This window comes from Nothobranchius furzeri, chromosome 5, assembly GCF_043380555.1.
Source record: "Nothobranchius furzeri strain GRZ-AD chromosome 5, NfurGRZ-RIMD1, whole genome shotgun sequence".
Lineage (NCBI taxonomy): Eukaryota > Metazoa > Chordata > Actinopteri > Cyprinodontiformes > Nothobranchiidae > Nothobranchius > Nothobranchius furzeri.
In genome coordinates, this window is record NC_091745.1 from 4413672 (window position 1) to 4485760 (window position 72089).

General features: G+C 40.9%; 2 protein-coding genes across 2 annotated transcripts in view; both read left to right on the forward strand.

Moving 5' to 3' along the window:
• The first annotated feature begins 32438 nt into the window (after positions 1 to 32438).
• On the forward strand, positions 32439 to 35122 carry LOC129163261 (uncharacterized). Its single transcript, XM_054740140.2, has 8 exons — positions 32439 to 32515; positions 32599 to 32703; positions 32779 to 32811; positions 33744 to 33791; positions 33904 to 33995; positions 34076 to 34386; positions 34481 to 34687; positions 34771 to 35122. Exons 2-8 carry the CDS (start codon positions 32671 to 32673, stop codon positions 34833 to 34835), a joined length of 789 nt encoding a protein of 262 aa, XP_054596115.1. The 5' UTR covers positions 32439 to 32515; positions 32599 to 32670; the 3' UTR covers positions 34836 to 35122.
• A 16684-nt stretch (positions 35123 to 51806) lies between these two features.
• The window catches only part of hs3st4 (heparan sulfate (glucosamine) 3-O-sulfotransferase 4), a 125435-nt gene continuing 105152 nt past the window's right edge, over positions 51807 to 72089 (forward strand). The window contains exon 1 of the mRNA XM_015948599.3: positions 51807 to 53300. Coding sequence (XP_015804085.1) covers positions 52720 to 53300 — 581 coding nt within the window. The 5' untranslated portion in view covers positions 51807 to 52719. The remainder of the gene's footprint in view (positions 53301 to 72089) is intronic.

Genomic DNA, 72089 nt, shown 5'->3' on the forward strand with positions numbered 1-72089 from the left:
AGAGAGAAAAATCTTGGAAACTCAGTTAGCTCAAAACCAGTCAAGCTCATCTTCACAGCTGAGATATTTTATGTTCTCAAAGCTCAAATTAGCTGCATTTCCTTTTGATAAACACTTGTCAGCAGCTAAGTTTATGCAAATTATTCTGTATTGTTTATATCCACAGATCCACTCTGCTTATCAGTTTCTAGGTTTTCTTACTGTAGCAATTGTAACAGTATTCAGTTTCATTTTGTCCGTGCTTTGATGAAATCCCAACTGGGGCACACGTTCCAGAACGTTTTAGCTTCTGACCCCCAAAACAACCCTGGCTGGCTTTGGATGAAGCAAACTGACATCTCTGCAAAGATAATCTAACAACATGTTGATGAGATAAATGTCTTCAACAACTGTGATATTGCAAACATTTTAAGTTATTTCCATAATTATTTATTTCCTCCAACAGTGGTGCTTAGTTCCTGAATGTCTTCAGGAGACAAAAATACAACTTTGAGATGAGCGGAGGGACTCACTCATGCTGAATTCATGTTTCCTTGTCTAGGCCTACATCCCACAATGCATTGCACCGTTACGTCACAATCTATTTTTAGCTACTATAGAATACGCTATTGCATATCAGTGAATAATCATAAGAACCATTTTTGGCTCTTAACCCCAACTGACTTGATAAACCCTTTTACTAAAAAGAACTTAAATACCAGTGAAACTCGTAGATCACATTTAATCTTTATCTTATTTAGGCGTGCACTAAATGTACTAAACAACAACAAAATTTACTACGTAACATTTTAAACAAAGTTTATTTGAGCTGTATGTTGCCTTCAGCCACAGACCAAAAACATGCATGTTTTTGCATAATTGCAAACTCTAAATAGTCCCTGGGTGTGAGTGTGTGTGTGAATATTTGTGTGTCTCTGTTTGGCTCTTAGACGGACTTGCGACCTTTCGAGGTTGTCCCTCACCTCTCAGCCACTGACTGCTGGTGTTGGACACCAGCTCCTAGGAACCCTACTGAGGAATAAGTGGTTAAGATAATTATACCACTTTTCAAACAGCCCTATTCAGATCGACTTTGTTCAGCTGGATGCTCTTTTGTTCAGTAGCAGGTATCAGCTGGCCTCCAACTCCTCAGTAATTTTAACATTGTTGTCCCAAGCAGGGCAGGAAACATTACATTAGCGCCTGTCACGCACTGGTTGGTTGGGGGGGGGGGGGGGGGGGGGGGGGGGCTTGGGGCAGTGGTTGTTCCAGAGTTTTCCACCTGTTGCCTCACTGCAGACGGCCTTTTCGCGGATCAGAATCAGACAAAAAGTCAGCTACTGAGCAAACTGTTACACATCACCACCCTCTCCGCCATTGTTCTTCTGCGTTGCTTTTATTGTGTCTATTTATTGTATAGTGCAGTTTCTCTGATTGAATAGTAAAAACAAAGAACACATTTTATAATTAAAAAAAAGCTTTCTTCCCGCAAACTGAGTTTCAATGTAATACCACAAAACGAATCTCAATGAAAAAGTCTATAAACTGCAGGTGGAAGGGATGAGGGCTACGCTTAGAGGGATAGTGAATGTGTAAAGTTCATAAAAATCAAGTGTAGGTTTTTCAGTGCTGAAACAATGAAATGAAAAACAATACTAGATATTTCTTTTTGAATAACTCTAATCACTGTTACGCTTTTACACCTCCTGCTTCTCCCTTAACAGTTGAACATTACAACACAACCTGCTGTACAATTCAAATAATGTGGTGGTGTTTAAAATGGAGATCAACCAATCTGACACATAATTTCCTCTGTTCTTTAAGGGCCCAGGCCTGAAATTACTGCTAAATGACCAATAAGCTGCCGACTGCATTAATAATTAATGTGTTTGTACTGATACTCCATCACTGCCTTTGTGTCATGTATTTCTAATTAAGCTTGAGAAACACTGTTATTAAGCATGCTTCATATTAATAAGAAATGCAGACATGTGTCATGAGTTTAGTACATGGGGGTTATGGGTAAAAAGCTCCAGATTCATTTACATACAATGATGAAGCTATCTATCTAAGAGGATAAAAATGATTCTCTCTGAATGGAGCAGAGACAGAAATAGGAGCATAATCTGGCGTTTCAAAGGAATCACTGCGTTTGGCATAAAGGCAAGCAGCAATGTGATGCTCACTTCATAATGAAACTATACTTTTCATTCCACAGTCCATTTCATTTAAAGCCCTCTTTCATGTCTGGGGTCCTTGAAGTGCACAAGACGAAATGTTGCCCCAAAGTGAATAAATGTTGTGCAGAAACCTGGTTAAGGCTTGTGTTCATTTTGCAATCAGTTCCCTTCTGTGCTTCTAACATGAGAAGAGTACTTCTGTTAACAGTTCTACCCGAAGAAATCTAATCCAGATACTTGAAATCTGCTTTGAAATGATATTCTCCCCTTTCAACTAACAACACATGGTCTTGGAGATGTGGTCCATATCAAAACAGTCAGAGAAACAGAGACTTTAGAGGCAAAGTAAGGTGTGCTGTCGTCCAGAGGCAGCATTTTTTACACTGATGAGAATTAGGCTGAAGAAAATGATTTCTATGATGATGGGGATCAAACAGATCACATGGATTATTAATCATCAGGTTTTTGTCCATCGTGCCCTGAAGAAAAAGCAGCTACTTCAAAAACAATTCACATCTCATTAACTTTATGGAAAGTTATTAAAATAAAAAGCACTTAAAATCTGACTTTTGGTGATGACAAATAAAGTAAAACTTGGCTTTAGCTAAAGATGTTTTAAAAACAAAGTTATGGCTGTTATTGTGGCAGCTAAAGTACAGGACTATTATCCCTAATCAAAGGCATCAATTTATATTAAATAGTTATAATAAATATTTGTGTTAGGACTATTTTTGGGTTAGTGGCCAGCAACATTGTTTTTTCTGTAACTCTCCCACTGTCTTTATGGGTGACCCTGCGAGGAAAGTTGACCATTGAGCAGGATTGATGGTTTATCCCTTGGGTCCATGTGGCAGTGGTGAGGTGCGGCGGTGGCACAGGAGTTAAGTGCTCACCCCATAATCGGAAGGTTGTAGGTTCGAGTCCCGCTCAGTCTGTCTGTCTGTCCTTGGGCAAGACACTTAACCCACGTTGCCTGCTGGTGGTGGTCGGAGGGACCGGTGGCGCCAGTGCTCGGCAGCCTCGCCTCTGTCAGTGCGCCCCAGGGCAGCTGTGGCTACATTGTAGCTCATCCCCACCAGTGTGTGAATCTGTGTGTGAATGGGTGAATGACTGGTTGTGTTGTAAAGCACCTTGGGGGGTTCCAGGACTCTAGAAGGCGCTATATCAAATACAGGCCATTTAACATTTACCCTGCTCAATGGTCAAGGTCAATTTTATTTATAGAGCGCATTTACAGCAGCAGAGCTACACCCAAAGCGCTGTACAAGGTAAAACAAATCACGGTACAACAAATCAACTATAAAAACCTAAAATAAGATGAGCACACAACAGTCACAATCTATAATAAAAACTTTTAAAAACTATTTAGATGCTCAAGTCAACCTGCATTAAAAGACAAATAAAAAAATGCGTCTTAAGAAGGGATTTAAAATGCTCTAGATCAGGGGTGTCAAACTCATTTTAGCTCAGGGGCCACATTGAGGAAAATCTAGTCCCAAGTGGGCCGGACTGGTAAATTAAAAACAACTTCAGATTGTTTTCTTTGTTTTAATACAATCAATATAAAACAAAGCTGGAGCCTGAGAACAATGTATCCAAAATAGTAAAACACCTGAAGTGTACTTGAAAATTTGAAAACAAATAAATAAATAAATAAAACATTCCTTAGTGATTCAGAGCTTACAGATAACATGACTAGATGAGTTTCATGCAGCGCTTAACCCTTTGGTGCATAATGGTCACTACAGTGGACAGGTACTCAAAATTGTTATTTCTTTATTTTTGCTATTAAGCACAGCTGTTGATGACTTTATTTCATGTGAGCCCCTCCGTTTGGACTTCAGTAAGTCAAGCCAACATATTTCATGTTCAGAATGCACGTTGTCCACTGAGATGGACATGTAATAAAGTATTTGGAAATTAACAAAATGGTACAAAAAATATTTGTTGAAATTTGTTTCATTCACACCTAAAGATGAATGAAAAAAATGTTTAAAAAATCATGGTTGAAGATTTCATAATTCATGCATCAGAGGGTTAAAGTAGATTTGACTCATTTTACTTTACATATTTTAGCTTTCACCAGCACATCAACATCAGAAGTCACATCCTGAGTGACGGCCAACTTCAGGATGTGATTCAAGTTCTTGTGTGAGCCTTGAGCGCAACTTTCTTTTATTTATACTCATTACAGAGGAAAGTTGCTCACAAAGATAAGTTTATTTTCACTCTACATTGTAAAGTATGAAATTAAAGTTTACACAACCATCTCGTGGGCCGGACTTAACCTGTTTGCGGGCCGGATCCGGCCCGCGGGCCGCATATTTGACACCCCTGCTCTAGATTCTGTGTGGTCCTGATGTTGAGAGGTAGCTTGTTCCACAGTTTGGGGCCAACCACAGAGAAAGCTCTGTCGCCACGAGTCTTGTGGTGGGTTTTTGGAACTGTTAAAAGAGCTTGAAAGCTGGACCTCATGGTTCTGGCAGGGACGTAAGCAGACAGCAGCTCAGAGATGTAAACTGGGGCCAGGCCATGAAGGGATTTAAAAACAAAAAGTAAAATTTTGAAATGGATCCTTGTAAGAGACAGGAAGCCAATGGAGAGAGGCCAGAACCGGGGTTATGTGATCCCGCTTGCTGGTTCCAGTCAGCAAGCGGGCCGCTGCATTTTGGACCAGCTGAAGTCGGTGTACGGAGGACTGGTCCAGGCCAGAATACAGGGAGTTTCAGTAGTCCAATCAGCAGGACACGAACAGATGGATGACATGTTCGAGGACATTAGCAGGAAGGTATGGCTTCACCTTTTCTATCTGCCTTAAATGATTAAAACCTGATTGGACCACTGCACTCGCATGTCTGTGAAGATTAAAAGAACCATCTAAAAACACACCAAGGTTTTTAACACCGGGTTTTAGAAAACCAGAACAGGGACCAAGAGGACTAACAACATTGTTTAAAAGATTAGGACTGCCAAATAGTAAAATGTCAGTTTTTTGATTGCTGAGCTTAAGATAATTAATGGACATCCATTGTTTGATGCTTTTTAAGCATTCCAGTAATGAGCTAATTGACCTGGCATCACTAAGTGACAAATAGATCTGAAGATCATCAGCGAAACAGTGAAAAGTCATTTTATACATCTGAAAAATAGAGCCTAAGGGGAGCATATACAAAGAAGAAAGTGCTGCACCCAAAATGGAGCCCTGAGGCACCCCACATGTCAGAGGAGCTGTTTTCGAGGTAAATGGCCCCAGATTAACGGAAAATGACCTCTTGTGAAGGTAGGATTTAAACCACTGGAGAACAGCACCTCTGAGACCAACGCATGACTCTAACCCCAAAATTCCACTATCTCCGCTCCGCCCCCGCTTTCCGCTGCCGCTCGCTTCCAAACTCAAATATACTATACTCGCTCTACAACGGTTCTGTTAGGTATTTTTAATTGTTCATCTTTGTTGTGAAATCTTTTCCTTTGTGAAATGTTGTAAGGAAAAATCCTGACCTAGTTTATCAACCAGAGTTCACTCACCCTTGCTGCTTAAGTTACTTGTTTACTTGTTTACATTTGGGTGTTTTCAGAAACTCCTTTCGGCTCGAGGGGTTTCGAGGTGTTTTTCCATTAGTTAAAGCAAGCTGGTCAGACGGGGAATTTCACGCTACTAGAAACTTCTCCAGTGGTTTTTGTAAACTTCCTAAAGGCAAAGAAGGGTGTTTCAGGAATTGTGGGTGTGTTTATGTATTGAATAAATTGACTCCACAAGCTTCGGCTCCTTTGTGAGAGGAAAATGGCCGCTGTGTCTGATGGTCTGATTCTTTCTCACCCGTTACAAAGTGAGCTTTGTAATGTATGTTATGGCCTTTGCAATGTGTCATACTTTGCAGAGTTTGTTGTCTGTTTACCAAATTAAGAATCCAATCCTGACTTCCTTTAAGGTAATATAAGAACAATAGTATAAATTAAAATACCCAACATATTGGTGGAGAATGCTAAATTAAAATACCCAACATATTGGTGGAGAATGCTAAATTAAAATACCCAACAGGTTCCGCTCTGGTGCGGAGACCTGAGGTGCGCAAACAGGCATGCGCGAGATCTTGCGATACAGTCCGAGCAATACAAGCGGAAGTTAGATCCAAACACCCGTTGTGTGGGAGAAGCATCGAAATGAACTGTTTAATCTGCCCATCATTTGTGTTGAGAGATCAGCAGTGTTTGGATCAACAAAGTGTGACTGCTTTGATAGTGGAAAGTGTATTTATGGCTTATTTTTATGCATTTAAAGTTCAACCGCCATTGATAGTTGTTAAAAGTTGTTAAACCTGTGCATATGAAACAAAACGCTTTTTGTTTATCGATTTATTGTGAAATAACAGAAGTTGTGTTTGCTCCCTTTCCTGTTGGGCGGTTGTGATTTCTGTTCATTGACAGCGGAGGTGCTCCGGCGTCCGGCAAAAATAGAATCAATCCTATTTTTGCAGGATGGCGGAACGGCGGGCAGCGCACTGCGCCGCATGGTCACAGTAGTGGAACAGCTCTGATTGACTACAACGGGACCGTTTTTGCTGCGGAGTTCGTGCCGGAGCGGAGCGTAGACAGTGGAATTTTGGGGTAAGCGGGACAACATGATGCCGTGATCAACGGTGTCAAAAGCAGCCGACAGATCAAGTAAAACCAAAGATGCTGACTGGCCCAAATCAGCAATTAAAAGAAGGTCATTAAAAACTCTTTAAAAAGCACGTTCAGTGCTATGACGGGGCTTAAAACCTGACTGAAATTTCTCTGAAATGTTGTTTAAGGGGCAAGTAGTCCTGAAGCTGACAGTAAACAACTTTTTCAAGAACTTTAGACAGAAAAGTCATTTTTGAAACTGGCCTAAAATTTGAGAGAACAGTCTGGTCAATATTTGGCTTTTTGAGAAGAGGCTGAACAATGGCCTGCTGAAAACATTGGGGAACACGACCTGAAGAAAGGGAAGTATTAATTAACATCAGCATGAAGGAACCAACACTGTCAAACGCCTTTTTTTTTAGCATAAAAGATGGAAGACAGTCCAAGGGGCAATAAGAAGATCTCAAGTGATGAACAATATCTGATAATTCCTCTGAAGAGACAAGTTCAAATTGGCACCAGGAGGAAAAGCGCTGAGGACAAGAACTAAGGTCAGAAACAGAAATAAATGAAATAGAGGACCTAACCTATAGGGATCACAACATGCCCTATAGGTTAAAAAATAAAAAATAAAAAATTGTAAGTCGCTTTGGGTAAAAGCGTCTGCTAAGCACATAAACATAAACATAATCTCCTGGACTTTATCTAAGACAAAAAGCCTGGCGTTTGTCACATAAATTTTGTGAGGGAGCAACACCACTGTCATTTCTGGGATTAACAATACTGTTAAAAACTTTAAAAAGAACCTGGGGTCTATGGCTGTTTGCGAATACCAGGTTACACATAAACTGAGATTTAGCTGATTTTACACAGTTTTGAAAAGCAGACAAACATTCCCGCAGCGACTGCAGACACACATGCAAACTGTCCTTTTTCCACTTCCTTTCAGCGCGTCGGCACTCACGTCTGAGTGTGCGGGTGGCTTCATTCATTGATTTAGAGCGTATCGCTTTAAGTGGAGCTACAGAGTTTAAAACATCAAAACATGTCCTATTTAAACAGTCTGCCAGATCTTCGACACAATCCAACGAAGAATCAATTACTCCCAAATTAACAAAAGCAGCAGAAAAATCTGACACAGCCGTATCATCCAGAATTCTTCTCCACACAGGAGCAGGGTTCTTCATCACAGGGCAGTGCAGTTTAACAGTAAAAAGAACGGGAAAGTGGTCAGAGATCCCAAGATTAGTTATATCAGCAATGCTGATGTCATAACCATATGATAATACCAAGTCCAGGATGTGACCTTACTCATGTGTCGGTGCAGTGACCCACTGAACCAGATTAAAAGAACATTTAAAAATTCCTTGACCAATTATTTGTTTTATCACAGCACGGATGAATAATAAAATCACCAACAATTAAAAATGAGTCAGATTTAAGTGCTATCCCTTCCGCAAAGTCAGAGAGCTCTTTCATGAAGTTTCTGTTTATCTTTGGAGGCCGGTAGATGAGCGCACAGAGCACTGGTGGAGCCAGACGCAGCTCAAAAAGCTGGTATCCAAAAGCTGTAAAGTACTCCGTATGAGGCGTTTTATTGCAGCGAAAATTATCATTATGAATAGTAACCAAACCTCCACCCCTACCAGAGATCCAAGGGGTGTTAAAGAAGGAACTGTTTGGAGGGACAAGTTCAGAGAGAGGCATAGACTCACCGCTCCGGATCTAGGACTCCGTCAAAAACATAAGATCAAGCTGATGGGTCTTAAAAAAAGTCATTCAATAAAAACGTGTTGTTTACCAGCGATCTGGCATTTAGTAGAGCCATATGGATGGTAACATCCACATTTAAATCCCGAGTACGAGGCAAGGAGTGAAGGTTGGAAAAATCCATGCTGCGTCTACTGTGACGTGCACGCTCGGAGCGATGAGTGACAATCAGCTGATCTGCCAGCTTGTAGTTTCCAGGCGTAACCGAGCGGATCCATCGAAAGGTAAAATCCAACGTGCCCGAAGTTCCATCGGTGGCAAGTCGATTTGTTCTTAGTCTCACCAGCAGGCCAGTGCGCTTTCTGCGTGTCCTAGGAGGCCTTTTCCACGGAGAACAAGGGATGAGACGTGACTGGTTAGGTGCGGCAGTGACAGGTGGAGGAGGAATGTTGGAAGACCGTCCTCCCGCTGAACGACTGTTCCAAAGTAGCTCGTAAGGCGCCTTGATTTTGAAAAGTGACAGGCGATTGTAAACAATAACACTTGAGACATCTCGAAACAGTGGAAATAGTACACATAGAAATAAACAAAAGCGAAATGCTGAGAGACGTGTTGCCGTGCACACCACTGACGCCGCCATCTTCCTCAGTTGTGCTCGTGGTCAACTTTCCTCGCAGGGTCACACCCATTAGGACAGTGGGAGGGTTAAAGGTGTAGTTCACTGAGAAACTTTTTTTTCCTGATTTTAATTGGTCACTCTGAGTTTTTACATGCAGGCTGATCATGAAAATAGTTTCCTACACACCCATCTCCTGTATTAGCTTCTGATAGAAACTACAGTGGGTACAAAGTATTCAGACCCTTCAGACAATTATTCACACTGTTCTATTGCAGCCATTTGCTAAAATAAATTAAATAATTTTTTTCCTCATTGATGTACATGCAGCAACCATAATTTTAGAAATGTATGTAGATTTATTAAAAAAGACAAACCGAAATATCACACGGTCCTATAAGTATTCAGACTCTTTGCTGTGACACTCATATATTTAACTCAGGTGCTTTCCATTTCTTCTGATCTTCCCTGAGATGGTCCTCCACCTTCATTGAAGTCCAGCTGTGTTTGATTATACTGACTGGACTTGATTAGGAAAGACGCACACATGTCTATATAAGACCTTACAGCTCACATAATGCAAGTCAGGATGCTCCAGGCTAGGTCATCGGACAGACATCTCGGAGCTGCGGTCCTTGGTTTTTCGAAGTAAATTGGCCAGGCGGAGAGGTCGGCAGATCGGCCGGTGGCCTGTCAAGGTTCTGTAAAACGGTTCTACAGCTCTGTACCCGTTCAATCTCCGTTGGTTTTGCTAAGGGGAGGAAATGAAGACCAGGAGATGGGAGCTCATTACACCAGGATTAGAATCGCTGCATTGGTTCGCCGTATGTTTCAGGGTCGATTTTAAGGTTCTCTTAATGGTTTTTAAGTGTCTTAATGGTCTTGGGTCTTCTTATCTTTCGGAACTGCTTTTACCTTATGAACCCTCGCAATCTCTGCGCTCCTCTGGCAGCCGTCTCCTTGTGATTCCAAAAGTCAGGACACATACCCATGGCGAGGTGTCCTTCCAATTTTATGGCCCACCTCTCTGGAACAGGCTGCCAGAGGACCTCAGGGTCATAGAGAATATTTATGTTTTCAAGAGCAGGCTTAAGACACCTTTTTACCAGAGCTCTTAATTGATATCTGTTTTTAGCTGCATTTCCTGTTTTATTATTTAACTTAGTTATTTTATAATTTTCATTTTAGTGGTATTAAAGTGTTTTACTATCTTTGTCATCAGTTATTATTAGTTATTTTACTGTTAATATTAGCTATTATTATTAATATTAATATTATTGTTTATTTATTTTCATTTAACCTATTTTAATCATACCGGTGTTTTCTCTGAGGGGCCCTCTGCCTCAGAGGTGATGGTTGACTGTGGAAGCCTGGGTGCTCCTAGGGTGTACTTATGCGGTGGTAGGGATTTTCGCCCTCCTTCCCTGGGCGCCCTGGGTTGGTACCTTGGCTTACTGCCGTCGATCAACTGCTGCCGAGGCAGATGGCTCACCTGATGGTGTGTCATTCATTACTTAACCCTTCTGAACTCAGCATAGTGTTTACTTATGCGTTTTTTTTAGGTTTTGTGTGCGTGTATGCGTGTGTGTGTGTGTGTGTGTGTGTGTGTGTGTGTGTGTGTGTGTGTGTGTGTGTGTGTGTGTGTGAGTGTGTGTGTGTGTGGGGGGGGGGGGTACCTGTCACAGTTGTTTTTATACATTCATACATTCATACAGTTACACATTCAACCCATTTGGTGAATGCACAGGTCACAGTCAAGAAGTATTTGTTACCTCTGCTGTGGACTTGGTCGGGACCCCACCCAATCGAATTGCAGGTCAGACCACAGTGTGCATGGCCCTCTGCTCTGAAGAGGATCTCTGTGGATGGGGTTAGATGGTTGAAATTGACAGCAAAGCAAACAGCTCTGGATGTAGTCTGAGACGTCTCGACGCATCCTCGGCCAATAAGCAACCTGGCTCAGGGCACCGAACGTGGCCTTGACCCCTTTGTGCCCAGATGAAGGAGAATCATGAGCTTGTGCTATCATACCCCCCCCCCCCCCCCCCCAGGGACTGTGGTGCCACCAGGACAGGCGACGACGGAGGCTTGGAGACGTGCATCAGCAACCCTTCAACCATCCTCAGTGTGACACGCACCCAGAGGAGAGCACGGAGCTCAGGAACGGAATCAAGCTCGACAGAAGAAGGCAGAGGAGCTGTCGGATCAGAAAGGTACAGGATCGTCTTGCTGATAGCAGGATCCTGGGACTGTAGGCTGACAAGGTCTTTTTCAGAATAGACTAGTTTTACAGACACAAAACCATCAGATGGTCGAGGGCTGGATGCCTTAGCGGCCCGAGCTCGAGTCACGACACACACATTTGGTGGGTCTGACCGAGAGGTCACATCGTCAGGGAGCCACAAGGGGTTGAAGGACCATGGGGTACCAACAGCTGCAACTTGTTTGGCAAGAGAGTCTGCTGGATTGTTCAGATCCCTATCAGTTCCAGGTGCCCGAGAATGACCTTTGATCTTACGCCAATAGATCTGCATGTCATGTGATGTTATCAATAGATCCGGGCGCTCTCGGTGTGGTGTACCTGAATAGGGCCCAGGTTCATATGGACGCGTAAGAAGAGGCAGTGGAGGAAGTTTAGCTGCGTTGGACATCAGACAGGCACACACGACTAGCCAAAATTACTGCGTCATATATAGCTTTTGTAGAAGCTGCCGGAATGAAAACACGCCAGTAGATGGCGGTACTGGATTGAGGAAGGAATCTGGTCAGAGGAGAAGTGCCACAAAGCTCTTTTAAAGGGAACACATGCAATGTTGTGTCTCCTTTCTGACCAGATGTTGACTAGATGTCGAAAGGTCAGACTGTACCTAAACTGAAGAAGGGATGGGAATATGGGTTATATTGGGTCATTTTAATCTGTTAAGCACTTTGAGCTGCATTTTCTTTTGTATGAAAAGTGCTATACAAATACATTTTAATTGATTGAATGACTGAAATCTATTCAATTCAATTCGAGTTTATTTATAAAGCGCCAAATCATGACAAGAGTCGTCTCAAGGCAATTAACATGGTAAACATTCCAATACAGGTCAGTTCATTAACCCAATCAGTAAAAAATTTCCTATATAAGGAACCCAGCAAATTGCATCGAGTCACTGACTAGTGTCAGTGACTTTACAGAAATCCTCATACTAAGCAAGCATTTAGCGACAGTGGAGAGGAAAACTCCCTTTTAAGAAGAAGAAACCTCCAGAGGATCCTGGCTCAGTATAAGCAACCATCCATCATGACTCACTGGGGATCGAGAAGACAGAGCGCGCACGCACGCACGCATGCCCACACACACACACACACACACACACACACACACACACACACACAACATATACCAAGTAATGTTTCTACGGTTACATTGTGATTTCTTAGTAAAAATTCTAATTGGTGAGAGATAAACTTTATTGTGTAAAAGAGAGTAAAATGTTATTATCAGGAGAGAGAGAATGTTTAAGTGGTTAGCAACAGTGTTCAAGACGATGGTCCCCTCCATGAGAGCACCACAGCTCAGCAGAACATCATTGTAGCTTATTCCATGCTGTTGTTCCTTTTTTAAAACAAAGAAACAGTTTCGTTTCCTGTTTTCCCGCGCTACGTTTCGTCTGCAGCTGCAGACTTCCTCAGGCTGATGCGTCATTATTATTATAATTATTGTTATTGTTATTATTATTATTATTATTGTTGTTGTTGTTGTTGATGTTGTTGTTTCAATGTCTTGCATTGAAATGCTGTTTTCTATCCTGGTTGAATTTTTGTTTTTGATGTGTGTAGAGGACCCACTTGTAAATGGTATGGTTCAACTCAAGTTGTTTATCCCCTCTAAATTTAAGTTACTAAATATATATATGTGTATATATATATATATATATATATATATATATATATATATATATATATATATATATATATATATATATATATATATGTATATCATGAACTGAGATCTCAATTTGAGTCTAAATAATCATGATTCTCATTTTTGCCATAATCTAGCTGACTTAACTGTTAGCATTAGCAACTCCACCACACAGTAGAACTCAATAAGGCTAGCTTTTTTATTTTAAGTTTATGTCAAACTAAAAGCAACAATCTTTATCGACTATAACCTGTTTGAGTTTTAGTCGACTAAATCTAAGACTGAAATGCATTTTCTTCATCAAGATTAAGATTCCAACTAAAAACAACACTGGCTGATTTGTTGTTTTTACTGGAGTCTGGAGTGACTTGACCGATTTGGTTCAACTTTCTGATGTTTATCAACAGTAAAAAGTAAAAAAGTTAAAAAAAATTAATGAAGAATTAGATCATTTAACAATGAAGCAGTGTTTGGTCAGTCAGTGGTAGACAGAAATTATAAATAGGATCAAATCAAATGCATCTAGTGGAACCAGAGAGACTAAATACCAAAGTTGACAAAAAATAATAGGGAGTAAAAAATACAGATTGCAGTTTAGAGATGAAAAAACTCAACCAATTATGGTCAGATGGAAGAAATATTTTCAGAAATGACAAACAGGTCTGGTAATCAAATATTGTGGACAGCCATGTGATAAGAAGAACCAATAAAAAATGATTAAGCAATTAGAAGTGAAACAAAAATGGCGGAAAACCTAATCCAATACAACATGAATAAATCTGACTGATATCATAAAAACAGAAGTAAATGTAACTAAAAACTAACAAAGTGACACATGCTGAGAAGAAAAACAGGTTAGATCTAGATAATACAGGTACTCTAAAACCTCCAAAAACAACAGCTGCAGATGTTGGTATAGATAGATTTACACTTATTTTGGCTGTTAAAGAAATAACCCAGAGTGTTTGTGTGCAAACCGTCTGCATTACAGAAAGCAACAGAACCTCTCTGCAAACCACTAAATCAAATAGCTGCTGTCTTGCTGGATTATTTTCACACCACTTTATCTGTGTACAACACTATAGAGTCTGTGTTTTGCTTCAATTTTCATTAATAAAACAGCCTTGAGAGAAATATTAATGTGAGGCAAACATCCAATCATAGCAGCCCGGCTTGCTTCTGTTGACAAAAGCCTGTTCCACATTACAGTGTGATGCAAACTCGCTGCAATCAAATGTTGTTTTTCTACCTCGGTGCTGTTGTATCTAAATTTACCACAACTCTCAGCTTTCCACTCCAGTGTTTATAGCTGCTTTTTCCTTTCTGTTAGAGAGCTCAGCTCTCCCCTCTGGTGAAGATGTGGATGGTGCCCTGAGCACTTGTCTGTGATGGGAGAGCCGATGAAGAAATACAACGGCATGGCCAGTGGTCAGCAGTGTTTATGAGGAGCACCATCACGGCTGTCAGCTTCCCTGCTCTATGATTTATACACTTCCAATCACAACAGGCACCAGCAGAGACGTAGCAACTCGCCTGCAGAAGAGTGTAGAAGTGTTTTCTAAGAGTTAACTATAGTAAATTAAATCAAACCAATCAGCTGTTGGAATGATGTGCAAAAGTGTGCAAGGATGCAATTTGAGTGAAATCTGGTTTCCTTTTTTCACTCACATTATAGAAGTCATTTCATGTTTTAGCTACAATACCATTTAATTTCCTGCAGTTCACAGCTTCCCTGCTGATTTGTGTAAGGTGTCATTAATGATCACCTAATCTGGACAAACCGTAGCAGTAGATAAAGACTTTGCTCTGCAGGTCGTTTTAGCCACGCTCCGTTGGAGCCTCAGCAGGTCTACCATTGGCCCAAACAAGTTTAGGTGTTACCAAAAACAATTGCGGGTGTTACCTGCTTCTGTAAACACAAATGCACATTGTTAACAAACTGGCATAACACACACACACACTTACTTTTGAATCTTGAGGCTTTGTGGCCCACTCCCTGTGCTAAATTGTTCCTGAGCATCGTAGGCGCTACAAAGAGGACAGTCAGCAATCTACCACAGAGGCTGCAGAGAGCTCTCTCTACTCTCAAATCCACCAGAGTCCAGGTGGATTTAGATAAAAAGGCCTGAAATGTGGGGCAGCTCATCTGGAACTCAAGTCAGAACCTGATCTGCCCTGGCTGGGCTGTCTGATGCTGAGGGACCCGAAACACCCGAGGATCCCAGGAAAAATCAGTGATGATGCGTTCCAACGCCGTAGATGTTTCGACCTACAGATGTTTCACACTTATGATAAAAGGAGTTGTGTAATCAACATGATGGAGTTTGTGTTTGCATTAAAATGTCAGTCGAATGAGCAAGGCACCACAGGAAGTCGAACCTCGTCTTATTACTGAGAGCATCCTCACCAGTGCTTTTAGCTTGTTAATGTGACATTAACTAGTGAAGAAGAACCTTCCATCCATCCATTCACTATCCAGGGTCGGGTCACGGGGCAGCGGGGAAGAAGAACCTGCATAAAGCATAACTTTATTAATAAACGGTTGTTTAAAACACACTTGTTTGTTGTTTCAGTGTAAGCTAAGCTGCTAGCTGTCTACTCCCATAAAGGTGTTAGAATTTCTCTGAAGCCCCCTTCAGACAGGCCATGAAAAACAGAAATGTTTGGGACTCTGTACTTAAGACCTTTGTGTCTGAATACAAATGGCTTGTATTTGATATAGCGCCTTCTAGAGTCCTGGAACGCCTCAAGGCGCTTTACAACACAATCAGTCATTCACACATTCACACACTGGTGGGGATGAGCTACGATGTAGCCACAGCTGCCCTGGGTCACACTGACAGAGGCGAGGCTGCCGAGCACTGGCGCCACCGGTCCCTCCGACCACCACCAGCAGGCAACGTGGGTTAAGTGTCTTGCCCAAGGACACAACGACAGCGACAGACTGAGTGGGGCTCGAACCTGCAACCTTCCGATTACGGGGCGAGCACTTAACTCCTGTGCCACCGTCGCCCCATACAAACATCCGGATAACTTTTTCCATAATTAAACCGGACGAAGCCCCTAGTAACAGGACCGGACTTGTCACGGGCGAAGTGGCTGCTTCAGACTGATGAGGTCAAGTTCCGGACAGGGAGGAGGGGGAGGAGGAGGGGACCGGGGGACGCTATGCGCACCTAGATAGCTCGCTTCTGTAGCATGTGGCGAACCATGGCAGCTCGCCTCCTACGGTACCATCTCCTAGATGCGCGACACAGTGCTTCACACCACTTTCGTGATTCCTTTAACCATTGAGCTTCATCATCCGGGTCTCTTATGTGTCTTCGTGTGCGCAGAAATATGCCTAACTTAAGTCCGATCAGTGAGAGGAATTCTATCTCTTCGCCTGCCATGTTTGATTGAATAGCTTTGTTTGGGTAAATGACGCATGTACGCCCGCCACACTCTGTTTCCGCAATAGCTAGTACAGCCTTCCTTCCCCCTCCCCCTCAGACATCTGGAACTTTTCCCTACTGTGTGAAGGCAGCCGAAAGAACAAGTTCAGGTACAAAAGTGGTGTGTCTGAAAACACAGTTCTAGTTAAAAACCGGACTGAATTATCCACACATATTCCAGAATGTCAATCTGAAAATGGCTTTAGTCTGACCCCCTCCTGAGACCCGTCTGTCATGCAAACCCACCAGAGGCTGCTGGCAAACCTGAACAACCCACACCTCAGGATCACGGAGGCACGCAAACCCCTCCACCACGTGAAGATGGCGATTCAGCGAAGGGGAGGCTTTCTATTTTTTTATTTTTTTATTTATTCTTTTTTTTGTTACTATTTTAGTTTTCTATGAAAATGTAAAAACATTCATACAAAATCATTAATGAAGTAAAAAAAAAAGATAATTAAATCTAACATGTTTGAATGACTCGAAAGGTTGGCGTCTGCAGGCAGGTGTCAGATGATTTCTTTTACCTCCTTCTCCCCCTGGAACAAGTTTTTGTAGATGTGGTTTTTCATCTAAAATGTCTTAATTATCCGAATATTCCAACATCTCAAAAGCCAAGTCATTTAGAACGACGTTGAATCAGTTCTCTGTCTCAAACCCGGACAGCAGGTCAGAAAACGACAAGTTCTGCACCGTTTCCCAACCTGACGTGGTTTGAGCCGTAAACAAGTCCTTCTTCTTGTTACGTTTCTTCTTTTTATCTTTAGGCTTTTTAGGAACACTTTCTTCCACTGGTTCCTCTAAGTAATGATATGTTTGTAAATAAAATACATTTATGCATAAATAAAATCAGTTAATACATTTACTAATAATTAAATAAATTAATGCATGATAAATAAATGTGCGCATGGATACATTCATAAATTAATGCATGAATAAAACCACTATTAATCAAATTATGAATGCGTGAATAAATAATTAATTAATGCACAAAAATAATAAATTAATGCACCAATAAAATAATTAATAAATGCATGAATAAAACAATAAATTTTCAAATTATTAATGCATGAATAAAATAACAGTTTATCCAATTATTCTTGCATGAAAAACAATTAATAAATGCATGAATACAAATGTACTACTGCATGAATAAAACTATAAATGATAAAATTATTAATGCATGAAATAAACATTTAATACTGCATGAATAACATGCAGTCTGATTGGTCCAAACACTGTCCAAATGCATAAGAGACAGTTTGAAAGACAACTGTGCATTCCGCCCCACTCCTGAGCTCTGTCTACGGGTTGTGAACAGACTGTGGCTTTTCAGTTTCACAACATCGTGCTCCAAAAATCTAAACAGAACAGTTTAAGACTAAAATGAAAAGCCAAATTTGACATCTCTGCCTCTTTACAGAAGTAGTACAGAATATTATTATTCTAACATTGCACTACAATAACAAAGTAATTCAAAACCAGACACATGATTTTGCAACAAAAGGCCTTCTCAAGACCCCCACCTGATTGCCTATAGAGGGGTCTCACATCACCTTTAGGAACCAATGATTGTTATTATGATTTTGTTTAATTAGCTCTGTCTTCTCTAAAAAATGCATAACTGCACAGTTAAAAAGGAAAAGAAGCCAGCTACAAGCAAATCTGCAATCTACCAGAACGTCTCACTCAACTGTTTTACTATGTAATTTCATGCATCTCATTATTTTTGTACATTGTTATTTTCTGGATTACTAACCATAGAGACAGCATCAACAATTAGCAGATCATAGATCTCTACAAATATGTAAAAACAGAGACTTCTCCTTTGTTCATTCATCATTTAATTTATTTTAAAGAGGGCAAATTATTGACAGCTGACCTGTTGCATCCTTTTGTGCTGCCACGTGGATCTCCATTTGCCTCTATAAACACTCCAAATGAAGAATGAAAGACCCATCCACCCATTTTCTGTCATTATTTGGTTTCAGGAATAATGTGCCTAAAACAAGATGTATCTAGCAGTACCTCACCCCCTAATCCCTCCAGGCAAGAGAAGTAAAGCTCTACTATGAGCCCCTCCTAGATATCGTAACTTCTCAGTTTATAGCAAGGTATGGGTGGGCGTGGCCAGCTCCAGTCCTGAAACAGCTCATTCTGGAAGGTACTGACAATGTCACGAATAAAGCTGCTGAAAAGGCTTTGATAGGTAATTTTAGATTTATCCCATATTACCTTAAAGGACGACACACACAGAGAGAGAGTAGATTATTCGTAATGTCCATGAATGGTCATGCGAGAGCTGGGCGCAGAAACCCCCTCCATGGAGCTAACCAGGCACCCTCTGTTCCTGGGGAAAGCCTTCAGCTCACCAGCTCTGCATGCCCGCATTCTCCACCAAGATGTTGGGTAATATTTAATGTTAGGTAATATTTAATCTCCATAACCCTGGAACCTGAAATAAACACTCTTGACAACATGGAAGACATTTTACCCTGAGTCCCCAAAATAATGGAGAGTTAACGCAGGGAAAAACCTCCTCCGAGGCTTTTCCCCTGTCACTCCCAAGTCTCCTCAGTTTCCCAGGGGCTTTATTCAGCAAAGGATGGGGGAGAAGGTGGGGCCTTCTCAGGTTACAGAGGTACAGTTTTCAGTTGGAAACCCACAATCAACATCCTTGCTCAACCTTTCATGAACAGCCACAGTTGGCAAACACAGAGATTCATGAAGTGTTAACACAAAATGGGCATCTTTTAGGCCTCAAAAAGGTACAATTATAAAAATACCCAAAAGGCTTTATGTGAGAACATTTTAGTGTAAAGAATTTCATGAACATGCTTTGTATCGACCATAGAACACCTGTATCAATAAAAAAGTCATAACATGCCTCTTTAACCATTATTATGTGGCATTTTAACTTGGATTAGAATAATTTCATAACTCTAATCACTGTGCACATCTTTCTTTTGTAGATACACCATCAGTTTTTCAGAATCCTAAAGAAAAGAAATGCAAATGAAAATAATCCCTTCCCTATTGTTTTGTTGCCCATTAGGAGGCTGATTTAGTTCTGTGTTTGACTCATTTGCTACTTTTTCTTGCTGTTTGATGCAGCCTTGAGAATTAAATAGCACACCCACTTGCTGTGTAACGCCGTGTCTATGTGACACAGCGGCATCATTTGGCTTTTGGAAAGCCATCTTTAATTGGAACCTTCTTTTGTCATGTTGCTGACAATCACTCATGATGGTGGTGCAAGAGGAGCTTTGAATTCTTTATTTAATTAGACATACAGTTGGTGACATATTCAGTTCCCGATTCTTTGGACAGTTACAGTCAAATATTTTTAATCACCTTTCTATATTAAGTGACACTTTTTTGTTCTTGCAAAGCCCAGATAAGACTAATTGGACAGCTGGGTCTTATGAATTGATGGTAAATAGCTTGAGCTGCTTTTCTTTAATAACGTGGTATGAATTGATAAAAAAGTCCCTCTGCAGCTTTTTTGTTTCCTGTGACCTTCAGCGGGCTTTGAAGCAAAGTGTTTGGTTTGCCTCTTGGTGTCAAACTAAAGCCATTAATTAATTGTCCATAGATTAATCAGTTTGTTTGTTGTTAAAAGACTCCTGCATTCATTATTTCATATGGGTATAGTTACTGATAGGCGACTCATCAATCTTTGGTTGTGTGTGTGTGTTAGTGTTGATATATTTACAATTTATAAAAGTAAAAGTATTTTTCTGCCATTTTGAATGATGGTTCTGTGTAAAACCGTACGTAACAGTCTGAGCATGACTGACATTGTCTTAAATTGCTCCTATCTGCTAAATGTCACATGGCAGCATTAAATTAATATTTTCTTTTAAGTTTGGAGCAACATTTGTTTCACATGGCTGTTTTTATGATAATAATTATCAAGTGGATTTACTGGAAATGCTGCATTTTGCTATGGCACATTGTTGCTGCTGGTGAAACATGCATTTGTAAATGGTCACATAAGTCCATTTAAACAGCTTTAATAAATATTCCACAGCAGTGTACAGATTTTTAATAGAACATTGCACAAACTGTGATTCAGTTTTAGTGAGAGCAGCTGTTGTAAAACGGATGTGATGCACTTTGGTCTTCTCACTGTTAACTCATCAGCTCTGAAGGACATTAAGACCAGATGCTATTCAGGAAGCTTCACACAACTGGTAAGATAATCATTATTTTTATATAAAAACACACTTTAAATGTCCAGTAATCTCCTCAACACTGCAAAAAAAAGTTTTAAAAATATTATAATAAAACTTGAAAAGCAAAATGAAGAAAAAAACACTGAAATTCTTTCAGACAGTATGAAGGTCTGGTTTTAATGCTGTTGCTCATGTTTGATTGGTTTTGACAAAAGCTAGAGGTGTTGATGACCTCATCTGAACTACTCCTAATGGTAATTCTTAGCTTGGCATTTTCTCTAAACCACATTCATTTCCCACAGGATCAAAGGGGAATGGTGACAGAATCAAACAAAATGAGTCAGACCCAGAAATATTAGTAAATTGGCTCAATTGTTGTTTTGATACCTAGTGACCCTGGTGATGTCCAAAAGTACCCATCCATCCATCCATCCATCCATCCATCCATCCATCCAACCATCCATCCATTATTGTCTGCTTATCCAAGGTCGGGTCGCAGAGACAGCTTCCTAAGCTGAGAGGCTCTGACTTCCCTCTCCCTAGCCACTTGGGCCAGCTCTGGTCCCAAGGCGTTCCCGGGCCAGCCGAGAGACATAGTCCCTCCAGCGTGTCCTGAGTCTTCCTTTAGGTCTCCTCTTGGCTGGACACTCCCACAAAACATCATCAGAGAGGCATCCTCACCAGATGCCCGAGCCCCCTCAACTGGCTTCTCTTGATGTGGAGGAGCAGCGGATCTACTTCAAGCCCCTCCTGGATGAGCAAGCTTCTTACTCTATCTCTAACGGATCATTGATCACATTCTTTAGGTCACTACCCAAAGCTCGTGACCATAGGTGAGGGTAGGAATGTAGATCAGGCTACTTGAGCCTGAAACAGCAGCATCCATTAATCACCATCTTGGAAGAGGAACTTAATATCATTGCTTTTTTTCCCCTTCATTTAAAATTGAACATTAGTAAGTGGCTAATTTTGTCTTGTTAAACACATTTTATTGTAATGTTAACGTATACCTATGATAAATAAAAAGATCCTGAACATTAATATACTGCTAGGTTGTAACCAAACCTCACAGGGCTACCCAAGGAGATGTTTTTTTTTTGTTAATCTCTCTTTCCCTTACCAAACTGTCTGTGTGGCTTTTTGAGGTCCTAATGTCCATCCATCCATCCATTGTCTGAACCCACTTTGTCCTTGTAGGGTAGCGGGGGTGGGGTGGGGGGTGCTGGTGCCTATCTCCAGCGGTCAGTGGGCAATCAGGCGGGGTACACCTTGGACAGAGAGCCAGTCCATCGCAGAGGTCCTAATGTAGAAAAACATGTTGAACATTTTAAACTGCAGTATAAGAATTATATTTGCATAATTACAGATGTGTAAAGTTTTCTTTTAATCAATAAAAGGCAGCAGGTGTAAAATTATATGTACTAAACTCATCTGGTTAGAAAAGAGGCCAACGGTGCAAACCAGAAAGATCATGTCGCTGCATAACGACTATGACCATAGTCTAGTATTGACCAGTCTTATCACAACTGTGCTGTGTGTACAGCAGTGTTCCCACAAGTTTAGCTTCTGTCTTTCACTGAGCAACACTTTAGTGGTAAAAACTCAGCAAATCCTGGACATAATGGAAAAAGCAAACCAGAATCTTTATCTCTGGACACGGTGGATAAACTTAACTTCTGTCTAGGAGTTATCAAACATCACCAGCACCATATTTCTTGTTCATGTGAACATTTACCCTTTGGTCTTCCCTGAATGGAATGGTGCTATGTTCTGAATCAGCTGTGAAGACAAATGTTCTCTTTGCACTCAGAATGTCCTGCCTATGATAAATTCTTTAAATTATTCTGTGTGTGGCCCCCACTTCCGAAGAAGAAACATTATTTCTCCTCTCAACTCAAAGGGACATAATTTACAATCTGTGGAGCAAAATGTGGTGCCAGCGTACAGCTAACATGTCTAAATCACAACACAGCGCAAAATCACAAAAGATGTTGCTACAAACTCAAAAAGATTTATTTATAAACGAACCGCACAAAATGTAAAGATGAGCATTGAGATGTCAACAGTGTGCGTGTGTGTGTGTGTGTGTGTGTGTGTGTGTGTGTGTGTGTGTAAAAGGTTTAAATTGAGTGAGAGAAAGATCACGTAGGACAGGGTTTAGACACTGTTTAATCACAGATTGATCCAATAATTTGGGGACAGATTTTTAATTACAAACTCTCCATGCTGTCACACTTTAAGGTCCATCACACACCGGATAGTTTGGCCTCTCAGCTCTAATGACGCTGTAATATAAAGATTCAGACAGACTTCTACACACATGCATTTACCTTCTGTAGGTGTCAGCAAGAGAAAACAGAAGCAGTGATGTGAAGGAGAGTAAACACAGGAAGACAGGAACACATTTAGACTGAAGGCACTGAAAATGAAACTTCAATTGAACATGTCTCTCTCTTTCTCTAAAGCTGCGATAAACACTCACCTTAAGGTTTTCTGACATCTGGGGCAGTGTGTGAAACTAACCCCCGGGTCAGCAGAACAAAGCACTTGTGAAAACCTTTTTTATGGTGTCAGTTATTAGTAAATCAGGTGAGGAACCAGAGACAGCTGCCTACTCTGCTCATATGTGTATGGAAATGTGCACAGCTGACCCTGGGTCTTCAGGTAACCCTAACTCATAACTACTGTATATTTTCTGAGCCATATAGCTCTGTTTGTGTTTTCTGAGATAGTGGATGGGATGTCTGATTATCAGATGAGCGCTAACATGCACTTACACTGTTTATGATGTTAAATCTTTAAAAAGCAAATGCATACATTTACTTCCATCTTTTAGTTCTTTTTAAAACACAGAAAGGTTTTATTTACCTGCAACGTTTCATTTCCGGCTGCAAACGAAACGTTGCAGGTAAATTAAACCTTTCTGTGTTTTAAAAAGAACTAAAAGATGGAATTAGAATTTCAACACAGCAAGAACACACCAAAGATGCATACATTTACTGTTGGGAATTCATACACAACATCATAAGAGGACTTGACATGAGTGCTGGCATTGTTTAATGAGAAGTTCTGATTGATAATAAAAAACGATTTTTAGGATTATCCTCATTTGGTTGTGATCTGCATGGAACAACACCATTCTTTGTTAGGTTAGTCCTGCTTTCCAGCTAAAACATAGCAGTTTTTTGACAACCCTATTGTCAACAATGAAATTCAAACTGGTCCAAGGCAAGGTTGGACATTAACACTGAATTTTTACTGTATTGATGTTCCTCCATTAACCCTCTGGAGGCAGGCGTTGCAGATTTGCAACGTTAAAACCTACCTACCTGGTTACTCGACATACGTACAGGTCCTTCTCAAAAAACTGGCATATTGTGACAAAGTTCATTATTGTGTGTAATGTACTGATAAACGTTAGACTTTCATATATATATTAGATTCATTACTCACAAGTGAAGTAGTTCAAGCCTTTTATTGTTTCTAATATTGGTTATTTTGGCATACAGCTCATGAAAACCCAAAATTCCTATCTCGAAAAATTAGCATATTATGAAAAGGTTCTCTAAACGAGCTATTAACCTAATCATCTGCATCAACCAATTAACTCTAAACACCTGCAAAAGATTCCTGAGGCTTTAAAAAACTCCCAGCCTGGTGTAGCGTTATTAAGATCCTATTGTCTGCCCTTAACAGCTGCCCCTTCACACAGTAACAGCGTGCATGAATCGCCGAGGTCGGGTGCTTGTTTCTGAACGTTTACATTCCAGGAAAGCAGACAGAAGAAAGAAGAAGAACGCTTTTCATTAATTAATCCAAGAACTTTATATGTGATGAAGCTAATCAAAACATATGTTGATCAATAATAATCAGGTGACTGATCTGTGAAATCAAGATGTCATGATTGATGTGTTTAATGAATAAACAGGACTGTGCACCAGACAGACTGATCCACAGAACATAAGAACGCATGACACATTGTTCTCATCCAATCAGAGCTTTTGTCTGTTGCAGGGCAGAATCTGGGCTGTTTACTTAAATTGTCCACTCCGATTTGCTAAGATTTATAAACAACTAAGTTAATAAAACAGCAACGCCATTTTAACTTCAGTTCCATCTGAGTTCCAACGGAGTTACATCACAGACTCAACGTAGTTTCAACCAGCTCTCGAATCATCATCGCTAAAGGAGATTACAGTCTGGCCAGCTGTATCTTTCTACTTTAAGCTGAGAACTATCAAGCTGGAAATTCTGTCATTTGAACAACAAGACGACGGTTCCTTCAAAATAAAAGCTGAACGCGCTGAGACCTGTTGCTACTGCCGGAGCTATCCGTAGACTGGTTTGTCGTGCTCCAGAAGCTGTACCATCAGTCCGAGCACTGAAGGAAGGTTCGAGTCGACCTGGCATTCCGGATCTGAACGCGGGAGACTCCATACGGTACGTAGACACGGCACAAGATGGCTTTTCATGTCATGAGCTTCTGAAGCCTCGTGGTCCCTAGTAAACATCAGACACCCAGATCCGCCTGCCTCAGCCTAGAGATTCTGAACACACACACACACACACCAACACTTCAACATTCCAGAACATTACAGAAAATAATGAACTTTATCACAATATGCTAATTTTTTGAGAAGGACATGTATTTCATAAGCATTTTTTTACTCAGAAGTACCCCTGAAGGACTTAGTTGTTCGTCCTTTTATCAAAACTTTTTTTGAGCATGAGAGGGTTAATGCATTCAGCTCCAACACACAGATATTCTCTTTTTTGCAGCATGTTTGTTTGAATATCATCATGCTACTTCAAAAAACCTGTTCTATACTGACGAGGATGATGCAAGCTTTTACAGATTGGTTGTGGGTCAGTCAGCTCTTGTTCAGACACACTTTGGTGTACAGCTGTTGGTGATGACTTTTGGAAACAGAAAATGAGGTTCGCAATGTAATCCCATGTGTGTTTGTCTGACAAGGCCAGACTAAAGCTGTGGTGGTCATTGTTGGGACTTGTGGTGTCTGTGATCATAAATCCTGGCATTGCCGATAGATCACCAGCAGAGCTGTCTGTTCCCATCAACACCTCTTGTTTTATCGCTGCCTCATGCTAAATTGCCCTGTTGTATAAATCTAGTCTTTGCTGTTTTGTCCTTGGCTGATGCAAATGCAGTTACATCATTGTTTAAAAAGAAAATGACACAACACCTTCTTTCAGTGAGAAAAATGAAAACATCTTATTTGCACATTAATAATTTCAAGGGTTATGGACCAAGATGCTTGGTCCTTCCTGAAAGTCATTGCTATGAGAAGAGGGAGCAAGTAGATTTACATATGCATGACCAGCAGAATGCAGATGTAATTCTCCAGCAGCACTATTAGTGGTGTTCTCCATTCATAGCACATGGTTTGTGAACTGTGTGGCATTCTAATTTTTTCATTTCAGACGTATGGTGCACATTTTCTGCAGCTCAAGCCCTGGAGCCACAGACTAAATGTCTCATCTACTGCAGGAGCCAAGGCCATATGAATAATTTGTTTGTGGAACCCATCATAAAATCAACTGGAAGTAACATGTCAACTGTGACTTATGTCTCAGTGGCTCATTTTATCTTTCTGCTCTAAAGAATAATAGAAACATGGGTTTCTATTTCCTGGTGTCTTTCTAAAAAATGAAAATAGGGCTGGGTTTGTGGGGATTCAAATGGACCTACTGTCCCTTGCAGCCTAAATGAGTCTGTGGTCACAGTTCACAGCTGGTATATTAACAAAGAGACAGCTAACAGGCATGTCCGTGGCACCGTCATGCTTTTCTGTGGTACAAATGAAAGGTGGAAATATGTGTTCACCTGTTCAGATGTTCATGTTCAACAAGTCAGGAATTAATTCTGTTCCATGTCTCTAAAACTCTCCATTTTACTCCACCTGAGAACCAAAGATTCTTCAAACTCCCACTTCACATCCGGAAGATTCCAGATGGGCACAAAATGAATAAACTTCAGGCTTTTGTGTAATATGTGTGTTGTACACATCCAGTAAATATCAGGTGTTGGTCACGTTACATTTGCAGATGTTCTGATACTCAAGGAAGCATTTCTGGGAAAGGGCCCACTGCAAAAACAGTGGTCTCGTGTTGCTTTTTATAAAGACTCTCATCATTTTTGCAGATCATTCAGATATTTTGAGAGAACAAGCTGCAAAATGCCACGTTTTGCAAGTATTCATGCTGTGCCAAGTTTTTGATGTGCTCCGCTGTGTATTTGTTTATGTCTTGGAGACAGAATATGTGATTTATAGTTAGACTGGTGGGGGTGGCAGCGAGGGAAGCTGTTATGTTCTTCCTTTGCTGCTTGTCGTGCGCCGCTGCTGTTCTTTCCAGCGTGCTGTACGTTCACCCCGATTTGCACCCTCGGGCAGTATGCCTTTCATTATTTCTTTTGAAACTTTCATCTGAAGTCTCTGAGGGATTAGCCCTCTTGATTCCTGACACAGTCAATGAAAAACAAGCCTCATATACAGGGAGGCTTACAGCCAGCCAAGCCGCACTCAGCCCTCCCCTCATATCTCAATGTGAAACTGTATAATGCTTTAAACAAGAAGAATCTCCTCCTATTTTAGGCTGTTTTGGCACACACATTCATTCCACATTCTGCATTTGCATTTTATATTTACATGAGAGATCGTCACTGCTTCTAGAGATGCTACAACTCAACAAAGCTCTTACTTTTACCACTAAACCAGAGGATTAACAGCAAGAACTGAACACTTTTGCATGTGGTAACTGTTCAACAAGTTTATATACAGGTGGAACTTAAAAATGGTGCAAAAGTTAATTTATCACAGTCATTCAACTTAAAATTTGAAATGAAAATATCAGATGAACTCATTACTTGCAAAGCCAAATATTTTAAACCTTTATTGGTTTTAATTATGGTGATTATGGGTTGAAGCTTAAGAAAACCCCAAATTAGAAATGTCAGAATTAGAATATTATCACGTATCATCTGTGTGTTTCTGTTTTGTGTGAAAAGTTGTATAATATTTGAGACTTAGACTCACGGACTTAACTGTTTAGGCATTTGTTTGTTTGATAAAAATACAAAGTTTTTCAGTAAATGTTTTATAACAAGAACCTTGTTTTTTTCCTAAGCTAGCTTTGTTCTAAAGTTTATTTATCCGTACAGGATCATTTAGTGAACTCCAGGAACATTTTTGGTTTAACTGAATTTTGTAGACGTTTCTAATTTCTTTTTTATACATGAGGTGCACAAGTGCAGGATGAAACGAAACAATGAACCGTTTACACTAAAATGAGACACTGAATGAGCACTAAATGAGAGACAGGAAGAGTCAGCAATTAGTGCAGTGAAAGACCATAAACAGAGCTAAAAGAAACAACCGTGTAAATATGTGTTTGAAACATGAATGTGTGGTATTGGCGCTCTATGACTACCAAAGGGAAGCCAAACCAAAAAAAAAAAGAAGTAATTCACACATTTTACTCATTCTTTCAAAGTTTTGAAATGTTTCACTTTGGAAAAGGTGTTTTACAGTAGAAATGAACAGAAATGGTTTTGTGTGTCCATTAAAACACCTTCATCCTTGATCATGGTTGTTCCTGGGAGTTTAGTGCAACCCCTCCTTTCCATCAGACGCATAAGTGGCGTGTAACACAATGGAGCCATTTTACCCACAAGCTTCCTTCCAACTGGGAAACAGGAGCAAAATAGTTCCACGCTGTTAGTCCTGCGAGGCCACAAAGACACAACTGAATTGCAACACCAAGAATTTTGGAAGTTCATATGAAAACAAGCTAGGAGAAAGACAGTTGGATGTATCCCAAAGGTCTGTGGTTTCTTTTATTTTCTGTTTACCTCAACTACAGAGGTTTCACAGGAAATGACGTATGTTTCAATGTCTGCCCTGAGACAAATCCACAGGTGGATCATACCGAAGACTAAAAATGGGACCCAAAGCCTCCCCACTTGACACTCAGCATGTTCACATTTGACTTCCTGTTTATCCCTATCTGAACTAACGAGTTGGACGTGTTCTGGAAAGATATTAACACGTAGGCAACGAGTCCTTCTGGCATGTGTTCAAAATCTAATTGGCACAGAACACGTTTTGCGGCTGTTTCACAACAATTATGCATCCTGTGGGAAGGAGGGGCAAATGGTTCTACATCTAAACAGTTTCCCAACAGAATGACTCTTCCTGTTGAAAATAAACAGATGCTTTGCATTTCAGATGATCTGTCAAAAGACGAAAGGACCACCATAATGTGTCTGTTTTACTTTGACAAGAAGCATCGATACATGTCACACTTCATGGCTGAAGGAAACACAGGAATGAACAGGAGATTACTTAGTAAAGAAATGAAAAAAATATAAAAAACTGCTATTTGCACCAAGAAAACATGCCTCAAAGGTATATAATCCAAAGCACCTATCCAAGGGACTCTTAACTTTGTGCAGACAACAGCATGAAGAACAGGGCTGAACAATAGGAGGAATGTTGCACTTTATAAATGATGTCAAGAAGCACTAAATACAGAGTAGGTGCAACAATCAGAGAAATAAAACTCAAGGACAGAAGAAAAACCAAGAAAGAAAAGAAAGAAAGAAAATAGCATTGCAAGAATTTCATCCAAAGGACACCACTCTAGGACTAAATGTGACTCCTGTTTTAAACTTTTTGTCTAAGTATGTGTTTAAGTAGGATTAGTGACCACAAGCAAAAATGTTGCAATTTTCACTCTGTGTGCTGTAAAAACAATGAGTTATTAAGTCAAGTTCCTTTGGGATTACGGACTGTGATGATGCACTCCCTCCTTTGAGCTTACTTTAGTCAGCAGTTTCATTTCTTTGCACTTTGCCACTAAGCAGGTGGAGCTAATCTATCTAGTTTGCCCTTCAGTTATGGTTTACTGTCCATGGGACTGGACACAAGTGTCTCCAATAATCCCTTAATTAGGCAATGATGGACTGTTCATTTAGTATGCAAAGCTGCAAATCTTCCCATACACTGAGCGGAGTCCTCTGCAGTCATACGGAGGCCAACGCTAATGATCTCAGCAAGTGGCAGCAATCCATTGGAGCGCTGCAGCAAGTGCACATTAATCTTAAGGGTGATCCAGTTGATGAATGACCCTACCCCAGAAGCCCTGGCAGATCCCACCTTAATTATGCTGAGAGAGCCACACCTGGGAGGCACCAGGGGACAATGCTAACTCAGGAACAATGACTCAGGAGGCAACCCGTTCCATGCAGATCAGCTCTGAACTTTGCTGTGATGTAAACAAGAACCTTTAAAGCAAGTTCACTGAGGACATCATTGCTGGATGGCATGGAAGTCACTGTCATTGGTTTTAGACACCTCGTTGATAGATCATTAGAGAAAAGTGACTTTTAGACCAGACCCAAATGAAAGTAATTCAAGATGTTGCTTTATTCGGTGACAATGCTTCCCACAAAACAATTGTACCTCCAACCTAATTGTGCCCCATTAACTGACTGTGCTCTGGCTTGTTCAAAGAAAAAAGCACAGAGCTCAGCAGGCCAAGTGTTGCATCCAAGCCCCCACAATGCCGCTCAGAAAATGGTCCCAACCCGGAAGTAAGAAAAATTGCAGTTCCACCCTCATCCGCTGGGGGCTGGTGCCAGAAGCGAGCAAATCCTCATTGACTCCCATGTTGAAAATGCCGATTTCACAGCAGAAATAAACATGTTTACAGCCTGGTGCCAAAACATGTTTTTTGTCTAAATTATCTAGTTTATACTCATGACAACTCTGAGGGGGGTGAATTTTTTTCTCACTCTTCTGTTTAAGTGTATTGAAAGCCTAAAATTCTGTATAATTAATGAGCATCCGACACACGTGACCGCCGCCTCAGACCCACGTGACCACAGAGCTAGCTCCGTGGAAAGGCCTCAGTACAGCCTCGGCCCCTCCTGGAAGCTGTTTCGGGATTTTGAGTCTCTGTGCTTGTGAATTCTGTTTTGGATATTATTGGTGCAATTGTTGGACAAAATGACTTGCAGTGGTATTAATTGCACTAATAGAGCGTCCAAGGAGTCTCCACTTCATTTTTTTCGGTAAGTTAAAATCTATATTCGTATTTTATGTCACTGCTGCCTTTAAACTAGCTGAGTTTACCGAAGTAGCTAGCTAACCATCAGTTTAACATGTAGCATTTACTGTTTAACCATGAAATTTAAATGTAAAATACGGTAAAATAATTAATAGGGCATATTTAGATGGGTAATATGGTAAAAGATCAAAATGGGTTGAAATATGACGGAGCGCTAAGAGGGAGACTTCTGTGTCCATTCTTCCATCTGGTAATCCCCAGCGGTCAGGCCAGGCAGCCTGACTGGTGCGGCGGCTAGTTTCTGCGCGGGCTGACCGCTGTGGAGCTCTCAGAGACAGATCTGACCGGAGAAATACTGCAGCTCGGTGAGAAGTCTATAGGGCATACAGCGTTTCCCTTAAATCCCACCGCCACGCCGACAAGATCCCAAGTTTCTTTGTTTTTGTTGGCGCTGTTTACCGAAGAAGCAGCGGGAACTAATATGTTGTCGCTTGTGATCACAGCCGGCGGGTAGCAAGTATGTACAGTCTATGATTTTACCGCTCCCTCCTGCAGTCTTCCCCTATTAAAATTTAAAATGTGTAACTTCATGTATTGGGATGAATGACTGATATTCATGTTAAACTCAAACGTTAGGCATTTAGGGGGAAAAAACAAAATAATAAACATTATACAGATGTCAAATAAATCAAACTGTAATTAAACAATATATTTTCAAAGTCTCGATTCTGGATAAAATCCAACAACATATGCTTTATAAATAAACACTACACATGGCTTTTACACACACACACACACACACACACACACACACACACACACACGTTACATTGTGATTTCTTAGTAAATATTCTATTTGGCGAGAGATAAATTTTATTGTATTTATCCTAGTGAATCTATAATTAAACGGGTAAACTAGCAGTAGTACATCCAACATCAAAGAAAGTAAAATGTTATTATCAGGAGAGGGAGAATGATTAAGTGGTTAGCAGCAGTGTGCTAGATGATGGCCCCCTCCATGAGGCCACCACAGCTCAGCAGAACATCATTGTAGCTTCTTCTGGGGAGAAAAACACTTAGAGAAAAAATAAAGTTAACAGCTGAAATAGCAGGAAATAATACAGTTAAAGAGCAGATTGTAGAAGAAAGAAACCCCTGGGTTAAACTGGTCTGTCTACTGCATAATGCTGAACTCTAACATGTGTCCTCAGGGAAGGACCTGATTGGTGTCCAGAACCTGCTGAAGAAGCACCAGGCTCTGCAGGCTGAGATCACAGGTCATGAACCTCGCATCAAGGCTGTCACCCAGAAAGGAGAGACCATGGTGGAGGAAGGTAGAGCAGGTCTGGTCCTGACATGTTTCTGAGGTGTCTGCAGGTTCTGGCTCACTTGGTTTGGGTCCAGGTCACTTCGCTGGTTCAGAAACCTCGGCCCGTCAGAACATTCTTATCCACCACGTTCTAACACCAGACCTGTTAACCCGACAGCAACAAGTGGCTCCAACTGACGATGAGACCGGGAAGGAGCTGGTTCTGGCTCTGTACGACTACCAGGAGAAGAGTCCTCGAGAGGTCACCATGAAGAAGGGCGACATCCTCACGCTGCTCAACAGCACCAACAAGGTTCGTGTGCCCTTCACAGCCGAGGAACGACCTCCAGCTCAGAGCGAACATCTCCACACCTGCTTTGTGTTTGTGTGACTTTAGGTTGTTTTACTTGAACTCGCGTCTTTAGCTGAATGAGGATGGAGAGACGGGTCGGACCTGGAGCAGGTCGAGGTCTTGCAGAAGAAGTTTGACGACTTCCAGAAGGTCGGACTTTTCCTCCTCTCCGACTTCCAGCAGCAGCTGTCAGATCAGCTCAGGTGATAATCAGCTGTGCTTTTGTCCTGCAGGACCTGAAGGCCAACGAGTCCCGCCTGAGGGACATCAACAAGGTGGCATCTGAACTGGAGTCAGAAGGTCTGATGGCTGAGGAGGCTCCTATGGTTCAGGCTCAGGTGAGCGTCACCTGTCTGCAGCAGCTGGTCCCTCTCACTTCCTGGTTTGTTAACTCTGCTCGTCTCTGTTTGTAGCAACAAGAACATCTGGGTTCTGCTCCTGGAAAGGTGCGTGTTGTCCTCCGCCTCCACCAGAACCAGACGTGGTGTTTTTGTTACCACTCATTTGTTTGTTTACAGGATGAAGCCGACTCTAACCCCGGCTTTCCACAGGAGTCGTCAGCAGCACGTTACTGCAGCAACACGTCATAGCTGCTGATAGGAACCGCTGTGGTCAACAGAACCTTTTCCACTGGAGCCGTCAGCAGCGCGAGTCGGCCGCGTCTCAGGAGCAGCATGTCGCGGCCTTTACGCGCCGGTTCTATTTTCTACGCGCGACGCCTCTGAAACGGGTCAAGTTCGACATTTTTGGGGAAGGAAAGACAGGAAATCGGACGCGGAAATTGAGAGAAGCTACCGAGATTTTCAGAATAAAGAACGTACTGCCTTCCGGTTGCTTTAATTTTAAAAACAGTTACTAACTGAGCGGCCCCGTGAGAAGTTATCACCTAGCTAGCGGTCTCCTTTGTTTTTCAGGTCCGTATTGGCGATTATAAAATGGACAGAACATAAAACACAAACCATGTTGTAGTTTTCTCCTGCTTGTTGTTGTGTTTACTGATGAAGTCACTCGTGTGACTTCGTGCTCGGTCGGTGACAGCTGCTCCCCTGCTGCTTCGCGTCTCGTGGGAAGGGCCAAGCAGCAGCTTACGCGAGCAAGAAGTGCTGCTGCAGTAACGTGCTGCTGACGGCTCCTGTGGAAACCCGGGGTAAGACGGCGTCACCCTAGAAGGTGAGTTCATTCAGCTGATCAGAGGTCACCTCTGATGGCCGCAGTCACGGCCGACCGTGCTGACATCACACAGGAATTCAGGTGACCCGGCAGGCACCAGGTGCTGGTGAAAGTGGGGACATGCCAGCTGGTTGCCATGGCTACAGTTATCTTTATGCATCTGTATGACTGCTGACTGGTGTGTGTTTCCTGTGACCTTTGACCTCAGACCGTACGGTTGGGCGTTCAGACGACGGCTAACTTTAATTCCATCAAGGTAAGAGGAAGCTCTTCCCTTCCTGTCTGAGCGATCCATCTCCAGGTTTCCTCGTCCGGCGTCCAGCCCGCTGGCGTCCACCTTCATCTCACTGGGTTTGGTTTCTCTCCAGGAGCTGAACAACTGCTGGCGCTCGCTGCAACAGCTGGCTGAAGACCGGAGCAACATGCTGGGCAGCGCCCATGAGGTGCAGCGCTTCCACAGGTACCCCGCACACTTATGCGCCGCTTACGGGTCAGTAGAGTTTGGACCCACACTCAGACGGAGTTCTGATGTCTTCTCAGAGATGCTGATGAGACCAAAGAGTGGATCGAGGAGAAGAACCAGGCCCTGAAAACAGACAACTACGGCCACGACCTGGCCAGCGTTCAGGCTCTGCAGCGTGAACATGAAGGCTTTGAGCATGACCTGGCAGCTCTGGGTGATAAGGTCCGCTTCCTGATCGGTACCAGGACCCGGGTTGTCTCTGGAGACACGTTCTTCATGGTTCTGGTGACTCCACCCCAGCCGTTCCTGATCAGCAATCAGCGGGGTGCTTTCCTGTTTAAGGTGGATGCAGGACACAAGTTGACGCCAGAAGATTGCCTCAGTTTTGGTAGTAACCAGCCACTCGTGTTACCTCTAGTGTTCCTAGGATTAATGTTATTTCGTAGTGTTTTTGCTCTTATATTGGATTTACCATTCTTCAGGATTCCTGTCGACCTCATTGGATACTGACCTCTACTCCAGGATTTGGATATTCAACACACGGACCTTATCACCAGCCTCCATAACCCACCTCTCATCTCACCCAGTGCCCCATCCACCAGGACGCCCCGCTTCTCTCCACCTCTGCTCCCTCTCCTGCGCTTCCTCTCTACCTCTCCCTCCTCCAGCCAACACGTACACCCACCACAGTAAGTTCTGCTGAACACCTCTGCCTGCCTACAATGGATTTTGAAACCAGAACCTAAGCTCACCTGTGTTCTCCCTCCTCCAGACGCTGAGCTGTTGTTGCAGTTCCAACCACAGACTTATCTGTGCACCTTAAGTTCCTCCTTATAAAGAAATCATTTTTTCCATCAGTTTTTGGTCAGTGTTGTATTCTGCATGTCTTGGGTTAAGTACCTTCCTCCAAACATGACACTCCTCTTCAAAGAGCAAATCTGTTCAGCACATTCTGACAGACAGACCACCATTCTTCTGTCATGATGCTGTACAGGACATTTTTAGAGTTTTTCTTTTTAAAGATAAATAGGATTACATTTAAATAGCAATACTTTCACATTATCATTTTCCCACACTTCTGTATAACTGTATTTTGTTGTTTTTCAATAAAGAATGACAAATTATTTAAGTTTGGATTTGTTGCACACAAATATAGATCTGTAAAAAATATCTACAACGCTAATGTTTACATAAGTATGATTGGGTTTTGCAATACGCCACTATTTTAGTAAGATTTTTAAACCAAGTAAAGTTAGTAAAGAACAAATTTCTATTGTCTGCTAAGAAACTGTTGGGATTTAAAATGGGCCTGTTGTACAAATAACTTGTAAATGATTATTCCTCACTTTTGTCTTAACCAAAGAAATTCCAGTAATTGAGCAAAAACATTTATTTTTAACACTACATTTTATAAAACAGGGCGCAAAGTGTCGGCACATGTATGTATGTATGTATGTCGATGGTCCGCCCCAACCGAACCAGGAGACACAGACGTCAGGGAGGCCAAGGTTGTCTCTGCAGCTCTCTGGGCACCACGCCTCACTCAGCTGTCTCCAATTATCCAAATGGCTATGGAGAAAAAATAACAGGTTTGTCATAATTGTTTAAAGTACAAAACCATACATGAAGTGGTGAGACAGGTATGTGGAATTTACACTTGCTGCTTTGTGTAGCTGATGTTGGAGACACACAGGCTGCCATGGTGACCTTTTAACAGATCTAAGAAAAAAATGAAAATTAAAAACTCCAAGACCTCATGTCATATTTACTAATCAGCTATGGCTGATTTATTGTTTGGATCACAGTGAGTTACACTAATTCTAATATATTTTTATTTCTATTATACATACATACTTTTTAACTGTTATTTTCACATGACTGTTATCAGGCTCTCTTGTTCTGGTTCTCATGATAATTCCGTGTCTTCCAGTAAGTTATCTTGTGCTTACTTCATCTGTAGAATGTCTCTTTACTTTTGGTAAATTGTACTGAGTCCAGAATAAAGACTAGTTGGCTGTACAAGATACAAACAAGTATTACATTTTGGAAATATATGAAATGTATTTAGGCTGCTAATTTAGCTCGAATACTAATAACTGCCATATTTTCCGGACTATAACTCGCACTTTTTTACATATTCTGGCTGGTCCTGCTACTTATACTCCAGAGCGACTTATATAACAAAATATGTAGGCTACACCGCGCTGCTGCGGGCCGACTCCGACCCACACAAGAATGAGTTCCCCTGTCCCGCTGGGAGGGTTTCAAACACCGCCAGCATCTGTTAGAGCCTGTGGCGGGGTGCTGAGGGCCGGCTCCAGCCCAGGAATGAGCTCTCCTCGCCGGCCGGGAGGGGTGGAAACACCGCCATCCTCTCCTCTGCTGGCTGTTGTTCATTCTGTTATGGTTACCGGTGCTTGTGTTGCAATGTGAAACGCTTGGTCTCAGATTTTGTAAGAAAGATAATAAAATGTCCCCCCAAAATACGACTTAAATATATGTTCTCTTCTTCATGATACATTTAATGGCTGGTGCGACTCAGGAGTGATAGCGCCGAAAAAAACTACTGAAAACTTGCTCAAAGCAAAATGTTTTCATTACGGAAATAAATTATAAACTTACCGATTTAAAACTTTTTTTAATACTGGTACTTCTCACGAACAGGCGCAGAAAACCTCCACCTAAACTCCGTGTAAGGTTCAGGTCGATGGGTGTTCCAGTTAGCTCCGGTTGGGTTGAAGCTAGGTGGCTACATCCGTTAGCTCGGCTCCCACCTCCGCTTTAGCTTTGGGTTAGCCAGGGTTAGCTTCAGGTTAGCTCGTAGCTAGTTCGCCTGGGTGTCGTCACTCGAGCCCAGCCTTACAGCCACACCCTCAGCGCCTCCTCTCTTCCCTTTTATGGAATTGTCTGGGCTGGACGGAACCTGTGACACGGTCAAAATGGCGGTGGTGGCCACCTCCCAGTATAGACAACAAACGTGTTATTGAAGCCAATGGAATCCGTTTGTCCAGTATATGTACAGTCTATGGTTGCATCATTCTAACATCAACACCCTGATGATAACACAGTGGCACAATGGGGGGGATGAGCAGCAAAGATAGTGCAATCAAAAAGCATGAGTAAACACTTTGAAGAAATGGGAGGAAAACACCAATTTCTCTATAAATATTACCAAAAAAAAAAAAAGGACCCCGCCCTCTGAGTTCACTTCTGCAAAAACTCACATTATCTGAATCACGATCACTTAGTTTGTGATGTTATATGTGACTCAGAATCTTTGAAAATCATTAGGATTTAATGTTCGGGGTTTATTGTTGTCTTCTCCATTGTTTATGCCTCTCTGTGCTGAGAGGCTATTGCTAATAGGCAAGCATCTAACAAACCAATCAAACTTCATCCTCAAACAATAAACTTAGAATCCAAAAGGTCACCTGGAAAAGGGACAAAGCCCGTGTGACTTCTCATAAGGACCAGCTGGATTTAATACACATCCATCACGTTTTATCATCTAATTAGTCTACAGTGAGGCAGCCCAGGCAACACTGGAAGAAGGCAGAAGTATTGATCACGTGAAGGATGGTATCTATCATTTCACCTCGGCATTGACCCTCCAGCCACTTAAAAACAGGGAAGACAATACCGCGGTGGCAACAAGGGATTTGATTCATGAATGCTATACACAGCATTTTGTTTGTACCACTTGCAAATAGACTTGTAGCTCTGACTATATAGTTACAGGGCTAATGCACAAAAGCACACAAACTAAAACCTTCCTAATTTAAGTTAACCTACAAGTGACTCAGAACTGAAAAAAGAAGGAAGTAAAAATCTAACTTACAGTAGGCCTATTCTGATTTTACGTATATTTAGTAGATTTGGTGATTTAATAAAGGTGAAGATATTAAAAGAGGACACATCTTTGTGTTGCAACATCAAGGTAACCCAAACATATCACCAAATCATTTGCAGATGAAGTTTCAAGCATTTTTAGTAATATTTAGCTAGGTGTAAACTGGTCTTTGAGAGACCCCTCTTAAGCCGAACTCACATGGGAGGATGATCTTGTGATGACGCTGATTTTGACCAGCTTCCCCCCTCATGACAATCTTAAGGCTCCGCATTATTACCATAATGACTCTGATGATAATCTTATCAGATAATCCCACTTTGTGTGGTGTGTCGCAAGCACTCTAGTCTGCTTGGAAAAAATGTTGGTGACTGCTTTGATCATACATTTGGGCTTTGAAACGTGTTCAGTTGTTTTAGTCTGATTTTGGAGGACTACTAAAACAATCCCTGTTAAATATGACATCTATAGAAAATGAAGAGACAGAAGTGTGCAGCGTGCTCCTCCTCCTCCATGTTTGTTTACTCTGAAGTCATATTTTATCTTGCAAGGTTTCCTGTCTGAGCGGGGAGTGACCGTGAGTCGGTTTATGTGTAGTTGCCACAGAGTTACTGAAGAACTCACACTCCTCCTCCTGGTTCTCTTGTAAGATCTCTTCACTCTTCTCAGAAAGTCTTCCTCCCTGGTCCATGGGTTGACAGTGGCAAAGGAGTTAAGTGCCTGCCCCGCAACCGGAGGATTGCAGGTTCCATCCCCGCTCGGTCTCTCACAGCCACTGTGTCCTTCGGCATGACATTTCACCCCCCTTGCATGCTGGTGGCGGTTGGGAAGACCAGTGGCTCCAGTGTTCCAGGGCAGCTGTGGCTACATTGTAGCTCATCACCACCAGTATGTGAATGTGTGTGTGCCTTAATAACTGGTGTTTGTAAAGTGGCTTGGGGGGTTGTAGAACCCCAGAAGCTGCTTGATACTGTAGATACAGGCCATTTACCAGTGAGTGGTCCCCAGGTCATAACATAACTCTAAGGGTGCCCATGCACTTGCAGTTTTAGCCCCTAGGGGTTTTTTTTGAGTTGGTGGGAAGTAGCAAGCAGGATTCTTTAACCACAAGAACTTTATCAAATGGAGGAGGAGCAACAGCATGGCAATCATCTCAGCTTCTCTGTGACAGTTTTCTTCAGTCTTCTTGTCTGGATTAGCTCCCAAAAGGAAATAAACGAGAAAATGATCAGGTTAGAATTAGCCAGTCTCTTTTGCGTCACAGGGAAACTTAGTATTCACGGCCCCTCCCAACAAGGGTTGCGACCACAGAAGGCTGTTGTTGATTCAGAAACCAGGAGAGAGCAGAACATCAGCAAGCGTGTGGTAATTGTGGAGATAAAACATCACCGTAGCAGTTTTTAGTATTGTGAATTTTGGTATTGAAGGCAGTGAAAGGGTTTCCGTTAGCCAATCGGTGATAGGAAATTAGCATTTCATGATTGTTAATGAGAAAGACCTGTCATTTTTGGCCCCCCCCCACTCATCCAACAAACTTCTACTCCTTAAACACAAATGTGAGAACATTTTTTTTAAGAAAACAACTCACAAGCCATTAATTCATACTGGAGACCACAAACAACCAAAACTACACAACTTTTATAAAAAGTAAAAAAATCAAACTGCTAATTCATTGCACGCTGAACCAGAAGGGCTCTGTTGAAAATGTCCTCTGCGACGGCAGCGTTCTATGTAAATGAGTCATTTTGTTTACATAGTTGCATTGTTTATGTTATTTTTATTCAGCGTTGCTCAGTGTTAACTTTAAAAAAAAATCATGTTTGGACTGATCTTCACCAGGTCAGATAGAAGGAATCTTAATTTTTCATGTCTCAAAGCAAATAAGGTCTACAGAGAAATTCATGAGGAAAATGCCCTCCAGTCCCACTCAAAGATATTTTCCACATGAATTTTGTTTTCATCATTAAACTGAGGGAAAAAGAAGACGGAGTGTTGCTATTTATCTGCATTAGTTTTTCACTTTAGGAAGTTCTTTGCAGAAATGAAACAGGTGCCGGTACCACTATTTGTGGCTGTGAAGCCTCTAAGCAATCAAGAGGTGGCAACGAACAGAAAGAAAGAAGAAACATATGCTTATTGATGCTTTATTTCTTGGGAATGTTGTGTTTTGCAGCAGAGATACATATTTTTTTTCTGTGAAACGATTTTAAGGAGAATCCTTAAACCTTTGATTTTCAAACAGACGTAGGGATGGCCACTGTTATTTCCTCTTCAACAGCTTTTCCTATGCGTTAGTCCAGGTTGTTGGTTTCAGTAATGTGTCCGTGATACTCTGACTTACAGTGAGCATTGTGCATGTCTGTACCTGCCCACACCTCCACACGGTGACTGTTGGTCTCAGCTGCAGCAGAAATACTCAGACATTGTCAGAGTTCAGAATCAGGTCATTTCATAGCAGAAGACCCAAATCTCAAAGGTGGTGTGCAGCAGCTCCTGAGCTGTAACTATACTGAGAGAGTGCCACAGGGCTGATGTATTTTACATTGACAGCACAAGAACATCATGTTTGTTGCACCTTACAAATGTGGACAGAGATTGTATTACATTCTTCAGGGTTTATGACTTTCTAATCTTCCTTTATATTGCACATTCTGATGCCCAATCACCTGCTGCAGGAAATCTGTCGCCACATTAATTCACTATTTCCATATCAATGAGAGGGAAGGAGTTTTTAAGATGCTAATTGCCTCCAGGTGAACCAGATTTTATCCCCACAACAAAACTGCTGACCAATAAATGTGCATAGCTGCACAGCTATATTTATCCAATGCCTGGTCAGTTTTTACTCTGAAATGAGACAATGGTCTTGTTCAAATATGAAGAAATGTACGTGTGATTTGTTCCACAGGTTTTCCAGTAGTGCTATTTATAAATGAGACTAATGATTCTGCAAATGTAGCTGCAGCAAAAGTCACAATTACATGTTGCCTTCTGCCACAACACAGTATTGCCTGCCTGATCTTGTTATGATGCTTTGTCTAAATATGTGGTGCTTTATTAGTTTTCCTGGCAAAACATCTGGTTCCATGAAGACATGCTCTAAACAAACTGATATTTGTCCTTGGCTGTTGTGTTTTCTCGTAGAAGATATAGCTGAAGTTGTACCAAACACTAGCTCACTTTCTCTTTGCTCTAATGAGATGTATGAGATGTTCAGGTCATCACATATTTATTCAGTCAATCACTCTCCAAAAAAAAAAAAACGTACTGAAAAGTTGTTCTCTGGAACCATGGACCATTTTAAGATGTTGTTCCACTGTAAGTGTTGTTCTTGGTGTTAAATGTGTAATTGCTGGAGGCCTGCAAAGTACCTGAATAACGTGCCCATCCCTCATTCACTTCACGCCGACAAGAGAAGCTGGAGTGGGCAAGATACAGTCCCTCATTTTTTGTTGATACTATCATGAACATCGTTTGATTCAAAAAGTACAGATTTGTTCAATCACATCCTGATGCATGGCCAAGAGATCTGGACAGGCTGTAGCAGAAGCTAAATCATTTTCAATGTGGTTCAATCAAACTACTCTCCAGTAGAGCAGGTCTAACAATGGTCTATTGAAAAGGTTTTGTGTCTTACCAATGCCATTGCTCTATTGGTTTGATGGCCAATCACAGCACTCTTATGGTTTGATGGCCAACCACAGAGGTCTATTTGTTTGGTGGCCAACCACAGCGCTCTCTTTTGGTATGGTAGCTAGTCACTGTGCTCTACTGGTTTGGTTGCCAACTACAGTGATCTGGTCTGTTGGCACAAAACTCTGTTGCTTTGGTGGGCCAACCGCATTGATCTATTGGTTTGATGGCCAATCACAGCACTCTTATGGTTTGATGGCCAACCACAGAGGTCTATTGGTTTGGTGGCCAACCACAGCGCTCTCTTTTGGTATGGTAGCTAGTCACTGTGCTCTACTGGTTTGGTTGCCAACTACAGTGATCTGGTCTGTTGGCACAAAACTCTGTTGCTTTGGTGGGCCAACCGCATTGATCTATTGGTTTGATGGCCAATCACAGCACTCTATTGGTACACAGATAAAAGGTGTGTGCGTGTGTGTGTGTGTGTGTGTGTGTGTGTGTGTGTGTGTGTGTGTGTGTGTGTGTGTGTGTGTGTGCGGGTGGGGGGGGGGGGGGGGTAAGGACTCCAAAGCGCTTTACACTACAGTGTATCATTCATCCATTCACACACACATTCACACACTGATGGTGATGAGCTATGATGTAGCTACAGCTGCCCTGGGGCACACTGACAGAGGTGAGGCTGTCGAGCACTGGCGCCACCGGTCCCTCCGACCACCACCACCAGCAGGCAAGGTGGGTTAAGTGTCTTGCCCAAGGACACAACAGCAGAATTCTCTATCCAGAGCCGGAATCGAACCTGCAACCTTCCGATTACTGGACAACCCGCTCAACCTGTTGAGCTACTGCTGCTTATTACCATAGCATCCCAGTATGTACACAATATCAGCCACACACACACAGTACCTACACTCTCTAGTATGTAGCAGCTGTTTCTTTAATTATTGCTGCTTTACATTAATATTTTATCATGGTTATATTCTTAGTTCCTATATTTACTTTTCTCTTATTTTAGCTTTCTTTTTGCACCAAGTACCGCAGCAATTTCCTAAAGTTGTGATTTCTCGTACATATGGAAATAAAACCCTTCTGATTCTATACATGTGTCTAAAATAAATATTAAAACATTATGTATTTTAAAAATAAATATTAAACTGTTTATTTTTTCTATTACAGGTCATAACAGCATGCACCACAGTTTAAGATTTTTTGTTCACAACAATTTTTTATTGCAGTTTTTAAAAAAATTTTTATTAACTTAGATTTTTGTTTGAAGTAACATTTTTGATTGATTAATAAAGAAACAAAATAATCTCCATACACTCCGCTGTCATGGACAACAGAGGGAGGTGAAATGGTCCGTGCAACAACCCCCCATCCATTCCCGTTTGAGGGCCCGGCACGACGATGACGACGTGCCAGAGCTGAATTAAGCCTTCAGAATTGGCACAGCTGTACATTGTTGGTAAAGTCAAAACTAGACAAGGTCATGATTGCAAAACAGAACTTGACAGAATAATTTTATATTGTTTTGTGACCATTTGGAAATAAAACTTTGTCAATTTCCTTTCCTTAACAAAAACACAATATTGCAGTTACATTGTTAGAGCAGTTCACTCTGACCACATTTTGAGGAATTACATAAAAAACATACATATTGGGTCAATCATGAAACTCGACATATTCAAAATTCTGTATCACTTTGGATAAAAACATCTGCTAAATAAATAAACATAAACATAAAAAAATACATGCTAACTTCCAATTTAAACACTATCTTCACAGGAAAACATTTTATGTTAGACTGTTGTTTTAACGACTTAAGTTTGTTTTGGTTTTTATAAAATAATATTTTTGTTCTCACTATTTTCAGGCAGTTGCCCACAGATGAATTATTTTGTTTGTGCCCTTTAGTAGGAAACTGGACATTTTCTGCACCTGCTTCTCTGGCCTTTCTTTCTTTCTTTCTTTATTGAACATGCATGCAAATCAATAGACAACCCAAAGCATTCAAAAAGTATCCAAAAAGAAACCCACACATATGTATATGCATATATACACATACACACATACATATATACATACATATATATATACATATACATATACATATATATACATATATACATATACACATGTAGAACATGTTCAATGGGAAGGGAACGAAGCTCTGGTAGCTTATATAATCCCCCCCAAATCAAATTTCAAGAAAGACAAAACAAAAAAATATATATATTTTCCCTACACTGAGTGTCATTGCCATTTTCCTATAACATGTTTTATCCTCAGTCACACAAACCAAATTTACATTTTCTCATGTTCCAACCCCCCCCCCCCCCCCCCACCCGCCCCCCCGCCATGTTCACAGCTCCCAGTTCACCAACAATAGACAATTACAATCAAATGCAACACCCTTACAACTTTTCCTCCTCCTCCATGTAATTGATTAGTATAATTTTTTTTATACTTCTCTTTAAACTTATGCAATGAGGGACTTTGCTTTAGATCCTCACTTAGCTTATTCCAAACTCTTACACCCGTAACAGAAATACGCCTTGAACATCGCGCAACACCTTTTTTCTTCCCTGAGTGGCTGCTTATTTGTAAATGCAACTAGACCCATTCTTTGCTCTGAGCATCCACAGGGACGGACAATATCTGAGCGATTTATGAATGGCCGAGATAACAGACCCAACAAAGGGAAGATAAAACGACTCAATGTATTTTCTCTTGTGTTCAGATTGTAATTTATCTTCGCCGTAGAGTTGCAGGAGCCATTTTAATATCACTCACTTGTACAGTTAACACTGAGACGTGTTGTGTTTCACAATGAGGGGCTTCTGAGCATGCTCAGAAATCTTCGACATTGTGACTCTTAGACAGGTAGTCTGATAACAGCAGGACTTTAAAAACGTGGCATTTGGTGTTAAGGAGCTCTCTTCTTCTGCGAGGGGCAATTTATGAATGCGACAATTTCAACAAAGCCATCAAGCTCTCCTACGCTCTCTTGACTGCAAAACACCCAGTGACCATTGTGCTCTAAACACTTGCCCATGCTCTTCTCCCACTCAGCTAATCACCTGCATCACAATATTAGACTCTAGTTGGCCAGTTATGAGATATTTCAACCTGAGACATTGAGATGGAAGACGTCGTTTAATCTTGAAAGAATCTGATCTTTATTTGGACTCAGTGTCTGCCAAGGATTATTGTTCATGGAAACCATAGGGACGTAGTTATTTAGATACTTGGAAATCAGATTTCTAACTCTCATATTTATCAGGAGTTCTCACTTCACAGCAGATGTAGCAAGGGGAGTGTTCAGGCAGCTGCTCATTAATACATCTGGACCACAGAAAGCAACACATTGTTGTCAGGTTTCTATCTAATGAAAAAGTGTTGCTTTTTTCTGGGGTGGGACTTTAATGTGTATGATTAATTAATTGGAAAAACATGGCTTGTTAAAACAAATTCACGCATTTAATCAGCTTGAATTTCAAAAAGGTGGAACCTTTTTCATTGCACGATTTCCGGGCATGACGATTTCACTGACTCACACAACAAAGCAGCCTTGCTCTGCTACTAAAAAACAATATAAGTGCCTTGCTTGGACTGATGCAGCATTTAGGAAAACACGTTGGCCTGTTCTCTTAACCTGTAAAAAAAACTTCCTGAAAACTACGGAGTCCATCCTGTGGACATTTTAAGAGATTGTCTCTGATCTCACTGCTGCTGCTTGCATGCAGCGCTTGTTTTATTGATCTGCACACCTGAAGATGTATAATGTCGAGGTTAGTTAAATTCCTAATATAGTAACATTTGTGCAGCAGTGACCTCATTAGACAGAATGACGTTTTGCCTTTAGCGACAGTTTATGAAAGTAGTCAGACGAACAGCTGGGGAAATGCTCCATGTTCTCACTGCTTTAAATAGTGAAACAACGTGTCTTTTTAAGGCAACAGCGATGTTCCTAAAACTTTTTGATAATTTTCTAAACTGATCTGTCAGTTTACTATATTTTTTTGAGACGAGGGACTGTCTGTGTGTTACGTGCATTATTATAATTCAGCCGCTAAGTTTATCGAAGTGGTCATCAGCTGATAGAAGCTAAAGGGGCAAATGTTTAAAATCAAGGCCAGTGAGGAATGAGGAAGATGTGATCAGGCTGCACACCTGGAGACCCGCAGATTCGCTGCTGCAGGCGTGAATCTGCGGGTCTGCAGCTATACCCTTATTGATGTGAGTAACGGAATGAAATGACTGTTTTCCACCTAAAAGTCATTTCCCCCCCTCCTCTGACACAGTACTAATCTGCATGATATAGTGACTCAAGGTCTCATGCATTTGCTCTAAACTGCTTTATTTCCAGCTCAAGAGAAGAATAAAGAAAATGACTCTCTCTTTTTAATAAGTCAAAGAACTCTATTTTTAATAAGCTAATCAAACAAAGTGTTAGTCAATAAGAAGATGTGACCAATTGTCATGACCTGAGGTATGTGCTTAACCCAAGACATGCAGAATCAGAGACCAAGGCAAGTATGAAGGTAAAAAAATAAAATGTTTTATTATTAACAGGAGAAACTAAGGGCACACTGACGTCCAGCGGTAGAGTCAGGAAGCAGCGTCTACAGCAGGGGTGGGCAATTATTTTTTCCATGGGGCCACATGAGAAATAGAAAATATTGTGGAGGGCCAGGCCAAAAGGCTGAAGTCAATTATGCATAATATTAATGGTATTTCTTTATAAAAAGCAGTAAATACCATTGTTTCTTCAAGCTGGTAAGAGTAGACAATATGTTATAAATGAGCAAAAAGGAAAAAGTGAGGTTGGCTTACAAAAATGTGATTTATTCAAATTTCCCAAGGCAATGGTAAACAAAGTGTGCGCATTTGGTTTTTGTTAAACATTTGTGACTTCTATTAGTTAACAGTTTCAGTCACATTCACTCCAAAACACATTTTGAGTTTCAAATATTGTTGGAAAGAGGTTCTTAGCATTCTACAGACACACAGTATTGTCTGTAAAATAAAATCACAGAAATGTAATCGTGAGAAAGAGGTTTAAAAAAAAGTGTCCCAGTTCACTGCTAGTTGCCTACATTTGTGGTCCAAACACCTGATTTTGTGTTTTTAAGCGATTTTTTTCTTATTCAATGAGAGAAATCTAGTCTCTGCTGGGCTTTAACGAGTGCATCAGAGTCAGGTTGAATGTCTGAGGTGGAGATGCGAAGCACAGCTGACTAATGATCATCAGTGAGAGAGGATCTATACCTGGATTTTGTAAACTTCATCATTGAAAATGTTTGTTCACAAATGTAGGTAGAGCCGAAGAAAACCAACATCTTCTGAGCATGTCTCTTCAGGTTTGGAAAGTTCACCTCCTTAAGAGAAGAGTAGAAATCCAGCAGAGATCCTGAATCTCTGCTTTCAAGTCCCAAACCCTCTTCAGCACTTTCCCCAGGCTGAGCCATCTGACAGCTGTGTGGAGTCCTCCAAAAGAGCCACAAACTGTCTGTGATTCATTGCCCGTGCCCTGATGAAGTTTATTATTTTAGTAACAACATCAGTAACATGGTTGATTTTTAGCACTGACTTGCACAACACATGTTGGTGTATAATTCAATGCAAAAACACCAATTTTTGATCTGCATCGATTTCTGTCACTTTATCTTGCGTTTCAAAAGTCCGACATTTTTCCCTGTAAGATTTGGACAACTGTCTGTTGTGACACCTGACAGTCTCTCCCATTTCAATCCCAGAGTGTCCGCGCACGCATTTACCTCTTTACAGTAAAAAGATCACTCCCTGTCGTTGTCCCTTTCATCGACCGCATTGCTGCCAGCTCCTCTGTGAGCTCTGTTATCCCCCGGACATCACAGCTCTCGTCTAAGGCCAATGAGAAAAAGTCCAAACTTGCCACTTCACATTGCAGCTGAAGCTCCAGGTTCCCCACAGTTCGCCTGGACAGCGAACTCAACTGCGCCTTTTTTTTCAGGGCATATTAGTGCGGCAGAGTCCACCATGCACTCTTTGACAAACTCTCCCTCCGAAAACGGCTTGCTGTTTCTAGCTATTTTGTGGGATATCACAAAGCTGGTCCTGGTTGCTGCATCCCTGGATGTGTGAAGCTTAGTAAAACAGCCTTGCTGTGTTTGCAACTTTGCTAGCAAAGCTTCGGATGTCCGTGCCCTCTCAGCTCTCAGCATCAGATGAGTTCTTGTATTTTTCCGAGTGTTTCTTGTCGTAATGCCGACTCAAATTGTAGTCCTTAAACACGGCAATCTCCTCCCCGCAAACCAAACACAAGGCTTTGCCTCCGACTTCAGTAAAAAAATACTTAGCAGTCCAATTTTTGTTGAAAATCCTGCATTCGGCATCTTTCTTTTTTCTTTTCTTTTTTTTTTTTGCATTTGCGGACATTTCTGGGGCTACCATCACCATGTCAACCGCGGGCACTTGTTGCTATACGTATTGCGTCATTGTGCACGTAAAAAAACAACTTCAAAATAAAAGCAATGCAGCCTTAGCCCATGCATGAGGTAAAATGAGAAAATACATTTATTTTGTAATTTCCAATTAACCTTACGCGGGCCAGTCAAAGTCAACCAAAGGGCCGTATGTGGCCCGCGGGCCGTAAAATGCCCAGGTCTGGTCTACAGGGAAAACAGAGGTGAGTATGGGAGCTATAGTTCTTGGGAAATAGTTTGTAGTCAGGACTTACTATGCGGAAGTGAAGCAGGAAAATGGAGGGGGAGTGAGCCGGGGTGATATCCAAGTGCGGTTGCGGTCCAAGAGGATGAATGTATGGAGGATTTGGTTGAGGAGGCTGATTTGGAGAGGGAGCGTGAGCGCGGTGGAGAGCGGGTCGGCTGGAAGAGAGGTGAAGCAGGAAACGAACCAGAGAACTTCTTCCAGAGAATGCAGGTCCAAGGATGCAGAGACCTGAGGTAAGTACCAAAAATTCACATGAGCGAGTCATCAAAAATCCAAGCACACAAAAATCGAATCAAAGTCTTAGCGAAACTCGAAGGGCAAGTGACTACCAGTTAGTAGCAATCATCCGGCGTCATAGCATGGTCACCCTCCTCCTTATAAAGCCGGCCCGCTGATGAGGAACAGCTGTTGCTCCCTCTCCTGCAATCAGAGCTCAGAGGTTGTATATGAAGTGAAGAGTACTCACCCCGGCTCATGACACCAATCTGTAAAATGAAAATATGAATTACTTGATATTATAATCCTATAGAATATAATAAGTAATATGACTTTAAATGTTTCCACTAGGGACTGATCTCACGTAGCGTTAAGACATGACACATTGCTTTTACTGATCCAATCACAATCTGCCAGATCTGACGGAGGCGTGGTTTTGGTGGTGCTTGGTAAATCTGTCATCTTTTCATTCAACCATAAACCAAAACATCCCAAGGATAAAACTATGCCCACGTCATCTTTAACGCCAGTTCAAAGCGTTCAAGAGAAGCTGACGGAGTGGCCAATCCATAACTCTTCTCTTCAGCCGAAAGAACCAACGACAAGCTGGATAAACCTGTTGCCGTTCCACCTGCTGCAACGGTTCCTTTCAGAATAACAGCTGAACCATCACGACCCAGTTTTGGGTCTAGTTAGATGCCGATAAACTGTCGTGACCCGGAAGTATCTCAAAGACTGGACTGGTCAGCCGCTGCTGCTGTTCTATGAGCTTGGGCTCTAGGAAGGTCCAAGCAAGACCTCCACACCTCCTGATCTAGACGGGGACTTCCACTAGGGTATGTAGACCGACAGAATGGCGTTGAATGTGTTAATGAATCTCCTAATCAAAGCTTAGCGTGAAGACATCTTCACTCCCATCAGAACTAATCGTTTCTCCAGATTTGCTGGTTCTGAACAACATTCCACACTACACCATTCTCTGTCTCACTTCACCTTAGTAACACCATACATTTAGTGTTAAAGTTAGTCTAGTTTTAATTTGTTTAGTAATAAATCTTTAAACTTTTAAAACTTGACTCTCTCTTCTGTTGTCTCTCAGTCAATATGAAGTGTTACATAATCCCTGCAATAAAAAGTTCCAATCTTCTGGTTAAAGGTACCCAAAGATCCATCAAATTGATTCCATATTTCGTATGGGACCTCATGTCTCATGGTTCATTAAATAATATGTAAATTAACTCATTACATGTGTGAGTGGGACTTCCCATGTAAGGAATATCCACTCACCTGTTTGTCGCTCGGACATCAGATCATTAATTCCTAACTGTGATTTTACTCAGTTTCATCACTTCCTTATCTGAGTCTGACCAAAGTTAGTAAGTTTAATTCCAGATTTGTGCCTGTTCTGTGTCATTTATAAGGACTTTTATTGATACATAATAAATGCTTTTAATTCAAGTTTCAATTCAAGTTTATTTATATAGCGCCAAATCACAACAAGAGTCGTCTCAAGGCACTTCACATAATAAACATTCCAATCCAGGTCAGTTCATTAAGTCAATCAGCAAATTAGAATAGAATAGAATAATCCTTTAATAGTCCCACAAGGGGAAATTTGGTTGTGTCAGCAGCAACATCACACATATACAAACAATGCAGGACACAGAACAGAAGCACAGTTATTACATATTTACATCATGGACAATAGTTACCAGAGCAGAGTACAATACAGTTGTTTATATAAGCGCACACATAATGTGTAAGCATAGCAGGATACTGAAGATGTTAAAATAGTTTTAAAAGTTTAAGATGATTAAAAGAGTGCAGATTGTTTATTTTTTACCCGTTCATTAAAAAGTAGACATGTAGCCTTCAATAAATTATTGCATGTATAAGCTGAGAAAAAGTAATGTGTAAGTTATAATTGTAGAAGTTATTACAGCACTGATGCCGACAACTGTTTTTTTGCATCTAGTCATTGACTAGTGTCAGTGACTTTACAGCAATCCTCATACTGTCACGGTCCGTGGTGAGCTTCCTACATATAACCCTGTTTTCCTCTGACCATTGTTTCAGGTGGGCGTGTCTGAGAGTTTCCAGCTGCAGCTAATCCTGTCATCAAGGTCCAGAGGATTTAAGGAGCAGTGTGACATTTCACTTCGCCGGATGATTACTCTGTTTGGGTAGCTCTAGCCTTTTACCTGTCTCGATCCCGTGGTTTTTCTAGTTCCTGTGTGCCTTACTTGATTTTGTGAATTTTGCTGGATTTCCTGTCGCCAGAAAACCCTGACTACTCTTCCCAGCTCTGCTCCAGGTTTCGCTCCACACTCAACCATCTCCATAACCAGCTTGGACTCCTGCAACCCATCCTGCATGTTCTAAAGGATCTCTGATTCAAGCAGTTGGATTACCTCCTCATGATGTTCTCAAGAGCAGCAAATGCCTGGTAATCATTTGTTAATTCAAAACCAGATAATCAGATGTTGCAAAGCAAAAAAAAAAAAAAAAAAAACTGAAAAAAATCACATTATTCAGCAAAACAGAAATACTAAACACACACACACACACATACATATATATATATATATATATATATATATGTATGTATATATATATATATATATATATATATATATATATATATATATATATATGTGTGTGTTTAGTATAAGAAAAGTCAGTGATGCTGATGCAAAGTATGATTTGATCAAAATATGATTTGATCGGAGGGCACTTGGTGAATGCTCAAGGCAACCTACTGATGACCTTTGCTATAACACAAATTTCCTATTTTTTAAACATTAAAAAAATTCACATCCACTTGCAAACATTTATGCATAGTAAATTTGTTCAAGCAAATAAATGCCCATGAGCGTTTCCCTATAGCAGAGATGTGTGAAAATAGCAGTGGCTTATTTATTTATTTTTTTGAGAACCCTGCACTGCAAATTATTTGTGACTGATTACTTATTGTGACGGTGGCTCTCCTGGTGTGTGATGAATTAGATTCTCTAACTCAGGGAGACATGGCGGTGACATGTAATTTTAGATCATCATATTGTGGGAACAAAGTGTACAAGTTAAGGTCCACTGAATATTCCAGTTAGTAATTACAGTCTGCTTCCATAAACGTAACATAAATCCAGCGTGTGTTGTGTCTGAGCAGCAGCATGGTGCAGAATGTGTGATTGTTTTCTGCATCAGCTCCCTTTTAGGAGAAGATTACAATTTCTCTCCACCCTTCAGTTTACGACACTCATCTACATCGACTCATTACTGAAAACAAACTTTATTTTTTCAGATTTTTGTGCAGTGCTCCTCAAAAAACCAGCAGGGTGCAGGCATGAGCTTTCTCTAAAAAAATATATCTAAATAATCTCCCTGAGATTGAGTTTCATTGTGAGCCCAATCTAGAGTGAATGGATTCATGTGATGATAAGATCTCAGACATCCCAGCAGCGCGAGTCTGAGCTCTGCCAGCACTCAGGAGCGAGGAAAAGCCTCTTCTTCACACAACTATCTCAAGATGAAGAAATATGACGTTTGTAGCCCTATTTGTGCACGGACACGAGGAAAGGTGGGTGTACGCGCACTTGTGCTGTTTGGTTCCACGATGCTTCGGCTCAGATGAGCTCACACAGCCGATGCGCACATCGTAGGATCCTACCAATGTGAGAAGGCGTAGAGCGGAAGCCTCAGTGGGAAGTGTGGATGCTTTTGTGCAAAGGCTGTTCGAGTTTCTGCAACACAAAGTAAACAGAGAAAAGCGCAAATGGTTACGCCTCTGATTGTCTCACGTTGGAGGAGACTCAGTGGATTTGGAGCGTTTCTGGCTGGGTGGAAATGTACTCTTTGAATCGCAGACGGGACTGGGCTTCAACCTGGGCAGCTGATGAGAAGCAAGACACTTTTGTTCCTTCGTTGTTGTTTTTTTCCTGCACGCTCCTCATAAATTGCCAGGATTTCATCTATCATACTCTGTCCACTTAAAGCAGGCTGCTCATCTGGAAGGGCGCCAGACCACCAGCCTCTCAAATCTGCAAGTTCAATCCGATAATTTGTGACTTTGTCTGTCAGCTTTGGAATAAGAGAAGGGGGACGTGGTATTCTCCTGGAATTTGAACGATCTATTTCCCTGCCACCCTGATAAATATGCCATTTGGACAGCTTGGGATGGTTTGGTCCAGCTTGTGGCTTTTTGAGCTGGAGCAGCGCTGATGGTGACTGATTATTACTGTTGATTTTGTCCATGCAAGACTCGGGGTGGAAACATGTCTGGCCACTTCTTTGAGAGGATCACTGCTGTCAGAGATGGCATTTTGGTCCAGCACTTCGGTCTTCACCTCTAAAGTGCCCCGGAAAATCTTATTCATGTTCACCCTCTCCCTTTCTGTCACCTATCTGTTCTATAGCTTGATGAGCTGCTACAACTCGCTGCGGTTCCCTCTGCAAGAGAACTACGTGTATCAGGGGAGGCTGGTGACAGAGGAAACAACTTTTGTGACACTGAGGGAGAAACTTTATTCGGCTTCGCAGGGTTTTACCGAGAGAACGAGCTTGTTCCCCACCGTGAACAGCCACGATGAGGCCGAACAACGGACGGTGGAGTGGATTAGGACGCAGGTGTCTCCCACTAAACCGGCGGCGTTGGATCATACGCCGGCGCTGGAGAGGGAGCATCAGGAAATCAGCACCACGGACAGCGAACTCAGGGTGAACTGCACCTCGGATTACGGAGAGAAGAAACTTCCACAAGCCATCATAATCGGTGTGAAGAAGGGGGGGACCCGAGCCCTGCTGGAGGCGCTCAGAGTGCACCCGGACGTCAGAGCAGTTGGGAACGAGCCGCACTTCTTCGATAGGAACTACGAGAAGGGGCTGGACTGGTACAGGTAACGATCAGCAGCTTTCTGGATATAGCTCCATGTTTTTTCTGCAACGGTTCCTTAAAGGCGATAAAAATCAACGGCATTTAGCTGAAGTGTAATCCCTCACAGTTAGCGCTCCTTTCTTCATGAAACTTTTTCCCCTCTGTGCACATTTGGTAGCATCTCCAACAGCAAAGCGGCCATTATAAAGGGAAACAGTCTAACAGTAATGGATAGATCCAATTCATTTAAATGTTGATTTATGCAGAAACAGTGTACCAAAGTGAAAATAGTCATTTAAACTTTTAAACAAATGCACACACCTAACACTGTGTTCAATAAAAACATTCATGTGCCACAATGATGAAAAGGCTTGCATGCAGCGAACAGATGCATTTTCTACTTCTTTTCATAAACCATTTGATAAAAAGACACATTTGCATGCAGTGTTGAGTTGGTTTATAATTTTAAAAGATTTTTTGTATCATAACTGAATCATGTTATCTAACATACAAAAGTTATCAGAGTTTTTAGTGTTTATTTATTTTTGTCAAATAGGGTTATTACTCAGAAAGGGCACGTCCATACGTGAACAACAGTTTTGAGAAAGACAGACACAATTTTTCACAAAACAAAAGAAAAAGTGGACTGCAGCACAACTTTGTGACATATGTGCGTCATTCTCCAAACCCCCAGCCACACCAGCAGCTTATTTGTCATCTTTAATAGAAACAGCATCTAAAATTCTAAAACATCCTCTGATTCGCTCACATTGACTACAATAAGACATTTTGCTCAAAGTTTTCTGATGCATTGCTTTCAGATGTTAAATATTTCGTTCTGACAGCAAGAACACTTACTTTTATGGTTGTCTTTACTTTAACAAGCACACAAATAGTTGCAAGAAAATAGAGTATATTAAATAAAATGCAACAGAAGTTTGATCTACTTTAATTAAATAACTAATTTAACCGTTTTCAGGTGTTCTTTGATTTTCAGTTAAATTCAGAAAGCGGTGACATAATTCAGGGAATTAATTTGAAGGAGATGGCAATTTTTATTTATTTATACATATATTTTTTATTTAAAACATTAGTTTGTTTTGACAGTCTCTTCCGAAGTCCTGTTGGTCCATTCACTCTGAATCGGCAGAACCGTTGCCCTCTCACCTTTGAGTTCAGTTTTCAATCTTTTTGATTTTGTCATGTCACCTTTGATGTGTCTATTAACCGACAATTGTGATGAGTCTGAGTTCATTAGTTGTACATCACTAACGTGTTTATGGACGGGAGAAAAAACATCCATTAGAGAGCTCATTCATGGTCAGCTGGTCGTGGCTCATGTAGGTGTTGTTCTCACATAATAATGCTTAACCAGGGGACTTTTCTAATGGAGTCAATGAGCTGACGAGAGCAACGCTGGTTCAAAGTCCCTTCTGTTGCTTTGTAGAACTTGGTTTGTGGTGCCGGTGTTTGGGAACATCTGCTTTCATCTTGCTGCACAGACATGGGAGCTCTCGGCTGTTCATTTAGCCTGTGCTAATGCAAGCTGTTTCATTATGCTTATGGTGAAAGGCTCATTAGACAGAAGGGTGACATGTTTACATAAATAATAATAAATGTGCTTGTTGCTTTTAGAGTCCCTAAGCTTAAAAGATCCTGAATGAGAATGTGTTTTACATCTGGCATTGTCGTAATTAGAACAAAAGAGAAGATAACGCCACTGAAAATAATCAAGACTTAAACAATCAAAGACCAAATGGTTAAAATATCCAGATTTACTTGTTCATGAAATTAACTCAGAGGAAGTTAGCCTCCGAATGATGCATTGCCCGCCATCTTTCTTCTCAGCTGGTAATGCTCTGGCTAATGTGCACTTAATGGAAGTGAAATTATGATCACTTACAGATGTTTGAAACGTCGGTGGAAGCTGAATGAGACCAGTGATCTCATAAAAAGTGATTCATAAATGCAGTGCTGTCTGTGTAACACCTGCTCCGCATCTTGATGGGAATGATGGATAAACTACTGGGAATACCACCCTGAGATTCCATCACCACATGATCAGAAGCTCCTGCAGGGTTTACCCGGTTCATGTTTTTGTGTAAAAACATGACCTTGTTTAATGTTGCTTCTTAATCACAGTTTGTATATTTAGTTTAGGTGATTTGTCTGCAGAGGCGGTGCTAGCCCATTTGGTGCGCTGGGCAAACAGCCCCCCCCCCCCCCCCACACACACACACACGCACACACGCACACACACACCACCACCACCTCCACGCTCAGCTCCCAACAGGCAGCAGCCAGCAGGGACAAAGGGGGTGCAAACAACTGTGAAAAATAGATTTTATAATTTAAAGAATTAATTGGTTCAAAATGTAATTGTCTATCTTACATACTCTGATGGGGTTTTGTGTTTTTGTGAACTGATTAGATGCTGCTTCACTTTCCGCCTCTTCAGCAGATCTTCCTCCCTCTGTAGCACGAATTGAACTAACACACCCTGCTGCTCCCTGACCTGCAATTGAGGATTGTTTGCTTACTAAAGTGCACACACCGACATGACGTTTAAGCACCGTGGTCTCAAAAAAAAAAAAAGAGTTTACTTTTTCTCCCCATTTTGCCAGCAAATGCCCTGGTCGCCCATATCAAAAACCAAGGTCAGCTGCTTCAGCCAAAACTGCAGGAGGTGTAATATGTGATGGCTTTTTAAATGATTGCCATTGAATGGATCAAGTTTAAACATATGTATTTGCATAGTACATTATCTTAGAGCATGATTAGAAGTATTCTAACTTTGTGCACATATTTTTAAAGCCGTAATTATAAAGAACATATATTTATGCTGCAGAACTAAGAAAGATCATTTGCTTGTGAAAATTGGTCTTCTCATGTAGATTGTTTTTTGTCATTTGTTCATCTCTGTTTTACAGTCTTCCCAGAAACATAATAAACAAATAAATAGAATTTCTTGTTAAACCGTGTGACATGTCTGTTGGGACTTTGTGATTTCTGTGGAACGCCGAGAAGGAAAAATATTGATTTCAGACTTTTGGTACATTCCTGTAGAACTTTATCTTCCTGTTGGAAAAGTACAGGTGTACATTTTGACAGCTGGGTTTTCTGATTACGTCTGGATGCTTGCACGAAAAGGTTTCAGCTTCCTGCAAAAAGTTTCATTCTCGTGAAAAATTCTGCAGAAATCAACTGAGTCCAGGCTTAGCGTGGGGCTGCTTTGAGTTACCACAGTTTGATGATTGGTGCTGCGTTCTCGTAAATCTGTTAGACTTTTTCTGCAGTGTGTTTCTGGGCTTAAAATAATTGATGGTGTAGGGGCGCCATTACCACACACAGAGGAGTATGAATGGCCAATCAGCACATCTAACTTTACCCTCATTTCCGAGTAAAGAGAGTGAGTCATCACTTGAAGGAGTTAACTAATCTCTCCTCTGGAGTTTGCATCAAATATGTGCACATGTCCATCTTGCAGCAGAAAACCCCGATGCATGATAATCAATGCAGCACTTCTAGATCTCAACTCATTGTGGTTTATACTTTAGTGGAAAGATAATGTACCTCATAAACTGTGCTAAAGAATGCCATTGATTATCAGTCAAACGTGAAGACGTGATCGTCCTCAGAGGAAATTTGCACTATTTAGAGCAGTTTAGTAAGGATAAAGAGTGTTGGTAAGTCCTGACTGCTTGGTATTTCCATCATTCCAATAAAATGTCAAACAATGCTGTTTACACAAACGTGAACAAATAAGGTTAGTAAAGATTATCTCCTAGAGGGAGAATCCATAAACTGCTGTCAGAAAGCATTATCCAATCATCAAAAATCAAATTGTTCCCATTTCAAACTGTGGAATATCAATTAAAATTAAAGCTGCAAGCAGCGTCGTTCGGCCCTCGCAGCTCCGCGCCGCTCCGGCCTGGCCGGCAGTCCGGGGCACTAAGGCACATCTAGCAGTACAGAAACGTCAACCACCCCGAAACCAGAAACCACAAATGGCCACCTAGTCCGCACCTCACCCTGACTCAGCATCCCCTCTGAGCTCACCATTAAATTACATTGTAAGGTTATGGCGTTACGCCAGAATTCGCCATGGCATCAAAGCACCTCCCTTTCTGGAAAGCTATCATATCTGAATGGTCATTACAGCATCATGAAGACAGTGCATGACCTTGGTGTCATGTTGACTAAATTAGAGGGGACAAATATGGGCATTTCAGCATAAAAAAATAACTTCCTGTATTCAGGGGGCGGGGCTTAGGTGATGTCAGCTGTCCACATTGTCATTGTTTAAAGATATGGTCAATGATCACACAGACAAAGTTCGAAAAAGATCTGATCATGCACATGGGAGTTAAGTCAAGTAAAGTAATGGCGAAAGGTCAATGTTTGAGGCTTAGCCACGCCCACACCTTTCAACTTTTGAAAAATCCGACGGTTGAATTTTTTCCCCTATGTCTTAAGAGTAAATAGCAGAAGCTTGAAGGCGATTGGTGAAAAGGGCAACGGAGCATCACTCTCCAAACAACGTGTGCCAAAACAACTAAATCGCGTACTTGGACCAAAATGGCCGACTTCCTGTGCGACTTTACACTTGGCTCCAAGAGACTTTTTTGTAGGTCCGGAGACACCACATTAGTGTACCAATTTTCGTAATCCTCAGTCAAAGCATGGCTAGGGGCTGACAGTTTTAATGGTCCTAGGGGACGCCATTTCTGAAAATAGGCCACGCCCACAAATTTTAGCTCTCCATTTCTATTGCAGATCAGACTAGGATCACTCACAACAAATTTCGAGGTGATATCTCGATAACTGAAGAAATGAGAGGCAAACGTATTTCCATGGCGTGATGGCGATTTTCGCCATGCTCCCAAAGCCCCGCCTTTTTTCGAAACCTGCCAGTACTGGAGACCAAGTAACCTCAAGTTGTCTGCTGCTATTTGCCAGAGAATCCTGGTGATTGGGTAAAAGGAGTCCAATAGGGAGCTGTTAAAAAAAAAGTGGCTTGGCAAAAGGTCAAAGTTTGAGGCTTAGCCGCGCCCACACCTTTCAACTTTTGAAAAATCCGACGGTTGAATTTTTTCCCCTATGTCTTAAGAGTATATAGCAGAAGTTTGAAGGAGATTGGTGAAAAGGGCGACGGACCATCACTCTCCAAACAACGTGTGCGAAATCCACTAAATCGCGTACTTGGACCAAAATGGCCGACTTCCTGTGCGACTTTGCACTTGGCTCCAAGAGACTTTTTTGTAGGTCCTGAGACACCGCATTAGTGTACCAAATTTCGTAATCCTCAGTCAAAGCATGGCTTGGGGCTGACAGTTTTAATGGTCCTAGGGGGCGCTATTTCAGAAAATAGGCCACGCCCACCGGATGTTCACATCAGGTCTTTTGGGGAGCCGGACTAGGAACACTCACAAGAAGTTTCGTGACCATATCTTTAGAAATGACGAAATGGGAGTGAAACGTAAGGCCATGGCGGTACGCCTGACTTCGCCGCGCCGCCACAGCCCCGCCCTCTGCCGAAAACTCCCATAAAGTGATGCCAAGCAACCCCCACTTGTCTTGAGTTACCAGCTACAAATTTGTGGTGATTAAGTGAAATGGGGCAATTTGGGACCTTTCACAGTAAAACTTGACCTTTTTGGTCCTGAGCGGGCAGGGCTTGTGTGATGTCATCATCCAACCATTCATATTACTTTGTGGGTGGATGACGAATGACCACAGAAAGTTTGGTAACTTTATTCTATTCAGTTATGAAGTTATAGCAATTAAAAAAAAATTGGCGAGTAGTCAAACTTCAAGGCCTGGCCCCGCCCCTTCAACATATACGAAAACTCAGAATCCTCATCTCATTTTGTTTGCCCATCCCTTCTGAGCATTTTTACACAATTTTTGAGACGATCGTGCGAAAAATGATCGAGCAATCCAATCAGAAACGGACCCTAAAAACTGCAAAAACGGCTAAAAATCGCCATTTCAACCCAAAATGGCCGACTTCCTGTTTGATATTGACCATGCTTGCAAGAGACTTTTCTGTGCGGACTGTTGAGTACTACAAGTGTACCAAATTTCATAACTGTACGATAAACTAAGCTTTATGGAGAGGGTTTTTTTTTCACATTGTAGGGGGCGCTGTTCAGCCATTTTCTTTGCGATTTTTTTGGGACCTTTCAAATATCAAATTTTTCACCAGGCCTGACAAGTTTGCAAAATATTGTGAGTTTTGGGGTATGTTAAGGTCCCCAAAAAGCCATTCAAAGGGGGCACGGAATAACAAAAAAAGAAAGAATAATAATCGGAGCAAAAACAAGAGGCCTTCGCAGCGCTTTCGCTGCTCGGGCCTAAAAATAAAAGCAGGAGAGTTATTTTGCCAGCATGTCAGAGTGGCAGTATCAGCATTAGGACTGACACCATTGTGAGACGTGTCAGATTGTCCATTTTAGATTAATGCCAAATGAAAAGCACACGCAGACAGGATCAAATAATACAGAAGCAACAGAAGAGATGAGGTTTCTCATCTTCAGGGCCTCAAAGCTCGGTGCTGATGTCTGGACTGGACAGTCAGCAACGTGTGAGGAGCTTTATTAGTCTGCCCACAAGGTGTAAAAGGCTTCCTGCATACTGAACAGATCAGGCCTTGAGCAATTGTGTTGAGAAATGTACATTGAAAAAAAATTAGTAGCAGAAATCCAGGTTGTGTGAAAATAAAAAAACTATTTGATTCTAGATCTACAGCGAAAATAATGTTTTAATTTCTACTTTTACTCTTGAAAGTGAATCTGTTGTAAGTTGAAATGTCATTTTTACATACATTTTCTCATTGTTTTATTTATCCCTGCAGTGTTTTTATTGTACTTTATGTGAGTCTGTAGGCTATTTCTGTCTTAATGTAGCACACAGTACGTGCTATGTATGTATTTTTCAAAAATGATCACATCTCCAACTCATTCACTTTTATTTTCTGTGCTGACTTTGTCCAATTCAAAGACAAAAAGATGCCAGAGAGGGTCCCAGCAGTGGAAGGATGTGAGGCCGGGTACATCTGACCAGGTCACCATCACAGAACGATATTCCTTTAATAACCTAGAATTCAAAAAGAACACCACCCACAACTTTTCAAGACAGACATTTAAACAAAAACGTAATTCAAGATAAGAATTTATAGCATCGTTGTTGTAATTGCTGCATCACTGAAGTAGAAATGTGAAAAGAGAAGTAACATTTCTGCTTGTTTCCTGATTCATTCAATCATTTTATGTTTATTTATTTATTTATTTGCTCACCAAACAAAAGTTTTTCTTCACTAGAGAATAACTGCAGGTAAATTGATGCTTTGCTGCATTTTTTGACAATATTAAAATAGGTTTGGATGTTTATCCTTATTCTTTGCCTCTGGATCAGCTGATCCACAAGTCTGATGGCTGCGCAACACAAAACAGAAAGCGAGAACGAGAGATTTAAAAGTCATGTTTTATTACTAAATGGGACAATCACCTGAAACTGTTGAGGGAAAAGTGTTGAAACTAAATCACAGGAGATGCCCAGAAAGTTTGGCAGCCTGTGTTAATAAACAAACAGCGTTAACTAGCTATACCTTTTATAGGGCTTTACTGTCACCCTGAAAATTTTACTGAGGATGATTTTCTGAAACCAGGTTTGCACAACCAACTCTGTCTTCTTTAGAAGAGCGTCTTCATCCACCCGCAACAGCTGCAGCTGCTGATTTCAGAAACGGGATCTGCTCTGCAAACCCGAGCAATTACTCTACTTATGTCCAGTAGAACATGTTTGCCGAAAGATTTGAGCAATATTCAGAATTGAATTAGAATTCCGCAAAATCCAAACTTTTAATTACATATTTAAAAAATGGGGACGGCTGACCATCCAGTTTAAAAGTTGTCCCTCGTTATTTACAAGTCAGGCAGGGTGGCATGCTGGCTGTCGCGAGCTACCGGTAGCCTGTGAGTGACTTGTTGGAGACTCCTGCTCTAGTGGAACAGGTGAAGAAGGGTTCCATGCAAATAGCCAAATGTGTGACATCACAAATAAGGGCTTCTTCAAACGGCTCATTTTAGGCATATAATTATTAAAACCAAACACTGACATAAAATGGATGTACTATTTTTTAACCACGTTTGTAATGTTTACACCACATGGCAGCACAAAAGGGTTTTGAGTGAGCAACTGTTGCCTTTAAATTTGATTAACCCCTAAAGTTCATACATGTAGATCAAATTTTCAGAGTGTTTAGTCTGTGGTACAGGAGAAAGTTTGCTAATAGAATGTGGTTCACATGAGTTTTCAGTGTTTAAGCAAAGATGCAACGTAACGTTTGTGCTTGGAGGATTTGATGAGATTAACCTTCTACATCTGGGCAGCAGTAGCTCAACAGGTTGAGTAATCAGAAGGTTGCAGGTTCAATCCCGGCTCTGGACAGATAATTCTGCTGTTGTGTCCTTGGGCAAGACACTTAACCCACATTGCCTGCTGGTGGTGGTCGGAGGGATCGATGGTGCCTTGTGCTTGGCAGCCTCACCTCTGTCAGTGTGCCCCAGGGCAGCTGTAGCTCATCACCATCAGTGTGTGAATGTGTGTGTGAATGGATGAATGATACACTGAAGTGTAAAGCGGTTTGGAGTCCTTACTCTTAAAGGCGCTATACAAGTGTGGGTCATTTATCATCTTGTTTCCCAGGTTTTAGCGGGTTAAGTCTGAGTTAAAGCAATTTTTGCATTTGCTAATGATGATGAAATGTGGCAGCCATCTTGAATCACGTTTACACTAAAAGTAAATTTTGTTGTGTGTGTCCATCTGATTAATATTTTCTGAGTGTTTGAATAAAATCTGGCCTTTGGTTCATGAGATATTTAGCTAAAACACACACACACACACACACACACACACACACACACACACACACACACACACACACACACACACACACACACACACACTGTAAAACACTCTTCACCTATAAAGTATTTTAGTATAAAACCTAACAGGATATAAAAGCTGATTTATGAGGGGAACCGTATTAAATGAACGAAACAATGAGTGGCTGAAAACTTAAAAGTAACAACCACCAGATGGAAATACAACTCACGGTTACAGGACGTGGAGCCTGCATATAAAACCACAGCTTTTACTTTAATTTTATTTTGCTTGATACCTTTTATAATTGAATTTTCATTTTTATTGTTATAAAGAAAAAGAGAGATTTGTAAACTAATACGTTTGGTCAGAATATCTTCAAATTAAAAGAAAATCATCAGATAAATGGCTACCTGGGAAGTAGAGCCCATGTTTTACCGAGGTCTGCAGGCTCTGATGTTATTAACATGACACTTTAACCCCTTTGCAATAAAAGCCAAAAGGATGTTCCCATAAATCTTTGCAGGAGGTGTAGTTACACTTTCAGTGCTGAATCCCTGAGCTCTGACAGGAGTCAGCAGCAGTGTTCGGCCCCATGATGATTAGTAACAGCAAACTGCTTTAATTTCAGCCAATTCTCGGACCGCTGTACTTCCTTAATTTTGTTTTTATTGTTGCAAAATTCCCATCAGGTTATTTCTAATGAGCAAATATGTGACCACATGACACAAAGTGGGCCTTGCCTTTTGAATTGTGATGCTCTTCAATAAATACAGCGCAAGCTCTTGGCTCAACCAAGGTCACACGGCACATTCATCACTCCACTCACATCATTTAAAAAAGAGAGAATGCATCAATCAATCAATCAATCAATCAATCAATCAATCAATCAATCAATCAATCAATCAATCAATCAATCAATCAATCAATCAATCAATCAATCAATCAATCAATCAATTTATTAATATATCAATCAATCAATCAATCAGTCAATCAAAGCTTTATTTATAAAGCGCCTTCCGCAACCCTGTCGGGAAGCCCAAGGCGCTGAACATGGTACATAAGAAATGTCAAACATGATGAATAAATTGAAAATAAAAGCAATTCAAATAGTGCGAGAAAGGTAAAACATTAAAGTAGAAGACAAACGGGTAAAACAAGGGATAAAGAGACCAATGAAAACAGGTAAATAAAATCAACATAAAAGAGGGCCAAATTAATTTATTTGATTCATAAAATGATTTAGTTTAAATTATTCCTGGAATCACCGTCAGATCATTATGACTAATCCAGGTAATCTGTGTGCTTGAACAGGCAGTGTTTGTTGCAGCAGGGCTTAGTCCAGATTTTGGTCATAAGGCAAAACTTGGTGACAGAATGTTTTTAATTGAGCTGTGGATCAATGGCCAAGCCCAGCAGTAGAATTCCTAAATCCCAAGTTTATCCCATGTTTTGCCCTTCTTTCCTTCGCTCAGCTGCTTCATGGGGCAGCTTAGCCCTTGACTCCCACCGCCTGACTGGGAGCCCAAGTCTGCCCTCAGTGGAAAGATGGGGTGAGCCAGATTCCCGAACAGGCAGGCAGGACGCCATCGCTTCCAGCTGGGCCCCGTAAGCTGCTGAGGCTTTTCCCAAGTCCCAAGGTTTCCCAACGTAGCAGAATCTGCCGACACCTGATAAGACGGCGCCAAGACTTACAAGGACGCACCTCTTAGAGCCCAGACGCCAGCGCTGCAGTTGTGGAATTAAACTTTTTAATTAGCAGCAAACCCCGGTGCTGTCAGGAGAGCAGACCGTATCACTCTGGTCTTTCTCATCGCTCATCCTCTTTCCACTTGATTTAACTAACAAACATCACAGAGCCGTGAGATTTCTGTTACCGCAGGAGCAATCATGTTTTATTTCTTGTTTGAGAATTGCCTCAAAATCTCAGCATAGCAGGGAAAGATGAGGCATTAACTCACACTCCCAGACGAGCCGTTCCGTTCCTCCTGCTCCTTCACCAACATAGCAACTTCTAAAATTATTTATTAGACAGTTCGTCTGAAACCGTTTATTCCTCGTCAGCCTTGTTAGATCCACACTTTGATGAAGTCATGCACGAAACGATTCCGTATGGTACAACGTTCTTCTGGTTGATTGTCAAACATGAGGCTGAGTGACAAATATAATAAAGTGCCAACGAGAGCTTGTGAAGTCTGAAAGGTAAAAACACATATTGTCTTCCCCTCCATTCAGTTTGTTATATAATTAATCTTTTCTACACAATAATCATGTATGAAAAGGGATTGTGTTCACCACAGATTATTAAGTCTTTCACAGGATTATCTTTATTCCAATTTGAGATAAATGCCATTGTGATTGTTTACAAGTCCTGAAAAGATGGACGGAAGCTTCATCAGAATTGTTTCATAAAACATCATTTTTGATCATTGGTGATGACGCCATTATGACGCAGAAAAGACTCAGAGGCATTTGTTTTTCTAAAATTCTGTGAACTGTAAACAACTGTTCGATGAAGCAAAACGTCCCCATTTCTGAAACAAGCTAATCGTTTTCTTCCCACACTTTAACTTTGAAAGGAACTTATCTTCCAACAACATGGTGGAGTCTTATGAAGTCAAAATAAACTTTTTAAAAATTTCTGATTAAAAAGATTTTTTTAAAGTAAATTAAATGTACAATCCCTTTACCATTGTCATGTTGGTTTGGTCCATCTTAGCTCATGCACTGTATCGGCTACTGAGTTATGAAGAGTTTACATCTGTTTGTAGGGAAGTTGTTAAAGGAGTTGTTCACTTGTTTAATCAATACATCTGCAGTAGTCTCCAGCACCATTTGTAGGATCTAGCAGTGACCCACATCACAGCTGAGCTTCAGATGATCATTTTAGAGTCTCATTTCATGATATTCGTGCCTCTTGACTCAGATTGGATATCAGCATTGCAACCATACCACTGACTTGCAACATGGATACTTTATCTCTACAAATATCACAAGCCTGGAGGAGCTTCTGAGGTGGAGTTACTAATGCTAACAGTTAGCTTCTACTAGCCAAGACGTTCTCTGCTGTTTCCTGGACACTAAACAAACAGCCTTCCTCATCGTGAGTCAAAATGGGTGAATCCATAAACGTTAAGTGACAGTGTGAAGTAGATCTGTCAGGATTTTCAAATCCTAGAGTTTCACCATCTATTTTCTTTGAGAATCTCATGCAGGAGATAGGTGTAGGAGACTATTTTCATGTTCAGCCTGCATAAAAAATGCATAAATTGACCGATTATAATCAGAAATGATCATTAAAAATGGGTTTTCAGTGTTCCACACTGGAAAGCAAAGCTGCAGTTCCATCTGATGCTAAAGAAAACAGGAAAGAGAAAATGTTCCAGGTAGAACATGCTAGTCAGCATCGCTAGTTATCCTCAACTTTTCAAAATTGGAATTAAAAGCTCCTTATCTACAGCTTTATTAAATGCAATTCAATTTCATTTATATAGCGCCAAATCACAACAAGAGTCATCTCAAGGCACTTCACATAATAAACATTCCAATTCAGATCAGTTCATTAAGCCAATCAGAAAAAAAGTTTCCTATAAAAGGAACCCAACAAATTGCATCAAGTCACTGACTTGTGTCAGTGTCTTTACAGCAATCCTCATACTAAGCAAGCATTTAGCGACAGTGGAGAGGAAAACTCCCTTTAACAGGAAGAAACCTCCAGAGGATCCTGCCTCAGTATAAGCAGCCATCCACCACGACTCACTGGGGATCAAGAAGCTGTGTGAATATCAATATCAATATATATATATATTATTACCATAAAGATGTTGCTAAAATCAGGTTAAACCCTGAATAACACTGGATGTAAACGTTTAGATATGAAACGTCAGAATTTATCCAAGACTGTTTCTAAACAACACAATAAATGACAAATGCAGGGCTGAAACAGACTGATTAACATTCCCTCAGTGACTGAAATAAACCCTCTACTGAATACTGTTTTGCAATAAAGAATGGCTTTTATACTTTCAGAAAGATACAATATCAAATAATTCAGTCTTGATCAGATTTAGCTTTTTTCTGAATTAGCTTCCCCATTTTATTTCATAATCAGGATATTAAAGGGCTCGTTTACAGAAAAAAAACATGTCAAACTTGTTTTTTTTTAAATACTATCACTTTTTAAATACTATCACTTTTTGAAATACTGTCAGTCACACTGAGGTGAAACTTTTCTTCAACCCCCGTCACCTGCATTGGCCACTAAGAGGAAATATACAGGAACATTGTGTCACAAAGGTTTCTTCTACAGGGAAATCTAGCATCCGCGGCCCCGCCCACCCTAGCTTGTCACCACAGAAGGCTGTGGTGATTTAGCGCATCAGCTAGTAGAAGCTAACCATTAGCATTAGCAACATAGTTGAACATGTTCAGGCTGGCAGTATTTGTGCAGATAAAACAAAACATTGCATTTTTTAACCACAGAAAGATCTTCTGGGGTAAAAATAAATAAATAAATAATTTGCTTAGTGAATAAAAGGAATTGCTAATCTGAACCAAACCGTCCCTCCGTTGCCCGTTGTGACTAACGCAAACCAGCGGAGCAGGGGGGTGCGCACGCATGGCCTGACATGAATCATCGGAAAAGAGAAGGAATGTCAAGAATTGGGGTTGCTAAGCTGTTGCTTGGTCATGAATTGCCGTTGCTGTAGCAACCCTAAGCATCCGCCGAGTGCTGCCCCTGAAGAAAACATATTTTCAGGTATTCTGAATTATGATATTAATGGCAATGGAAGAGTCACAATGCAGTTAGTCAGAAGCAAAATGTTTGCATGTCAGAAAAATTTATGAAACAAATCCAGTAACACTTTAGTTTAGGGAACACAAATTAACCATTAATTAGCTGCCAATTAATATGCATATTAGTTGACTACTAAGTCTGAATTAGTCATTATTAAGCTATTGTTAGGTGCCGATTACCAATGCTGTAATTCTAATATTAACAGGCCATAAATCAAGTGTTTTATCTAAATACGCCAATCATAATGGTTTGTTAAGTGAAAGTAAATGGTTTGTTGCTGATTAACACACATACTAATCAGCTCAAATCAATATGTGGCTTTAAAGAAGTAATTCAAGGGGAATAGTTATTGTGCATTAATAACCAAAAATCTTATGTTCTAGTATTATGTAAATAAACACCAAACTCCACATGATATTAGAGCCTAAATAACAATCAATTAACCACTTGTAAGCAAGAATCCGTTCCCCATTCTAAAGCCACATTTTGTTCATACTGAATTACTAGTAGTTGAGTATTATTAACCACTTAAAGGCAAGAATATGTTACCCTGAATTAATTCGTTAAAAGCCACATATTGACTTGAGCTACTTAGTAAGTGTGTTAATCAGCAACAAACTGTTTACGTTCAGTTAACAAACCATTATGAATGACTTATTTTGATAAAACTCTTAATTAATGGCTTGTTAATGTTAGAATTACGGCATTACTAATAAGCTGTTAATAAGTGCTTAATAATGACTAGTTCAGACTTGGTAGTCCACTAATATGCATATTAATTGGCAGCTAATTAATGGTTAATTTGTGTTCCCTAAACTAAAGTGCTACTAATAATCCAAATTGCACCATTTTCTACTGACCCACTCCTCCACCTAACTAACTTCCACCCCCGAAACTGAATTACGAGTGTTTTTCCACTAAACCCGCTCACATAGCATTATTTCATACATGAGACCACAACACATTTATTGAAAAAACAAGTGAATGAGACCTTTACGGAAATGCAAAAAGCACAGTTTTATGTGTGTGTTGATGGTGGATGATGGTACAGAATGTGTTGCATCATTAGAAGTGATGCCAGTATGAAAAACGTGTGATGTTGTGATTAACTCTTCCTCTCTCACGTGATATTTAAAAAAGGATCATTCCTACAATCTAAGAAGAAACACAGCAACATACATGAAATGTCAACATTTAAATATTTTAAAGCTGGACTCCATTTTTTTTCTTTTCTGACACAATTCAGCTCATTTCTCCTCCACATAATGATTTAGCAAACAGCTATCACAGAGATTGCAGCCATTCCCTTGAGCAGAGTTAAACTACCACATTCAGGTTTTTGCCCAAACTAACGTGACGTAATGAGTAGTTTGCATAAACCTTGTCTCCTTCTTTTAACAAACACCCACTCATTATGAAACCAAACACCTTCTTCAAGAGGCAAAATGATTCCTCACTCAACATATGTGCAGTGAAGGTGTAAATTTATGCAGCACATAGAAATATCATCACGATCCTTAAATCTCTGCCGAAACTTAATCAAGACAAACACAAAGAGGTTGTGTTGTTAAAGTCTGATTAGTGGAGCTGTTTCAACAATGCTATTCTACAAATCAACTTCAACTGTATTGTGTTGTATTTCTTTTTCAGAAGGTTTTTACTTTCACTGATTTGTTTTGCCTGAATAGAGACTCCTTTCATTCCAGGAGTCGCAGATAGGTTTGATCTTATTCTGGTGATCTATGGGAGAAATAATAACACTCCATTCTTCTTTGCATATGGAGGGGAAAAATCCTCTTGAGCAGTTAATGGGCATAGCCAATTTCATCCTGCCTTTGAAATCTATGTACATTCTCCCCCTCCTCTCTCACACATTTGTCCTTTCCTCTCACCCTGCTGCAGCTACACTCCAATACTTTCAAGTCAAACTCTATTTTACTTATGGTTAGAATTTAATTTGCCATTTCCCCATTCCATTGCTGTGAATTAGCCGTGGGTTACGGTTCACCATCGAGTCTCATATCCACGTTTTTGTGTCCATCAAAGAAGCTAGATTGAATTGAGAACAGCCCTTTCCTCTTTTTGCTCCTGGGATAGCAAGAACTAAAGCTGGACAGATTGTCTGAAAATGAAAGACGTAGCTTCATCTGTTAAATTATTTATTTTAGAACCAAAATAAAGTCTAAGCTGAAGTAATTTTATGCTCAAAGGGATTCATTTCTCCCAAAAGATTATTTGCACGCAAAAAAAATTGGAGTGTTCTGCTTCTAGTCTGGAGGAACAATGACTCCGTTCGGCAGAACGCTGGTGTACAGACGTCCTTAAATCTCTGCAAATAAGACTACCTTGGGACAAATACGCATGTCAATCATACTTGTCAGGATTCCAATTTTCCTTCCACACCTCCTGGAGCACTTGTGCTACTGGTGCTGCTTATTGGCTGGGAGGGATGTGGTCTCATGACACGAGCTGATGCATTTGTTCAGTCAAAGGAAAAACCCTGACAGGAATGGTCATGGAGCCAAGATACAGGGACCTCTGGGAGTGTGTTTCAAATGTGTTTCCAGGAGCTGATAGGTGCTCCGGCAGTATGTTATGCTGAAGGATGGGGGAATGAAAATGTTGGCGTTTCCCTCTGGAACTGGCAGTATTATCATGAGTATGACCATTATGCGCTAAAATTATGCACCAATATGCTGCGTGAATCTTTTTTTCTTCTTCTTCTTCTTCTTTCTAATCTGAAAACATTTTTGACATTTACTTGAAAACGAAACGTCCATCTTGGCTTTTGATTTTGCCATTTCGTCATGTTTTTAAAAACTGTTTAAAATCAGAACTATTATTAGAGCTATCTTAGGGGCCAAATTCACCTCTGAGGATCTGCAGTTCAACAACACCAACAGACTTAATTCAATTATAGCTTTGTGATGTGTTGAGACTCTGGAGGTGTGAGCTAATGCCTCTATTTACACCCCTGAGTCACTGTCACAAGCAAAGACAAACATTTTCAGTGGCTGTGAGCCTTGACTGTCTTTGAAGTTTCACATCGCTTTATGTTGCTCACTCATTTATGCTCTTTCTCCCAAATCACCATGTGGCATTCTGTATAATTTTAGCACAGCGTGAAGAATTGTATGAGCCGTGTAGTCGATGTGTAAACTGCACTCAACACACTTCTTACATGTGGCACAGATGAGGCGTGCCGGGTTAGCGTTGAAGAGGAAATCTTCTCAGTGCAATCCCAATTCCACAGCTCTGCAGCAAAACATATTGCTGACATCTCTGCCACCAACACCCAGAGCGTTTGGTAAGTTGGAAGTCATTAACACAAGCTGTGGCATTTGCCAAAGTCCCCTGAGACTTGGATTAAGCCAGTGAAATGCAAAAGCATGCTTTCAGGGATTATGCTAATTGCTAATTGCTGTATCAGAAAGCGATTGTTTTTCCTGGATAATTTGGATTATTGGCATTAGAGATTTAGACGAAGGCTGACGTGCTCTGCCTCTCTAACAGGGTTGTTACCTGCTCCGAACCATGAAGCAAACTCTTCCCTAGTGGGGGCATTCAGAAACACAGTTTGCAACAAAATCACACACATTTGGCTTTCTATTTGAGTACAAGCTAAAATGAGTGCATTCATGTTGCCCTGTGGTTAAAATGAAGAATTCATTTGTTGACCTTATTTTTCTCCTGTCAAGTCAACATTAATCATCTTTGGTCATCACAACGTGTTTTGAAGGCTAATAATTAAATAAATAAGGAATGTTACAGTCACAATATTTATGACTAACAGTGGGCCTTCTCACCCAGAAAATCCACTTATCAAAAATAAAATTCCTTTTAGTAAGAGGTAGAAAACACCAGCAGCTTTGGTTCCCCTTTTTCTGCTTTTTAGTAAACGTGTGTGAAAAGTATCTACAAAAACATGGAAATTATGTAACAAATTTGAGTAAGTCACCATTTATTATGTGTTCAGGCTTTTGCTTAAGTGAATATTTTGTATTCCATTCAATTCAAGTTTATTTATGCAGCTTCAAGTAACAAGAGTCGTCTCAAGGCACTTCACAAAGTAAGCAGGGCAATACAGGTCAGTTCATTAAGTCAGTCATTAAAAAGTTTCCTATAAAAGGAACCCAGCAAATTACATCAAGTCACTGACTAGGTTCAGTGACTTCAATCCTCATACTAAGGGAGCATTTCGCGACAGTGGAGAGGAAAACTCCGTTTTAATAGGAAGAAACCTCCAAAGGATCCTGGCTCAGTATAAGCAGCCATCCAGCACGGCTCACTGGGGACGGAGAAGACAGAGCAGACACGTGCACATCTGATTTTGTATGTTTGCTGACACTGAAGTGACATTTTATTCATAGATATCATAAATGTTTAAATGCAAATTGCCCAAGGCAAATTCTGCTTGTAAACATAAGGGTGCGATTTCCCCCTAATTTAAAGGTGCACAATGTAAGAATGCAGTAAGAATGACATCCTGTTGTCAAATTTGGGTACTGCACTCCATTTTTCAAACAAACAAGTGATTATCTCACTCCCATTCTGGAAGTTTCATGGCTGTTGCCAGTTCACCAATAATTGAAAAAAGTATCTTGAGACTATTTACTTCTAATTCAATAATAGCATTTTAGTTCAATGTTACTTTACATCCATCTTCACTCAGTATTGCAAACCAAAAAAATGTCATGTCTTGTTAGGCTATGAGAAATAACTTCTGGTTCACTTCTGTAACTGGTTTAGGAACTTTACAAAACACTGCTGCATTTTGCATGCCAGTGCCAAATTACAAATTCCAACTGTCTAAGTCGGTGTTTAGACACACACCATTTTCTGTTGTTGCGAGGGCTGTCCAACAGACACAAAAAGACGGACAGAGTAGATCCCACTTTTCTAAATATCTGTTAAAAACGACGGAGACCACAAGCCTGTGATCTGTCAGCAAGCTACTTCCTTTAACTTCGTCAACAGCACCGCCATTCCTCCTCCTCCTAAAAAAAATAATTATTATTATTATAAACAAGAGCTGAACATATCTAGCAACAGACACAGAGCAGTGTCAGAGATGACTCGATGAAGAGCTGGACACATTTGTTCTGTGTTAAAAAGTTTTTGAAATGC

Coding starts and splice junctions, on each gene's coding strand:
- LOC129163261 (XM_054740140.2), top strand. CDS start 32,671: ATGGCTGAGGAGGCTCCTATGGTTCAGGCTCAG. Junction 32,704..32,778: donor CTCCTATGGTTCAGGCTCAG/GTGAGCGTCACC, acceptor CTCTGTTTGTAG/CAACAAGAACATCTGGGTTC. Junction 33,792..33,903: donor CTAACTTTAATTCCATCAAG/GTAAGAGGAAGC, acceptor GTTTCTCTCCAG/GAGCTGAACAACTGCTGGCG.